Source organism: Arachis stenosperma, chromosome 3, assembly GCF_014773155.1.
Source record: "Arachis stenosperma cultivar V10309 chromosome 3, arast.V10309.gnm1.PFL2, whole genome shotgun sequence".
Taxonomy (NCBI): Eukaryota; Viridiplantae; Streptophyta; class Magnoliopsida; order Fabales; family Fabaceae; genus Arachis; species Arachis stenosperma.
This window is the reverse complement of record NC_080379.1, coordinates 96836915-96909003: the sequence shown is the minus strand read 5'-3', so window position 1 is coordinate 96909003 and position 72089 is coordinate 96836915. Positions and strand designations below refer to the sequence as shown.

Sequence of the window (72089 nt, the reverse complement as noted above, 5' to 3'; positions counted from 1 at the left end):
GAAACAAGATATAACATTAATTATAATTTTTTCACTAAGTTTTATCCAAAATGTTTAGAAAACTTTCGGCAGAACTTCCCCTAAAACTTGGATATTTTCACCGTCCACGGTTCCAACAAACACAACCAATTCACAACTAGCACCCTTTCAAACAACACAATGCAATTTAATTGAGCAACCAAATAGGACAACAACCAAATAGTGAATAACAAAACCCAAAGCTTCCAGCTTCCAACAACCAAAACAGTGAAGCACTTAGCCGGATAATCAATCAATTGAGCTTAGCAACAGTTGAAAACCAAAAGCAATTAAATACCAACTCAATCAATTAATTGAATCAAAGATGACTATTGAAAATAGCTTAAAATAAATTTCGGCAGCATTTCAGCAGTAAATTTGCCTATTTCACAATTTTAATCAATCAATTCAAATTCCATATGAATTTTTTGACAGTTAAAAACACAAAAAATCATAATGAATTCATAGGAAGGAAGTAAATAAGCCAATTCCAGCAAGAAAACATGAGGAAACAATTAAAACCAATCCAACCAGCAAGAAGCAAAGCAGCATCAGCAGAACAGCAATCAATGGCCCATCATACAGCACCCAAAACAGTAAAATGAACAAAGGTAATGGATTTAGGCAGCATTCTATTCATTAAAGTCAATAACCATTACACTTGCAAGCAGCAGGAGCATAGCAATTTATCCATTAATTCAATAGAAAATCAATCAAGTCAAACTAAATGATTTCAGCAACAGATTTATCAATAAAACCAATCTCAGTTCAGAAACCATCATCTATTCGAACACAAACAACAATAACTCAGCAGCATTTCCTTTCTCATTGAATTTAACAATCATTCAATAAGCAAGCAATGAGGGGGAGAAATCAGCAGCAACCAACAACAAGTATAGAGCAGCAATAACAACTTAATGTGAGAAATTATTCAACAACAAATGCACACACAAATACAAGGATTACTTAAATGACTCATCATGCTTATTCACATAAGTCTGCAGTGAAACCACTTACCGTTTCACTTAAGAGGCTTGTAACAGCAGCTTTTTTATCAACTTCTTTCTCATTCTCCCTTTCAGGCTCACTGTTAGTACTGGTAGGAGGTGGAAGTGCTGAAGCACTAAACATGGCTTCGTCATGAGCAACTTGGATTTGTTCTTCCCTTCTTGCCTTGATAAGAAAATGGATTCGATCTGTGTTTAGTCTTCCATACATAGATGATGCATGTATGTTAACAAGGAACAAAACTGACTATTCATGAATATAAGAAGAGGAATATACCTCTATTTTAGAATACTGAAAACTCTGGCCAATTTGCTTGATCAAGGAAGCATCATCTTCAGCCACTGCAGATAGGTGGGCAAATAAAATCAGTTCAATTAAGTTTCAGGCTTCAAGCCAAACCCCAAACCAGTACTCATTATCATTTATAAGAAAAAATATCATTGGCATTCAATAATTAAAAGAATCACCATGACTAAGCAATGAACAATTAAAATCAGTAAGTATTGGTGGTATTAACAAGCACACAACAACAGTACTCAATATTGGATCAATTAAAAATGAAGTTTACATTATCAAGATTCAGGACCCTGTGTTGCATTATCAGGAAAACATAGAAAGATTAAAAAAATTGTCCATTTTAAAACAGATTGTATTTGCAATGAAGAAATCTGGGCAAATTTATTTAGAATAATGAAATTGGCAAATAAGTCCAACCTTTAATTTCTTCATCTTCAAGAGGCGCATCCTTGTCAATGAAAGCAGCTCCGACACCTAGAAGAACAAAACCCGGCATAAACGAACCATGGTCGGAACCCAAACTGGAGTGGGATAGGGTTTGGCAGCTGCAAGGGAGTCCTCCAGCGGCTGCAGCAGCGGTTTTCCAACGCCATTCGATGAGGCAGAACAGCGGCGGCAACTTCCTCCACCATCACCTCTTCTCTTCTGGCGACAAGCTCCAGCTGGAAGGATGGTCGAGCTCCCTTCTAACAATGGCAACGATGTTACTTTCTCCCTTTCTGCCTAGTTCGATGGCGACGGCTCGGCTGGGGTTTGGTGGCAGTGATTTCTTCGTCGGCGACCACAAGATGCGGCTTCTCGATCGTGTCTCTCCTCGGGCTCGCACAAGCGACGGCGACAGACTCAGAGGCGGCGGCGATGGCACGCGCAGCAGCAGTCTGTGATGGTGACGATGGCGGCGCTGGCTTCTTGGCGAGGACCATGGCAGCGCTGGCTTCGTGGCGAAGATGATGGCCTCTACAGGAACACTTAGAGACGACGACGAACGCAAGGACAGGGACTTCTCCTTCCTCGTGCACGCTATCTGGTCCCTGACGACGGTGGTTCAGCCATGGTTCAGTGGACAGAGGAGAAGAGAAAGGAGCAGAGCAGGAAGAAGAAGAGAAGGATGGTTTGGGTAGTTGAGGCAGTGAGCTCGCTGAGGAACAAGGGGGTGAACAGTGGTGATGATCAAACTTGATGATAATGGCTGAATAGGGGATGAAGTTGCTCTGAAGAGGAGGAAAAGTGAAAGGGAGAGGCTGCACTAGGGTTCCTGGGTAAAAGGGGAAAATTATGGGTTAATTAGGGTTAGGGTTTATAGGATTTAATTTGGGAATTAGGGTTTAATTTGGGACAAAAGCGAAATTAAGAATTTTGGGTAAATTGGGGTTGGTAAATTTTTAATAAAATTAAAGTATATTGTATAAATTTAAAATCTAATTTAATCTCTTAAAATTACTTTAAAAATATAACTCAATTATCAATTTATTAATCAGCTTTTAATCAAGTATTCTAATTTAAAATTAGAAATAATATAATTTATTTTCTGTTTATAAAATTTAAAGTATTAAATTCTAAAATCTCAATTATTTAAATTAGATCATATAAAATTCTTATTATTTTATATTTGCTAAACTTTATTATTTAAATATAGAAAATAATTCAATAATTATAAAATCAGATAAAATCTTAAATTACTTTAAATTCAATTAATCAAAATTTATTTTAATTATCTTTAATAAAATAATTTCTGAGATTAAAGTACTTAATAAATAAATAAATCAAAATTAGCTCTTAATAAAATTTTTTCTGAAATTTATGCATCTTACAACGCACACGATGGGACGAAGACCACCGAAGACCACCAGGCCGCCGCTCACAACACAACGGCGGAGGAGACGGTAATAACAGACGAGATGACGACGAGGAGAACGTTTTCCGAAAACTACGCCGGTCCTTCTTCTTCCAACAAGATCTCCATTGCGCTTCTTGGAGTGGTAGACGGCGCAGAGTGTTCGTGAGTGAGGGGTGGGGAGACTTAGGATTTTTTACTACAGTGTATCCCTTTTTACAGCTTTTAGTATTTTGTTTTTTTTCTTTTATATTTAGTTACTTTTATTTATATTTATAATTTAATAAAATTTCTTTAAGTGACATAAATTAATTTTTAGTTAATTTTAAAAACTGATTATTAATAAAAATTATATATTAATTATTTAAAAGAATATAAAAGAATATTTATAATTTTTAAAAATTAATGAATACATACATTATGTAAAAAAATTTAATTTTTGAAACAAAATAAAATTATTTTTAAAAAATATATACACACTTTTTTTTATTTTTAAGGTGTTTAACATTTTGAAAAAAGAATTTGTTATAAAATATACTTATATTTTATGACAAATAATTAACTTGTTACAAAAAATATTGAATTTGTAACAAATTAATTTTTTGTTACAAAACAATTAGAGTTTTTGAAACAAAAAGTTGTTTTGTTACAAAACAATTGGAGTTTTTTAAACAAAAATAAAAATTGTTACAAAATGTTTTGAATTTTTGCAACTTATTTTTTTTTTGTTACAAATTATTACAATATTTTGTAACAAAACATTATATCGTTACAAAAGCTAACATAATTTGTAACAAAATAAAACAGATTGTTACAAAATATTATCATGTTTTGTAACAACTTGTAATGTTGTTACAAAATATTATTCTTTTGTAACAATAAAAAATTGTTTTTACAAAATACTATTTTTTTGTAACAATTTTAAATTTGATACAAATTTTTTGTTACAAATGTTCCATTTTCTTGTAGTGATTGCAAGTTTCATGGACTTCCATCAGAAGATCCTTTTCAGCTCTTAACTGAATTCTCGCAGATCTGTGATGCTATTAAGACCAATGGAGTTGATCCCGAGGTCTACAAGCTTATGATTTTCCCTTTTGCTGTAAGAGACAGAGCTAGAATATGGTTGGACTCTCAACCTAGAGATAGCCTGAACTCTTGGGATAAGTTGGTCACGGCTTTCTTAGCCAAATTCTTTCCTCCTCAAAAGCTGAGCAAGCTTAGAGTGGATGTTCAAACCTTCATGCAGAAAGAAGGTGAATCCCTCTATGAATCTAGGGAAAGATACAAGCAACTAACTAAAAAGTGTCATTCTGACATGCTCTAAGAATGGACCATCTTGGATATATTCTATGATGGTCTGTCTGAATTGTCTAAGATGTCATTGGACCATTCTGCAAGTGGATCTATTCACCTGAAGAAAACGCCTGCAGAAGCTCAGGAACTCATTGAAATGGTTGCAAATAACTAGTTCATGTGCATCTCTGAAAGGAATCCTGTGAATAATGGGACGCCTCAGAAGAAGGGAGTTATTGAAATTGATGCTCTGAATGCCATATTGGCTCAGAACAAAATGTTGACTCAGCAAGTCAACATGATTTCTCAGAGTCTGAATGGATTGCAAAATGCATCCAACAATACTAAAGAAGTATCTTCTGAAGAAGAAGCTTATGATCCTGAGAACCCTACAATGGCAGAGGTGAATTACATGGGTGAAGCCTATGGAAACACCTATAATCCCTCATGGAGAAATCATCCAAATTTCTCATGGAAGGATCAACAAAAGCCTCAAAAAGGCTTTAACAATAATAATGGTGGAAGAAACAGGTTTAGCAATGGCAAGCCTTTTCGATCATCCTCTCATCAACAGACAGAGAATTCTGAGCAGAACCCATCTAGCTTAGCAAATATAGTCTCTGATCTATCTAAGGCCACTCTCAGAAGAGAATCCAAAAAGAGAGTGCAAGGCCATAACCTTACTTGGTGTGGCCGAACCTAGAGAGGAGGAGGAGGACGTGAATCCCAGTGAGGAAGACCTCATGGGACGTCCTCTGGACAAAAAGGTGTTCCCAATTGAGGAACCTAAGGAATCTGAGGCTCATCTAGAGGCCATAGAGATTCCATTGAACCTACTTCTGCCATTCATGAGATCTGATAACTATTCCTCCTCTGAAGAGGATGAAGATATTACTGAAGAGCAAGTTGCTAAGTACCTTGGAGCAATTATGAAGCTGAATGCCAAGTTATTTGGTAATGAGACTTGGGTGGATGAACCCCCCTTGCTCACCAATGAACTGAATAACTTGATTAGGCAAACATTACCTCAAAAGAAAGATGATCCTGAAAGGTTCTTAATACCTTGTACCATAGGCACCATGACCTTTGAGAAGGCTCTGTGTGACCTGGGGTCAAGCATAAACCACATGCCACTCTCTGTAATGGAAAAACTGTGAATCTTTGAGGTTCAAGCTGCAAGAATCTCACTAGAGATGGCAAACAAATCAATGAAACAGGCTTATGGACTAGTAGAGGACGTGCTAGTGAAGGTTGAAGGCCTTTACATTCCTACTGATTTCATAATCCTAGACACTGGGAAAGATGAGGATGAATCCATCATCCTTGGCAGACCTTTCCTAGCCACAGCAAAAGCTGTGATTGATGTTGACAGAGGAGAGTTGGTCCTTTAATTGAATGAGGACTACCTTATATTCAAGACTCAAGGTTCTCCTTCTATACACATGGAGAAAAAGCATGAAAAGCATCTCACAATACAGAATCAAACAAAGCCCCCACATTCAAACTCTAAGTTTGATATTGGGAGGCCACAACCAAACTCTAAGTTTGGTGTTGAGAGGCTACAACCAAACTCTAAGTTTGGTGTTGGGAGGCCCCAACCATGCTCTGAATATCTGTGAGGCTCCATGAAAGCCCACTGTCAAGCTATTGACATTAAAGAAGCACTTATTGGGAGGCAACCCAATTTTTATTTATCTATGTAATTTTATGTTTTCTTTAGGTTGATGATCATGTGGAGTCACAAAAACAACTGCAAAAATCAAAGCAAATTCAAAAATAGCATTAAAAATAGCACACCCTGGAGGATAAGCTTACTGGCGTTTAAACGCCAGTAAGAGTAGCAGAATGGGCGTTAAACGCCCAGTCTGGCACCATTCTGGGCGTTTAACACCAGAAATGGGCACCAGACTGGCGTTTAACGCCAGAACAGAGTACCAAGTTGGCGTTAAATGCCAGGAAAGGTATAAAAGCTAGTGATTAACGCCAGAAATAGGCAGCAGTCTGGCGTTAAACGCCAGAATTGCACTCTAAGGGCATTTTTGCACGCCTAAATGGAGCAGGGATGAGAAGTCCTTGACCCCTTAGGATCTATGGACCCCACAGGATCCCCGCCTACCCCACCTCTCTCTCTCTCCCCCTCACATATCTCTATAACACTCTACCCAAAACACCACTCACCTATCAAATCCTATCTTCTTCCCTATATTCTCTTCACCAATCACCTCCATCCCTCTTCCCCAAAATCCCCATATACCTCACTTTTCAAATTCAAACACTTTTCCCTCCTAAACGCACCCAATTCCATTCGGCCACTCTCCCTCTCTTTTCCTATAAATACCCCTCTTCACTCCTTCATTTTCACACTTCACAATCACCTTATACCCCCTTGGCCGAACCTATCTCTCGTCGCCCTCTCCTCTAATTCTTCTTCTTCTACTTCTTTCTTTCTTCTTTTGCTCGAGGACGAGAAAACCTTTAAGTTTGGTGTGGTAAAAGCATTACTTTTTATTTTTCCATAACCATTTATGGCACCTAAGGCCGAAGAAACCTCTAGAAAGAGGAAAGGGAAGGCAAAAGCTTCCACCTCTGAGTCATGGGAGATGGAGAGATTCATCTCGAAGGTCCATCAAGACCACTTCTATGAAGTAGTGGCCAAAAAGAAAGTGACCCCTGAGGTCCCTTTCATGCTCAAGAAGAATGAGTATCTGGAGATCCGACATGAGATCCGAAGAAAAGGTTAGGAAGTTCTCACCAACCCCATTCAACAAGTCAAAATCTTAATGGTTCAAGAGTTCTATGCCAATGCATAGATCACTAGGAACCATGATCAAAGTATGAACCCGAATCCAAAGAATTGGCTTACAATGGTTCGGGGAAAATTCTTAGATTTCAGTCCAGAAAATGTATGGTTGGCGTTCAACTTGCTAATGATGCAAGAAAATGCACGCCCCTACACTAGAAAGGTCAACTTTGATAAAAGGTTGGACCAAGTCCTCATGGACATATGTGTGGAAGGAGCTCAATGGAAAAGAGACTCAAGAGGAAAGCCGGTTCAATTGAGAAGACTGGATCTTAAGCCTGTGGCTAGAAGATGGTTGGAGTTCATCCAACGCTCCATCATTCCTACTAGCAACCGATCCGAAGTAACTGTGGATCGGGCCATCATGATCCATAGTATCATGATTGGGGAGGAAGTGGAAGTTCATGAGATCATACCCATAGAACTCTACAAGGTGGCAGACAAGTCCTACACTTTGGCAAGGTTAGCCTTTCCTCATCTCATTTGTCACCTATGCAATTCGGCTGGGATTGACATAAAAGGAGATATCCTCATTGAAGAGGACAAGCCCATCACTAAGAAAAGGATGGAGCAAACAAGAGAGCCCACTCATGGACCTCAATAAGAGCATGAGAAAATTCCTCATCAAGAAATCCCTGAGATGCCTCAAGGGATGCATTTTCCTCCACACAACTATTGGGAGCAACTCAACACCTCTTTGGAAGGCTTGAGTTACAACATGGACTAACTAAGGGTGGAGCACCAAGAGCACTCCATCATTCTCCATGAGATTAGAGAAGATCAAAGAGCTATGAGGGAGGAGCAACAAAGGCAAGGAAGAGACATAGATGAGCTCAGGCGTTCCATTGAATCTTCAAGAGGAAAAACTAGCCGCCATCACTAAGGTGGTCCCGTTCTTTGATTTCCTTGTTCTTATTTTTCTATTTTTCGAATTTAATGCTTTATGTTTTTCTATGTTTGTATCTTTACTACATGATCATTAGTGTCTAGTGTCTATGCCTTAAAGCTATGAATAATTCCATGAATCCTTCACCTTTCTTAAATAAAAAATGTGCCTAATTACAAAAAAAAAACAAGAAGTACTTGAATTTCAAATTTTATCTTGAAATTAGTTTAATTATTTTGATGTGGTGGCAATACTTTTTGTTTTCTGAATGAATGCTTGAATAGTGCATATTTTTTATAGTGAAGTTTATGAATGTTAAAATTGTTGGCTCTTGAAAGAATGATGAACAAAGAGAAATATTATTGATAATCTAAAAAATCATGAAATTGATTCTTGAAGCAAGAAAAAGCAGTAAAAAAGAAAAAAGTAGCAAAAAAAATGACGGAAAAAAAGAAAACGAAAGAACAAGAAAAAGCAAGCAGAAAAAGTCAATAGTCCTTTAAACCAAAAGGCAAGGGTAAAAGGGATCCAAGGCTTTGAGCATGAATGGATAGGAGGGCCTAAAGGAATAAAATCCTAGCCTAAGTGGCTAAATCAAGCTGTCCCTAACCATGTGCTTGTGTCATGAAGGTCCAAGTGGAAAGCTTGAGACTGAGTGGTTAAAGTCGTGATCCAAAACAAAAAGAGTGTGCTTAAGAACTCTGGACACCTCTAACTGGGGACTCTAGCAAAGCTGAGTCACAATCTAAAAAGATTCACCCAGTTATGTGTCTGTGACATTTATGTATTCGGTGGTAATACTGGAAAACAAAATGCTTAGGGCCACGGCCAAGACTCATAAAGTAGCTATGTTCAAGAATCAATGTACTCAACTAGGAGAATCAATAACACTATCTAAAATTCTGAGTTCCCATAGATGCCAATCATTCTGAATTTCAAAGGATAAAGTAAGATGCCAAAATTATTCAGAGGCAAAAAGCTACTAGCCCCGCTCATCTAATTGGGACTAAGTTTCATTGATATTGTGAGATTCATTGTATGTTCTCTTCTTTTTATCCTAATTTGTTTTTAGTTGCTTGGGGACAAGCAACAATTTAAGTTTGGTGTTGTGATGAGCGGATAATTTATACGCTTTTTGGCATTATTTTTAGGTAGTTTTTAATAGGATCTAGCTACTTTTTGGTATATTTTTATTAGTTTTTAAGCAAAATTCACATTTCTGGACTTTACTATGAGTTTGTGTGTTTTTCTGTGATTTCAAGTATTTTCTGGCTGAAATTGAGGGACCTGAGCAAAAATCTGATTCAGAGGCTGAAAAAGGACTGCTGATGATGTTGGATTCTGACCTCTTTGCACTCGAAATGTATTTTTCGGAGCTACATAACCCCAGATGGCGCGCTCTCAATTGCGTTGGAAAGTAGCCATCCAGGGTTTTCCAGCAATATATAATAGTCCATACTTTGCTCGAGTTTTGAGGACGCAAACTGGCGTTCAAACGGCAACTTCCTGCCCTATTCTGGCGTTAAACGCCAGAACCAGGATACAAGCTGGAGTTAAACGTCCAAACTAGCATAAAAGCTGGCGTTTAACTCCAAGAAAAGTCTCTACACATGAAAGATTCAATTCTCAGCCCAAGCACACACCAAGTGGGCCCGGAAGTGGATTTCTGCGTCATTTACTTATTTCTGTAAACCCTAGTAACTAGTATAGTATAAATAGAACCTTTTACTATTGTATTTATATCTTTAGGACTTTTGGAACATCTTTGGATCATTTTTAGTCCTTAGACATTGGGGGCTGGCCTCACGGCCATGCTTGGACCTTCATCACTTATGTATCTTCAACGATGGAGTTTCTACACCTTATAGATTAAGGTGTGGAGCTCTACTGTTCCTCGAGTATTAATACAAAGTACTATTGTTCTTTTATTCAATTTACGCTTATTCTTATTCTAAGATATTCAGTCGTACCCAAGAACATGATGATTGTGATGATTTTGTGACGCTCATCACCATTCTCAACCTATGAACGGGTGCCTGACAACCACTTCGTTCTACATGAAAATAAGCTTGAATGTATATCTCTTGGATTCCTGGTCCATGACGTATGGTTGCCTCTCCTGACAACAGAGCCTTCCATTCCGTGAGATCAGAGTCTTCGTGGTATAAGCTAGAATCAATTGACAGCATTCTTGAGATCCGGAAAGTTTAAACCTTGGTTGTGGTATTCCGAGTAGGATCTGGGAAGGGATGACTGTGACGAGCTTCAAACTCATGACTGTTGGGTGTAGTGACAGACGCAAAAGAATCATTGGATTTTATTTCGACACAAGTGAGAACCGACAGATGATTAGCCCTACGTAACCCGTAGCTGGACCATTTTCACTGAGAGGATGGATGGTAGCCATTGACAACGGTGATCCCCCTACATACAGCTTGCCATGGAAAGGAGTATGAATGATTGAATGAAGACAGTAGGAAAGCGGAGATCTAGAAGTAATAACGCATCTCCATACGCTTATATGAAATTCCCACCAATGAATTACATAAGTATCTCTATCTTTATTTCATGTTTATTTATCTTTTAATTATCAAAACTCCATAACCATTTGAATCCGCCTGACTGAGATTTACAAGATGACCATAGCTTACTTCAAGCCGACAATCTCCGTGGGTTCGACACTTACTCACGTAAGGTTTATTACTTGGACGACCCAGTGCACTTGCTGGTTAGTTGTGCGAAGTTGTGAAAGAGAGTTGAGATTACAATTGTGCGTGCCAAGTTGTTGGTGTCATCGAGATCACAATTTTGTGCACCACATACCTGGACTAGCCAGTCTTCCATGCTGTTATTTATTGCAAAAGCATAGGAGTGTGCTTGATCTAGAGGAACAACCTCGACCCCTGCATTGCATTTATTTCCGTTAGTATTCTTGCATAAGGATGTATGTTATACATTTACCAAAGTAATATAACTAGTATGGTTTTTCAAACTTTTCATAGCATGGTTTTCCTAGCGTTGATTTATTGTGTTGATTTGAAAAAATGTAAAGGTGCTTCACATGAATCTAGTTGCACGACCCCGGTGGGGCGGAAGTGAATTTTGTGATGGTTAGACCCCAAACCCTAATGGCATCTGGCATGAAAACACTCAATTCTTTGCAAGAAGCGAGGGGAAAGCAAGTTACCATAAGTGAGGTACGGAGCGGGGAATTTGTCAAACAAAGGCAGTTGCATAAAGAGTAATGCTGACTTACAACAGACGAAAGGTGATACGGAATTTACAAAACAATTCAATATCCATAGAACTACCGACAAGTGCATCGTGTCGTATCAAGTAATAAACTCACGGTGAGTGAGGTCGATCCCATTAGGATTAACGGATTAAACAAGCAATGGTTGATTAATTATTCTAGTTAGATGGTCAGAATTGGGTGATGAGTAATTAAATGACAAAAAATAAATGAAAGCAATAAAATGACAACAAAATAAATGACATGAATGTAAAGTGCTAAAAAGTTAAAATGCAAGAAAAGTAAAGTACAGAAAAGTAAAGTACAAGAAAGTAAAGTGCAAGCAAATAAAGTACAAGAAAGTAAATAACTAGAATTAAAAATGAATGGAACATTGGGATTAAGAGATATTACATTCTAAGGATCAATAAATTTCATCTCCTTTTCAATCATGCATTCATTAATTTCTTGGCAAATCATAAGTAATTGAATTCCAATGTCTTGGCAATTCAATTTCTCTTAACTTGATTAATTGCCAATGATCTAATTGCTCATGAAGAACAAAGAATCTTTCTAAAGAAATAATAAAAGAATAATTAAAGATGAAGAACAAAGAATCTTTCTAAAGAAATAATAAAAGAATAATTAAAGATGAATAATGAAAATAAATTAATCCATTAAATTACAATAGAGCTCTCTTTCCCAATGAAGAGAGTTAAAAATTCATAACTAAATATTTACAAAAATGGGTGAAAGAAAATGGAAGAGAAGAAGAGAATGAGAGTGAAGAGAGAGTCCGAAGACTCCCCTCCAAGTTGTGTTTAAAGTGTGGAGTGTATCCTAAATTATAAATTCAAATAAAATTCAAATTACAATTAAATGCAATTTAACTAAGTACTTCTAGATGATTCTTGTGACTTTGATTGGTTGGCAATTGTGGCTTGAATGAATGTTGGAATTGTATTGGGCTTGTGAAGATTTTATTCTCTTCTTGGAGGTATGAAGAATTGAAGAATAAATGAAGGAATTGGGGTACTGGAAGTGGCTCAATGGGGAGTGTCTTTAAAGTGGCACTTTGGTAACACTTTGGGCTTTTGAGGGCTTGGAACTCTTGCTGGTGGAAGTGTGGCCCAGTGTGCTACTTCCCTTGTATACCCTCCACACGCCCAAATTGCAATAATTTGTCCTCTGGAAAGTTGGCCCAGCGCGCCATTTCCCAGGCACGCCCTCCACACGCCCAGATTGCCCTTTTGGGGGGCTCAAAGGCGTGTAGTTTTAGACACACCACTCCACACGCCAAGCACACACACACACCACACACACGCCACCCACACTTGAGTTCACACGCCATAGTGCACGCTTCAGGGGCCACGCTTTCATGGGCCACGCTTTCAAAAAGTGGCTGAAGGCTCAAAGTGTGGCCTAACCTTCAAAGTGTGTCGAAAATTCTTTTTTGCTTCTTTTGAGCTTGTTTTGTGCTTTTTGCTTCTTTTTTTATTATTTACTATAAAATTCATTAAATCAAAAGATCAAAGAAATATATAACTTAAGCATTAAAACACTCCATAATTAAGCATTATGCATGAATTTTTATATGAAAAAGTATAGAAAAACACATGATGCGCATGCATCACAACACCTAACTTAAACTTTGCTTGTCCTCAAGCAAATAAAGAATCATGCAATACAATTTGACAATCCAAGGTGAGAAAAGCAGCAATTTAATGTTTATGGTTGGCTAGTTTACTATGTATGCAACAATCACAAAAGATTTTCAAATGATTGACATTTCTATCTAAGTCACTTTATGAAATCTTTTCTTTATATTCCTCCCTTGAAACAATTTTTTCATCTTTTTCTTAGCTTAGCTTCTTGGGTGCTTTGCAGCATTTTGTTTTTAGCTTTGACTCTTAATGCTTTGTTTTCAAGTATTACCACTTGATATATAAGCACCACAAACATTTAATTAGAAGACTCTTTAAACTCATTTGTTTCTTTTTTTTACTCTCTAGTCATTGATGCTCAGAGTCTTGAGCTTTGAGGGAGTGCTTTGCACTTGAACCTAGCCTTTACTTTAAGTGTTTTGTTTTCAAGATTTTTGCTTGATACATAAACACCACAAGTTCTTGACTAATGAATTGTCATTGGTACTCAGAGCCTTCAACTTTCTCATTCTTTCCCTTTTACTTTACTTGATCTTTAATTGATTTGCTTCTTCATGGTTTTTACAATTTTAAAATCTTATAAGATGTTCTAGATGTAAACTTCAATCAAATAAACTCAAACATGATGAGCTAGAATAGTCATGCTAGCCTTCCAATACTCATATGCACATGCTAGCTTCTTGTTTAACTACCTTGTTTGTTTATGATCATGATGCTTAATTACTTTGACTAACAAATTTCAAGATGGTAGTTATGATGTAAAGGTAACTTGTTACAATCAAAAAATCAGACTATGCTTATTCAAGAGGAATAACAAACATGCATATAGAAGAGATAGAAGACAATCATGCTTGGAATTGAATATACAGAGAACAAATAAGAGGAAAAAGAACTTAACCACCTTGTAGTTCTTCATCATTGTTGTTGTCATTTTTCTCATATTCTCTCCCTCCAACAGTAAACTTAGAATGATTACTTGACCTCGAGCAACAAATAAAATAGTGGTGATGGAATTTATGATTAATCATGAATATCTTCAAGAAGAAATGTGAGTAATGCATGTGTTTAAGCAAGCAAAATTAAAAATAACAATAAAGGCCACACAGAAACAAAGACAATTGATTGCCTCCTAACAAGCTCTCTTTTGTTATTATCTTGATTCAACTTGCTTGTTGGGGTAGAGGTTGGATTGTTCTTTGTTGGCCTTCTCTTTTTTATGGATATTATCTTTTGTTCCTTGGCCACAATCCTTCTTTTAGTGCTTTCTTTGATTGCCTTCACTTCTTTGATTTCAATACTTGAGTTTTGTGTGATGGTTGGAGTATTTCCTTCATCGAGAACTTCTTGGAGTGATGGTTCAATGAAATTAACTACCATGCAATCCTCTTAGTTATTCTCTTGATTGATTTCCTCCCTTTCTTTTGTAAGGTCATGCATTTCTTCTTTCGGTAGTGAGTTTGTATGTTTCTTTGTCATCCTAGTAGCATCTGTGGATATAGAATCCTAGACTTATATGCCTCGACAACCTCCTTCTTCATTGAAATTTTACTTGGTACATGGGCCTCTTTTTCTTGCTCTTCCAATTCCTCCTTTACACCCATAATTTGGTCTTTATCCTCTTTGCTAAGCATTACTCCATTCATGGTCTTATATTCTTTCCTTGGGATGTTCTTAATGTCACTTGGAAAGATATTGATGGGTTTTGCTAAGTGTTTAGCAATTTGGCCTAAATGCACTTCAATGTTCCTGATGGTGATTTCTGGTTCTTCCCTAAATTCTCTGGACCATTGAGTGAAACTTTTGACTTCTTGAGAAGATTATTCTAATACTAGCTTAAGACATAAAGGTTGAGAATGATTTTGTGGATATGTGGGTATTATGGTGAAGTTGTTTTGAGGGGTACGGAATGAATTTTGTGGGTAATGATACGAGTTTTGTGGATTGTGAAAGAAATTTTGTGTATAGTGAAATAAATTTTGTGGATGGTGAAACAAATTGTATGGATTTTTGAAGAAATTTTGTGTTGAGGCATACTCAAGTGATGAAGAATTTTGATATAAAAAATTAGAAAGTGAGGTTGGATAATTAAGAGATGATGGCTCTTGATGAATAGTGTATGGGTCATTGAAATCCTTTAGGTAATGATTTTCCCAGCCACCATTTGGGTAGTTAAATTCTTGAAAAATTGAACCGTTTTGTGGCCCTAAGAAATATCTCATTTGGTTTGATTGCTTAAACTCCATCATTCTTTATTCTTGATATTCCCAACCATCATTAGCATAGTAACTTAAATCACTTTGTGGTGGTGAGAAATATCCCATGTAATTTGGTTGACCAAAGGGTGATGTAATCTCTATTCTTACTTGAAAATGCTCACAATCAACAAAAGAAATTGGAATCCCCCTTGTCACAATTGAGGGATTCTTAGTGAGGCGATAACATAAACAATTAGTGACAAAAAGAAAAGAAAAAATTAAAAGCAAATAAAACACTAGAATAAAGAAAGAAAAAAATATCTAATCTAGGTAATCAATCAACTGGTAGTTTGCTAATCACAATTAATCCTCGACAACGACGCCAAAAATTTGATACGGAATTTATAAAACAATTTACTATCTATAAAACTACCGGCAAGTGCACCACGATGTATCAGGTAATAAACTCACAGTGAGTGAGGCCATTCCCACAAGGATTAACGAATTAAGAAAGAAATGGTTGATTAGACGGTCATTATTAAGTAATGAGTAATTAAATGATAAAAACTAAATAAAAGTAATAAAATGACAAGAAAGTAAATGCCATGAATGTAAAAAGTGCTGAAAAGTTAAATTGCAAGAAAAGTAAAGTACAGGAAAGTAAGGTGCAATAAAGTAAAATACAAGAAAATAAAGCACAAGAAAGTAAATAACTAGAATTAAGAATGAAAAGAACATTGGAATCAAAAGATATTATATTCTCAGGATCAATAAATTTCATCTCCTCTTTAATCATGCATTCATTAATCTCTTGACAAATCATAAGTAATTGAATTCCAATGTTTTGGAAATTCAATTTCTCTTAACTTGATCAATTGACAATGTCTTGATCTAATGGCTCATGAGAAGAAATAAAGATTGGTATCTGATTCAGAGCCACACAATTTTATGAATCAAGTTATGGGTTGATTACATATCACATATCAATCCCAAACCCAAATTCATAAGAATTGGGAGAAAGATCTTCAAGCCCCAATTCCATGACCCTCTTTCAATTCTCATAGAATTCATGTGAGATTCAAATTCTCTTTCAAGGCATTTGAATCCGTGTAATGAACAACGAAGAATCTTTCTAAAGAAATAATAAAAGAAGAATTGAAGATGAAGAATGAAAACAAATTAATCCATTAAATTCCAATAAAGCTCTCTTTGCCAATGAAGAAAATTAAAAACTCATAACTAAATATTTACAAAAATAGGTGGTACAAAATGGAAGAGCAGAAGAGAATGAAAGTGAGGAGAGAGTCCGAAGATTCCCCTCCAAGTTGTGTTTGAAGTGTGGAGTGTATCCTATTTATAGACTATTTTAAATTACAAATTCAAATGAAATTCATATTACAATTAGATGCAATTTAACTAACTACTTCTAGACGATTCTTGTGGTCTTGATTGGTTGGCAATTGTGGCTTGAATGAAGGTTGGAATTGTGTTGGGCTTGTTAAGTTTTTATTCTCTTTTTGAAGACTTGACATCAGTTTCATGTCCCTTTAGAAAGGCAAAGTAGGTAAACCTCCTGAGTGTTTCCTCCATGGCAGGTTTGATTGGGTTTGGGGATGGGAAGTTGTTTGTGGTATGGATGATGGGATTACCGTGAGAGTTCTTTGGGTGATGGGAAATAAAGCTAAGGCCTGGAGTTGTCATCTTTGTGATGAGGAGAGTGTTTCGAGGGTTTCGGCTTCCAATCACATTTTGTGTTGGGAAGCGAGAAAATGATCTGGTGCACATGGTAACTTTATAGAGCCACGTTGCGGGCATAAGGTATAAGTGGAGGTGGGTTTAGTTTGCTCGTTAATAACGTGTGTGTTGGGATAAAAGAAATTGCGCTACACGTGTGTTATAGCAGAAGGAGCCACGTCAAGTATTTGGATTTGGGACAGGCATGTTTAGGCTGCATACTATGTAATTACAAAACTATTGAATTACTTATCATGAACTCTGTAATAAATTAATTTGTTCTAAACATGAGCCAACTGTCTCTAGATAGAAATCAAATTTTATTATTGATTTATGCATTTGTTACCTTTATTTCAAATTGATTCTCAATTAATACTAGATCACTCATTCAACTAAGCCAACAATACTGCGCATGAAAAATAAACCAAGCCAATAATACTCTTCTTATAAGTATACTATACTTAGAAGCTATGTTTGAAAAATTTTATTTGTGAATTGATTATATAATGTAGTTAAACTACACAATTTGTTGGTAAATAACTCATTATGTTTTGGTTTTAAGTAAATATATTTTGTTAAGAAAAAATATATATGTAACAAAAGTCTGGATACACATACTTTTATCAACTCTTTTGGTTTCACTCTAATCGGTATAGTATGTGTAAACATCGGAACAATTTTTATTTTCGAAAACAAAAATAATTTTTGTAATTCTAATGTACGATAACAGAAATAAAATCAATTATTTGTTATGTATTTTTGGAATCAGAAGTTGTTAATGATAAAGATGTCTTGACATGTTAAAAAATTTTTAGTTTGTTCTTGTAATTATTAAATGTAATTAATTATAATAAGTAAATTACACAGTTAATTGAGATGATGTATCAGACGAATTGATTTAATAATTCATATATACGAAATTAAATTTCAGTCAATTAGTTACGAAGCTTACATAGTTTGATCACTACAACATTTTTGACCTATTGCACATGTACTGTAAGCAACACTTAAAAAGTGTTGTTTAAAATGATAAAAAACAATGCTTAATATTTGTTGCAATGAAATATTGCTATCGCAACACTTTTTTAACTAACACTACATAAGTGTTCCCTTTGATTAGATAGAGAACATGTGAAAGGCATTGCTTCAGCAAAATACACATGCAACGCTTACCATGTACATAAACTACACTTTTCTAGAATTGCTATAAAAATTTTAATAAGCTTCTCATTATAAGTGTTATCTAAACTATATAAATGCATTTTTTTGTTAAAAATTTAAATTTCCCTCTAAATATATCAATAGAAAACCAAATGATTCAAACACAGAAACTTTCATTCATTCGTCATCTTCATGTTCCTAACAAAATGTTGAAACAAAATGCTACTGGTAACCCTAACCCCTAAATCGATGCAATTTGCGGTTCCTTCTCTACTCGCGGAGAAGCATTCCCTCTCTCTTTGTGTTCCTCCCTAGTCGCAGTTTGTCGTGTTTGTCACTACTTGCCTTGTTGTGCTCTCTTCGTGTTCCTCTCTCCTCACGGTTCATCGTGCTAGTCAGGTTCTTCTCTTCGTATTCATTTGCTCGTGTTCCTCCTCTCGCCTTGTTATCTTACATCAATTCAGGTATTATATTTTGTAGTTGAGTTTTTCTTTATCTTCTGAGCTATTTTTTCATTTATTTCTGTTTTCAACACAGTTTACCTCGTGTTCCTCTTTTTCTCTGTTCTTTGTGTTGGTTGCTTCTCTCTGCATTTTGCCAAAAATTTGCATAGTATAAGATCTGGTTTTGTTCTACGTTGGATCTGCAGCTAAACTTGTTTCGTTTCATTAGGTGCACACTTCAATCTTCCCTTTCCTACTCTAATTGCTCTATTTTGTGTGTGTGTGATATTTTCAAGAAAAAAGAAATTGTGTGTTTCCATTTGCTGTTTTTCTGAGCTATTACAATTACATATACTAGGGCATTGTTTTTTCATTGGTGAAAGAATGGAAAAACTAAATTAAGTTAATGCTAAGTGTGCAATTCTAATAGAATAATAGCAACGGCAAAGATTTACATCTTAGATTTCTTTTTTTTATTTATAAGTTAAGCATAGGAGAGAGATTCACCACTACAAAAAGAACTCTATTGTGATAAATAAACTCAATAAAAAATAATATAATTATTGTTAATTCATGAGAAATTGGATTTGAATTTGATCATATATGTTATCAACTCTTTCTATAGTGTTTCTTTTAATTTCTTACTATAAAAACTTAAATCACTGTGTTGCCATAATATTGGATTTGGTTTAATTGTATGAAATTGAAACTAACTTGTTTTAGTTATTTTGTCTTCATCAGCTCAGAGATTCTTCTGGTGGTGGAGTTAACATGCTACACTACAAGAAAATACGTTTTTTGCTACGCTTTTAAAGCGTGGCAAAAAGTCAAAAAAGCGTAGCGATAGCTTTTCACCATGCTTTTTGAGCTACCAGCACACTTTTGAAAGGGTCACAACTGCAAGGGTGCCTGTTGCTTTATCGCCACGCTTTTGGTGACCTATCGCCATGCTTTATTTTTTGCCACGCTTTTAAATATGGCCACGCTTTAAAAGTGTAGCCATATGTGCCAGATATGGCTACGCTTTTAAAGCGTGGCAATAGAGAGATACGGCGATGCTTTAAAAGCGTGGCAATAGAGAGATACGGCCACGCTTCAGCCTTATCATTTTTTTTTTAAAAAATCTTGTTTCTAACCAATGAAGATTAGCATAGAAAACATGGAGCTCAATTAACAAAACCAATGTAACTAACAAATTTTTCCAATAAAATTAGCACTTAAACTTGAATATAATTTAGTCAAAGAAGAAGGAAATAACTATAAACATTAAAGCAATGATATCAAGAACTAATAACACAACTGTACAATAGAAGTACAATAGCACCATGATTATGCCAGAAATCAACATAAGGACCATTGGGGCATTGACTAAGAAATTAAAAGCACGTTTATAAAGTACATATTAACATTAAATTTCAATGGCTGAGGCACATCAGCAGAAGCTCATTAGTAATCAATAATAAGAACATTTACATATAAGAATAGTGCAAGAAATCATCCTTCCTTAGTTTTACTTTGCCATCATGCTGCCACAGTTGGCCCAGTCTTTCCTGCAGAAGAAAAGAAACCAATTTGAATGCTGATAAATAATTTTGGTGAGTTATATGGCTCCAAAACCAAACTATATCTCACATTAGGTGATGATGAATATGAGGTAGATTACATACCTCAATGATTTTTGATGGATCTTTGCCTGTAACTATTTGTAATAGAAAACTAAACTCATGGAACATGGGAGTTGATTTCTAAAAGATGCAACCATCTCTTATTACCATAAATCCATTGTTCCTGACATTGACTACATGAAAGGCATATAGATAAATTTCTATGGATTACTTGGATAGTTGAACAATATACCGCAGGAGCTTTATGTTGATTAGTGATTCGGTTAATCATTTATTTACCTGACCATCAAAATGAGCAACCAGAATAGCAGATGATTCTGACTTTTGGGTTTCAGAAGCACCACTGGTGATAACTTCTGTAGGTTTCATTGTTGAAAGATCTTCATGATTCGACACGATATTTTTGCACTTTTCCATGAGTTCTCTGATATAATGTCTAGCATTACTACCTGCATAGTGTTCTCAGGTCCATAAGTATAGATTAAAACCAACAAGTGAGTAACATTAGACAGCTAAATGCACTAAAAGATAAGTGAAGCATAGCTTTCCAATCTCTCAATATTTTGAATTTCTGATATTGTAAGAACTCTAAAAAGATCATAAGCATTGCACCAAACGAGGCCAAACATCTAAATTGTGGTTCAACCAAATACACCATATAGTGGCATATACTAGATATTGCCAAAAAGATTCTGCCATCACTGTTCCCAAAGCAGAAAAAGTAATAAACAAAACCATATCTAAGATTTACAACTAAACATACCAAATATATCAAGTTAACACAACCTTTGTTCAGGGTTAGATGACAAAGCAGCAACTTCAAGGAGACCCAATAGAGTTACTCTCAAAGGATTCTCTAACATTTAGGTTACCAGTAAAGGTAAAAATTCCAAGAAAAGGAAGAACCATATACAGTATAAAAATTCTAGATAGGAGAGTTATGCAAGGATAATAGACGATATAGATGAGGAAGTTTATATAAAAGACAACATCTACACGATGATCCTCCTCCAAGTGAAAATGAGAATAATCACCCACCTTCAAGAAAAGAAAAGGTTTGGAGGTAGGAAAAATAAAAAATGAGAAATGAATTTCCAGGGGATAGAATCAGAATGAGTAGTATATGGATAGCAACATTAGCATCCCACCATTTTATTCAAGCCATACTTACTGCTAATAACTTGATGCCATAAAGAATGGGGCTCCAAAGAAACTACTTTAGCTGGTTGTGCTAATAAAATTTCTAAATTTCCTCAGCATCTAAACAGAAAATTTCGAGGTATAAACATATTCGTCCCTAGAAAACCCTGTGATTTAGTCACATTATCACAAAATCAGTTTGGCCCTCTAACAAAACTGGTCCAGGATGTAAAGTTTAGGAAACTAATCACTTGCTGTCTATTTCTAGGATGAATATGTTATCTCAAACTTTTCAAGGATGAAGTTGTAGTTTTTTTTCTTATGATTATTTTTTTTTGTTAACATAAAATAAAAAGGAATGGCATTCATTTTCAATAAGAAATGATCTATGAAACATATCCAGTAAAAAGGACTAGAAAAAAACTGGTGAACCGTGAACCAAATATGTTAGAAACTAGTTAATGGCATGAAAATTAAAGCTTTTACCTTTTTGGTTCAGCAATCATTACTTCAATCTCTGCCATGTGAGGATTATCTAAGTTATTCATGAAGAGTGCACCTGAGAAAACTAACTTTAGAACCAGTAGCACATTAACTCATCAAAAATAGTAGTATGAGGGAATGTTCTCAACCATTAAGATCACTAACATTAGACAGCTAAATGCACTAAAAGAAATCAAATCCAAAGCAAATGTTAATTTAGGTTTGGGAAGAAGATAAATCAAACTAATCGTGACTAATTTTTCCATTTTACTTTCATCAAATGGCGATGGATAATCTGCCTTATAACTCAAAATGTGTCTTTCCTGCAGCATCTGTAATTGATGCATTTGAACATTTGAATGGAGATGAATAATCCGTCTGAACCTACAAAGAATCATAATAATGATATGATAAACATGATGGGTGAAAGAAAGAAAAATTCAAAATACCAAAGCAGATGCCAGAAATAAACAAAAATAAGGGAGGTAAAGTTCTTCACTTGTTAGAACTATGCTTAATAGGTATGAATCCACTGAATTTCAGCAACAAATTAAAGATGAAAGAAACAGAGAATGAATAATCCATAGCTTCTAACCTCATCAAATAATTAAGTGAGCCAAGAAAGAAACTCCATACTTTTCTCCCTTGAGCAAGAAAACAGCAAAGCAATGTAATTACCACAATAAAAAAAAATAAAAAATAAGTGAAAAATAGACATTGTTATCTTTATGTAATTACCACAATTTTATTTTAATCCTATACACATAAATTCTATTTCAATATAATACACTGCATCCATTATATTTTAATCACCATAATTTTCAGCATCTAATGATAAAGAAAATGGAAAAATAAATTAATGTACTTTAAGTCATTACTAAAATGCTAAGATTCATTTCATAATTTATTTGTGCTAAAGAAAGGTGAAAACCCAAGTTTAGATAGTCTCCAGTGTCTTGTTCTCAACGCTAAGCACATATAATGTGAAAATCAAAATCAATTCATATGCAAGATTTATGGTGGGACTTTTATTCTACTATTATATCAGTTAAGATCATACAAATCTAATAAACTCAAGTCAACCTTACTTGCTTTTAATTTGTTTAAAATTATTCTCTCTGAAGAACTAACTTAAATTAGTATTTGAATACATGTGACAACTGAAATTTTGTAGAAATACATTTTTATCATGTCATTTTGTGTTTGTAATTTCTTTTAAATCATTAATACAAACTCGACTAAAAAGAAACAGAACATTGATTCACGATTAATCCTTTCAAAATAAAAATAAAATTAAGCTTCAACCCTCCAAAAGAATTGTACCTACCCTGTGATGCGTTCTTAATTAGCGTTCTTCATACAGCAGTAAGTCCATGCATGTACTCTCTAACTATCCTGCAATTCTTGAAATAAATAATAATAACATAGGAAATTGCAAGTTTCAAAACTCCTACTATGACCTTCTTGAAGAAGAAACTCCTCGCCCATTTCAATGTCCCATAATCTCCACATCTTGTCAAAGCTAGTAGTACCAAGGTACTTCCCTGATGGATGGAAGGCAATGCATGCAAGACGATCAATATGACCTTTAAATGTCCTCAAAAGAGTTCCCTGATCATTCCAATATCTTGCAGTCATCAGCAGATGTAGTTGCTACATGATTATGCACAGGAAAATAAGCAACATCAGTAGCACGCTCTGTGTGGCCTTTCAAAGTAACCACTTTTCTTATGTCAAAAATGGTCCACAGCTTAGCTGATCCAGTGAGAGAACTGCAACATCAACACAATACACCTCTTAGATGAGGCTAGAATACATTAAAAAGAAAAGGAAAAGAAGAGGGGCACCAGGTATGGGTGAGATTTAGTTAAGCTGCACAATTCGAACCAGGTAGCAAGCCGTTTTCCATCTGGAGAGACGGAGCAACCAGAAAGTGGTCCATCATCTCCGACTTCACTAAACTCAAGACTCAAATTTCCAGCTTGGTTCAATGCCCAGTTAATCTCTGCATCCATATCTTCATCTGGATCATCCCTTTTCCTCTTGGAATTGAAGACGTAATGCTGCTCTAGCTAACGAATACCTTGCAGTGTCAATTCTGGCATTCTGAAGAGACACTACAAAAAAGATGCTAATTTACGGGAGTTTTTTTTTTGTTTTGCGGGGGGTTTTTAACCCACGCAAGTTGCGTAATGAAGGTTTAGTAAAATGACGCAGTTAAGTGTCCTGCAATAAGTTACGGGAGTTTTTCAGAACCGACGCTATTTCGAACTCAGAATTGCGGCGATTTTTGCCCTCCGCTATTTGCGGCAGTTTCAACTAAATTGCATGGGTTTCTAAAGACCTCAAACAGTTCTATATTGCAGGAGTTTTAATTCTGGTTGTGGGGGTTTTAAACCCCCTCAAATATCTTATACATAAAACAACTTTTTATTTTGTTGGAGTTGTAAACTCCCACAATTTAAAATGTAACGCCAAAATATTTATACTTTGCTATATATAATCTTTTCTTATTTTATAAAATATTAATTAGAATGAAAAATTTAATAAAAGTGAACTTCTTTGAAGTATAAATCTCAAATATAAGCCATTAATATAAATAATAACTTTTATATATTATAGTAAAATGCATAATATCTGAATCCTCATTGTTTTTATATGTCTAATCCTAAAAATTAAACAAGCTAAAATAATATAAATTCACAACCATCACTAATGGCTTCACTACTTGAATAAGTTTGTTTAGTAAAAAAATGCAACATAATACCCTAACAAATGTAGAATAATAAACAACTAATCAATCTTAAAGATATACTAAAGAATGTCTTCACGATTTTTATTGCTTCCGTCTGTTGATGTTCTTCCTGTTATCGGTGTAATAGTTTCGTTCTCAACATTATTAGCCTAAAATAAATTAAAAACAGAAATGTCAACATAAAAATTGCCACATTTATGACACTATAACAACAATTCAAAGAAAAAAATTAAGACAACATTAACCTTTTCTTGTGTCAAAAACATGAAATGCAAATTAGTAAGAGTGGGATGTAAGGTTAGAATACACAAGACTAATACATGCTAGAACATTAGCATAATATAACAATTATCATTTATCATAATTTTCAAAATTAATAATGCAACATAAATTCAACAAGAGAAGGCAATTTACCTGAGCTCCATGGTCAAATATACTGATAAGTTCAATAGGAATCCTTCCTTCTTTAGCTAGAAAATAAGCTTTGAATGCAGTCAATGTCCCATCAAATTAAGACTCCAAATGTTTAAAATCTGCTTGGGAGTAATTGGTAGTAGATGACATTGAAGTTGAAGAATTAGCTAACTGGCTAGGATGATTGGCATTTCTGAAAGTATTAGTAGGTGTTGCTCCCATTCCCATGCATCGCACCCTACCAGAATGCTCATCCCTAAACACTTTGCCAATAGCATCATTCGTGGATGGTCCTGAGTCATCTTTCTCATTTTGAGTCATAAGTACTTCAATTTGTTCCTACAGTTGAGATTTAAAAAACAAAAATTTCACAAAATAACATTAAGATTTGGCAGATTTTGAAGTTACACTTTCTACTAAAATAGACCAAAAAGTACAACTTACTGCTACGTCCCTTGCTTCATCAGTCACAAACGACCCATCTTTCTTCTTATGAGTTTCTATGTACATTTCTCCACGGCTAATTTTTTGTCCAGTTTCTAAAAACTAAGCAAAAGAATATAAAAAAAAGTTAAAGACCATATAAAAATTTTGTAAAAACAAAAAATGAGTGATGGTTTATACTATTTCATGTCTTTCCCTTGAAATAGGTTTCGAGCCACCAGTACGGGGAATTGTTTGCTTCTTGCGAACATACTTGTTTCTCTTACACGTCTCCTATGAAAAAAGAAAAATAAAGATTAGAAAAGTGATTACGTATTAATATTATATTTTTAAAAATTTAGCATGTTACCGTTGTAGAAGGTAGAAACCGATACTGAACAAAGGATGCCCATTGATCTCTGTCGATGCCAACTGAGACATTATCAATGATTGCTTGTCTACTCATGCATGGATCATAGAACTCATTCCATAACTTAATTCTATGTTGTGACCACTTTTTTGCAAGCTCAATTTGCAATATCGCTTTGCAATGCCCTCAGAAATTTTGAAATGAAATTTTGGCTATAAAAATGAATCATACATAAATAATAAGATATCATTAACAATAGATAATATTAATAGGAATTTGATAAAAGTCAATATTTCAAATACATACCTTTAGCAAGTTACTAAAACACTCTTCAAATCTAGATCAAGGTATACCCAAAGGTCCTGACCACCTTGAGAAATTGATTGGAAATAACTTATAATCAACTGCCAATGTTCTTAGATATCCAACAAGCAAACCTTGGGCTTCTCTACTAGCTTGTTAATCTTCAAAGTTTACAACAACTTGCTCATCTCTAGATAAGTTATCCATTTCTTTAACTTTTAGCCTTCTAGTTTTAATAGTTCCATCTGTACCTTTATTTAAAAAGTTTTAAACTAGATTAAAAATTTTAACACAAAGTATTTGCATATAAAATTAATTATATGTAAGTATATATTTATTTTTAAAAATTAAATTTTTCACATTTTCCAATTGAAAGCTTTTAAATTTCAAACATTACATATAATACAAAGGAGCACAAATCCCATAGTAAAATTCCACTCCTAGACACTAGGTTCAAGAAAGAACCAGATCACTTGGGTAAAGAATAAAATTGCAACATAACATTAGTAAAGTACCTCTAAAAAAAATAACAACGAAACTGAAATAAACAAACTGAAAACCATATATCACTGAATATAAATACATAACTAAACTATTTAAAAAAATCGTTGCCCAAAAGTAGTTTAGTCTTACTTACCAAGGGCCTAATTGGATTGAGATATCACTTAATTAAGAATGAAATTTGGCCACCTTAATTATTGAATATGATAATTATAATATTTAAATTATAAAGTAACTAATGCACAAGTTAATTAATTGGACATCTAATAGAGAGAGAGAGAGAGCAAATTGTAAAATTGACCACACCATCACTTATTATTTTTCTACTGAGTTTTCATTATTACTTCAGAAAGATGGTAAATAAATAATACTTTTGACAAACAAAAGAAAACGAAAAGGGTACAGATCATGATGATTTGATGATTAATTATGTGATTTCACAAAACCTAAAACCATGCATATGCATATCACTTTGTCATCTCATAATATTATAGGAGTAGTACTATTTTGTATTTACATTTTATGCCTCAAGAGTTGGGTGAAAATTTTAAGAATTTTATTAAAAATATTTTAGGCTAGATTTCCATACAATTGAAATTTTTACCATATACCTCAAAATAAATAAACTTTAAGATTATTCAACCATAGCAATATAAAAAGCTAAATGATCAGAGTATGACCTATACAAATTGACATAGTGCATGTTCAGTTATCAATGCATCACTTCTCTACTTTCATATAAAAGATTGCAAAAATAAAAAATATTACATATAATGCTTGAATTATAAAAATATGCATTTATATAGAAAGCACTTATTTAGCAACTCAGCATGAGAAAACAAATTTATTGTGCACCATACCTACTGTCTCCACGGTCCAATATTCAGAAGATTGACGTCCACCAAAGTGCCTAGTATGTTCTTGGGATCCTTGGTTAGGCAGTGAATGATCCATAGCACTATTCGGATTGCTTTGCATTGCTGAATCATGATTAGGTGGTGAGACATGCATAGGTTAATTGTGAACTACATCGTCATTAAACTGATCAACACCATTTTCAGGTTGAGGAGCTGATCTCAGGGGATTAGTAAAGTGTTTTCACTTCGGCATTGCTGTAGGTGAATTTAACAACAAGTTAGAGAAAATAACTCAAAAAAGCATGTTATATTTCACACAAAATTAGGCCAAAGATAAACTGTATGAACAAGTCAACGGATTGACCATAACCTTAAAATTAACAAATATATAAATAAGCTCAAACGTTAGATTTCTCATTATAGACAACTATGTCATCGATCAAGTGGTTTGTTGCTGATTGAATGTATTCATCACTGTTACCAAAAAAATTGATTAAGAGCTTGCTCTTGATGTGGCTCGTCCTCATCTGTGGCCTCTTCAATTTCATCACCCATTTTATACAAATCTCTTGGTTTTAAATGAACAACAATACTCCATCCTTTGTTAATGACATCATCTACATAATATACCATTAATGCTTGTGATGCTAGAATATAAGGCTCATCTTCTTCATGTTCATCGGTATGAATTGGTTTATCAAAGTTAACACAATGAAAATTCCATTGATCTCTTCTATATCCTCTATGTCAAGTGGAATCAGCCCATTTACATTTGAAGAGAACAACAATGAATTGCCTATAATAGCTAACCTCAATTATATCCTCCAACTTGCCACAATAAGGTACATCACCTTGTCTTAAATTTCTGTCAACTCGACTTGTAACACATGGTGTGCTAGAGGTTAAATATACTCCACTATTCTGTGTCCTCAAACCTTCTTCACAAGCAACAGTTTGAAAGGTGCAGCCATTATTTTTATAAGCACTATATCTCGTTGCATTTGATAAGGGGCATCGTGCTAAAAATTTTATGTCAGTAGACAGCTGTTCTATGGTATCCGGGTTCATTATCTGAAATAGGGATAAGTTATGAGGTTTAAAACGTTTATATCTTAACACCATTCCCATTTCATAAACTTTAATAATTAAGTAACATACTCATTTTTCAAACCACGAAACAAAATCCTTAAATACTCTCTTTTCTATGTTTGTGGGGTTTGGTCTCCTTCCCTTTGAACTTTTTGTTATGTATTCTCTAAATTCACTACATGAGAAATTAAATTGGATTCAGAGTATGTCACCCACAAATATAGATTTTGAATATATTACTGCAAATAACCTCACTTCACATAATCCTTGACGGCTTGACAATTTAGCAACATATATCTATGGACTTGTAACTTTTGCTTTTCACTCAACATAAAAGTTGTACCAGAACTCCCTGCTTTACCCACCGGCGAAAAAAGACAATATTCTGAGCATTCCCTGTCAAGTGGGTAATCACATACACGTCTAGATCTGTTGAACCTCATCTTTATATCCTCAAAATAGCGAGAACAAAAGATGAGACATTCCTCAGCTAAGTATCCTTCGACTATAGACGCTTCTGCTTGTGCTCTATTTTGCACCTGGGATTTTAGATGGCCGAACTCCTTAAAATAATATAACAAAATCAAGTAAAAATGACATGGTAAGAGATAAAATTCTAATGATCTTTAGTTAAATATATAAAATATTTTACCTTTCAATTGGATATATGTATCGATAATGGACTAGACCTCCGAGCTTTGCTTCCTCTACTAGATGGACTGTCAAGTGAACCATGACGGTAAAGAATGATGGAGGAAATAACATTTCCAACTGGCAAAGGACAACCACTATGCGTTGTTGTAGCTTGTCAAGTTCAAAAGTACTTAAGCTTTTCACACAAAGAATCTTAAAGAATGAGCCAAACTTAACCAATACCGCAGTAACATGATCTGGCAGCACATGACAAACTGCTATTGGTAACAATTCCTCCAAAAGAATTTGGAAGTCATGACTTTTTAATCCAAAAATTTTTTTCTGTCCTTCATCCACACATCTCAAAATATTACTTGAGTATCCATCTGGTAGCACAACATTCTTCAATGCCGAAAGAAATAGCTTCTTGGTGTCACATGTTAGTGAAAATAAAGATAAATGATACGATCCATTGTCACTTGGCCAGAGATCACATCTGATGCCCATTTCTTTCAAATCTTTCTGTGCCTTGAGATTGTCCTTTGATTTTGCTTTGTCATTAAGCAAAGTGTACAAAATGTATCTCACACATTCTTCTCAATGTGCATAAAGTCCAGATTACGACGTAACAAATTGGTTTTCCGATATGGAAGATCAAAGAAAATGCTTCGCTTGTTCCACTGCTTAACTTCTCGTCGAGGTCTTTTCCCACCACTATGAGATTCTTCTCGTTGCTGGTCTCGTGCTTCAACATCCTCTTGCTGTTCAAGAATGTCAAAACTTGATAACTTCTTAGGTGGACCACGCTCCTCTGTGCTTCCGTCAAAACAAACACGATTCAGTCTAAATCTATGATTTCTTCCCAAAAAACGTCTATGACCCATGAAGCACCATTTAGAACTATGACGGAGATAACATGGAAAAGAATAAAAGTTACAAGTGGGACAAGCTAAACTGGTGTGTGTGTTCCAAACAGATAGCATACCTAACCCAGGAAAATCACTTATTGTCCACATAAGAGTTACATGCATTCTAAATGTGTTTTCGGATGATGAGTCAAACGTCTCCACACCATCAATCCACAAATCTTTCAATTCATCTATAAGGGGTTGTAAATACACATCTATCTTATTTTCCGGGGACTTATTTCCTGAAATAACCATTGATAAGTTGAATGAAGTGTGATTCATACACATCCAAGGTGGAAGATTGTATGGAATCAAGAACATAGGCCAAACACTATTAGTAGAACTCAAGGATCTGAAGGGATTAAAACCATCAGTTGCAAGACCTAGGCGAACATTTCACGGCTCTTCAGCAAATAGAGTGTGATTCGCATTAAAATTCTTCCATGCTTCACCATCCCTTGGATGTCTTAGTAATCCATCTTTTGCAGGTGTAGAATTATGCCATTGCATGTGTTCAGCTATCTTGCAACACATATATAATCTTTTCAACCTTGGCTTTAGTAGAAAGTATCATATTACTTTTGCAGCTTGCTTTTTCTTTTTTTTTCTTAGGGATCCATCTAGATATATCACAATACTTGCATGTATGTTGTACGTTATCTGGAGTGTCATCCAGATATAACATACAGTCATTTAGGCAAGCATCTATCTTGGTATAATCCAGGCCAAGTTGGCAAATCACTTGATTGGCCTTATAAAATCTTGAAGGCAACTGTATTCCATCAAAAGTATCTCGCAACAAAGTCAACATCATAGTCGTAGCCTTATCGCTTATTCTGCACAAGACTTTTATGTGATACAATTTGAGTATAAACTCCAACTTTGTGCATTTACTGCCCTCGTGCAATTTATCATTTTCATTAAAAGAGTCCTGATGTAATCTTTCATCTGCGATGTGTTTGTCTCCATTGTGTGTAACTACATCATTCACTCCCGTTATACCTTCATTCCCATAGTGGCCGAATACATCATTCATTAATGTATTTAGTGGATTCTCTTGAGATGGTGTCGCTTGCACTTCTATGCTACTTGGCTTAGCAGGTTGTATCTCACCATGACGATTTCAAACAACATAATTTTTGAGAAATGACTTTAAGAGCAAGTGATCATGAACTGTGTCTCTTTTATGCCATTTTCCAAATGCACATCGTGGACATGGACAACATATTCTATCCCAAATGGCCTCTCTCGCAAAAGCAAAATCAAAGAATCCAATTATGCCATCTTTGTATTCCTTTGTTGTTTAAGGTTTTTCAATCCAAGTTCTATCCATTTGTAACTAATTTATTCAACCAAAAAGTAAACAAAGCTGTAACATATAGAAGGAATAAGTAATTTATTTTTGTAAAGTAATTAATACATTAAAACTCGTCATCATAATCATTATAATAAGTAATTTATTTTTGATCAAATTTTATGTCTCATTGATTTTCTTTAATTTTTTTCCACAAAATTATTAAAATATTCTCTAAGTATTGGTGTCGTTTTATTTGTGTAGACTAATAAAGAATTTTAACAAGTTACAAATTTTAAGTTTTAATCTTCTACACTAAATTCTAAGAAAATATATTTTTTCATATCACCTTTAAGGTTTGAATAATTATTTTATATGTAATTAATTTGGTTTGTTATACTTGGTGTTACGATGGGTAACCGGAGATTAATGGATTGGATGGCGTTGGTTGGCCCAATCGTTTGAAAGAGGAGGCCTTCGAGTGGGTCTGCACTTTGGGGGCATCCGTCCGACTTGTGTGCGTGAAAGAATGGGGGGTGGTACCTGAAAAGACACTCCAATGCCTAAGTCAGCAAGAGTGTAAGCAGGTCTAGAGAGTATTGAAACTTAGTGATACCTAAGGGGTGTCAGCGTATTTATAGTGGTGAACCAATAACCACCGTTGAAGTAGTGCCACCTTTTTAGGTGGATAACCGTCCCTTTATCTTAGAGAGGTTGAGATATGGCTCCTGGAAGTGGGTAGAGAGATTTTAGGGGCAGTTACTCATTTGAATGAGTGCTTATCTGTCAGCTAACCTTCGTCCCGACTTCTTTGGAGCAAGTCGTGGTGGTGACCGACTTCGTAAGACGAAGATCAGTGCCGGGTGAGGCTCAATTCTTTGGATTAGGCCTTTTGTTTGGACCTGGGCCTTTACTATTGGGCTAGGGTATGAACACTTGGTTAGTTTTTTAATTAAATTTTTAGTCATGAATATATTCGATATTCAATAAATATTATAGTATTTTATGTCAAGCATTGTTACTATAAAAAGTTAAGTTCTAATTAACTTATTTGATATTTTAAATCATCCAAGACTGAAAGAATACTCTTCTAAAGTATGTTAAAATGTATGTTAAAATATTTATCTATACATGTAATCATTTATTTTCATTTTGATAAGAAATTCTAAAAAGAGTTTTATTTTATAAATTTTGTTTTCATGTAAATATTATTATGTGTTTTTTATGTTCAAGTTTTCGTTGTTCAAAAATATTTTTGAAGCTCTATCATTGCCAATCAAATAAATAAACTGAAAATTAGAAAAAAAATCATTATAACATAGAAAATTCAACAATAACAATTACTAAGCTCTATCATTTCACCTTTCAACAAGCCAAATATTAAATTGGAAAAATTTAATAAAAAAACAAATTACTAAGCTCCATTATATGTTATCAAATTGTTACCTTTGTATAGAAGCACAGCTGCAATTATGAACGCCAATTATAGCAACAATGGAACACGAACAGTTTCAACAACATGAACCCGAACCCGAACGCGAATGCGAACAGCAGCATCAACAGGAACACGGGTAACAGAGACACAACCGCGATAAGCAGCAGCAATCAACCAATATGTGTGATCAATTTCAGGAGTTGTCTACACACAGAGCAAGAGCCAATAATTAATATTCGAAACTACTCATTATCTAACATAATTGTTATGACTTTTGGTAAGCTATATTTGAAAATTAGTTTAAAATTTTATCATATCAAACCTATATGGCTATATTAATTAGTATAATCCATAAAAGCATATAATATTATCATGTGTTATTTTCACTACAATAAGAAATAATTTTCTTTTAATCAAGTTGCAGTTACACGTAGCTTGAATTTCTTTCATTGTATTAATATAGTCTCACTATACATACACTACCGTTAAATGCTATATGCAGAACAATAACATAAAAATGCAACAGCATCTGATGATGATTCAGAAAAGCACCAACAAGAACAAAAGCCAATCTCTGAGATACTTGATTCTTTTACTCTCAACTTCATGCAAACAATAAACTAAACAAAAACCAAATTTGATAAACTACGAAAGACCCTAAAATAATACATACAATTGAGCTTTATCTTTTTACCTTTTAAGGAAAAAAAGCTACTAATACAAATAATTCTTGTTTAAGACAAGAAAAATGGAAGCTAAAGAATAACTCAACATAAGCTATTTAAGACAAGAAAAATGGAAGCTAAATGAAAATTAGAATGGTTCTGTTTTTGCCAAGATGACCCAAATAAGAAAAAATTAAACTTTAAGCTTACTGAGATGGATCTGCATTCAAAATTAACAGAAAAATGAAAGCTTGGTAAGAAACTGAATAACAAGACCGACCCTGCAGAACACAAATAAGCTTCTTGACCACTAGAGAAAATAGAACAGAAAATATAAAAAAGAGACAACAAGTAAAAAGTGAAAACAAAAGTAAGGTCGCATGAAATAAGGGAAGTGAGTTGTTGTATTAGTAGTTTTTTGTTTCCTTAAAAGGTAAAAAGATAAAGCTCAATTGTATGTATTATTTTTGTATATCAAAAAGGATTTATGAGCATATTGCATGAATTATTTCCTGATTCCATATATACAATTCCTATCATACTGTTCAAATAATTTAAAATAAAAATCTAGGCATGATTTGGACTTAGCTATGTATTGAGTCATACACAAAGAAGCTCATACTTGGATTCCATTTTTGACTAATAATTACTTTTGTTACTTAGCATTACTAATAATTAAGTCAAGAGCTTATTACTTTTGCTTTATAGAAAGCATAACTAGACTGTTTAAACTCAAGGGAAACATGTGGAGTATAATTGCATAAAAAAGCTACTCAGTTTGAACAAAAAGCTTAAACTTTTGTGTATGTTGGAAAATTTATTTAAATTTCAACTTGAATGACTCACAGTCTAGAACATTATGATAGGTCTAGAAGAGGAAAATAGAAAAAAAATTATTTATAAAATTGAAAGCTTTAAATTTCCCAGGATTAGATTTGCTTCAAATTTCCTCAACAGATTTTAATTGGAAATTGAAGAAGGTCCAAGTTAATGAAGCATGAAGCATTCTCTATTTCAAATGAGCTTGGAATCTTAAAATATCATTTCACCTTTCAACAAGTCAAATATCAAATTGGGAAAAATCAATAACAGTAACCAACTTACTAAGAGATTATCTTCAATCTCCACTCACAGAGTTATAAAAAAATACTAATAATTAATATTAGCAACATACTATCCCAGATTAGGCACAACAATAGCAACCAATCTTCCCCCTAATTCAAATATCTAGAAATTAACTAGTGATGAATGATTATCTTTAATGAAATCAAATAACAATAAAGTGAGTATGGACATCAAATAAATAATATTTCTATTCAAGTTTCTCAAGTTAATATTAATCTTATTCAGATCAGAAACAAAAAGAAAAGAAGAAAGAAAACAATTAAGTCAGTCTTGCTTTCAGAAAACCTGGGACGTAAATAAAATGCAGAACATTTAAAATTTAAACCAAAACTTCAAACCTGGGACGTAAATGAAATGTTGAACATTTAAAATTGAAATTAAAATTTTACACAGATTTACAGAAAAAACTAAAGATGGTGACCATGATGTTACTTGTGATTTCTTATTTTTAGAGTTTGTTCATCAACTATATATATATCGCATATGGGAACATAGCCAAGGAAACTCTAATTACATGAATGATGAAAAAGTTACTTGGATGGTGAATCACTTCATCCATTTAAATCTATGTAAAATTGAAATGAAGGATGGATCAGTAGTTTCTAATAACTTAAATTTGCCTTTAAAACCAAAATGAGTCCACTATGTCTATAAATGGAACTAAAAAGAGTATATATTACTGCTGAAACTGATTGTATTAAATGCTAATCCAAGCTTGTGAGTGTGCTTAGTTTTTAATTAGTTGTTTAACATAGTTAAGCATAGCAATGTCCGCATTGTTTCACAATGTAATCAGGGTTTGGTTCTTTACTGTATCAATGGCGACACAAAGGATTATTTCCTATTGGTTAATTCAATTACCTTACCTAAGAAGCATGTTCAAATCAACAATAACTACATCTTCTCTAAACAGTCTTTAACTATTACTATGTCATAGCAATTGATTAACGATGAGAATTCTCCAAATTAAATTAACTAATTTTTTTCATGCTTTTAATTAATTAATATATCTAGTTGTCTTCAGAAAGAGATTGAAAATTGCAGAAACAGAGAAAGGGGTCATTGTGGAAAGTGAAGAACAGGGGAAAAGTATTTAAAGGTTGTGTTCTATATAAGATTAAACTTAAATTTAGAGCTACAAATTCATAATATTGTTATACAAAACTATAATTAGAAGGGGGATAATTAGTTTATGAACCCTAATAGTTTCTATCTCTATGCTGTCATAAACATACCTTTGCGTAGAAGAAAACCTGCAACTATGAATGTGAACAACATCAACAATGGAACCCGCAGAACAACAGGAGCAACCCAAACACGAACAGCTGCATTAACCAGAACACGAACAGTAGCAGGAACACGAACGTGAGTTCCAGTGGTGCGGCACGACCCTGAAAACAGCAGCAACCAATGAAGAAATGCAAATAATGAAGAATGAAGAAGCAGTTAGAATATGATGAGAGCGGAAGCAGAAAATGGTGGGAGTAGAAAAGGGTGGGAGCTGGGGATTTGGGTCTCGTGGGAAGAAAGATTTTTGGCTATGTCCCTTGCCAAATTGTTTAGGGAAAATGCTTTTATTTTGAGGGGGTTTTTAAAATCCTAATATTTAAAACAAAAAATGCTGTTAATAAAATTTTTAAAAAGATAAAAGATAATTTTTTATTTTTAATAAAATTCTCAAGCTGACCTTCAGCATCCAGCTTCACCAAAATCATCCGCAACCTGTCTCTCCTCTCCATCTCCCTCTCACCGAATAGGGTTATAGACTCACCAAGGTAGCGAAGACGAGCTTGCAAAGGCGCATAGCCCTGTCGTTTGTGGGAACTGCAAGGGCAGCAGCACGCCTCTTAAGCATGAGTTCTTGCCTTGCCTTTTCTTGGCGCTCTTTTACTAGTCTACTCTCTACCGATATCTCATACTCCCCTGCAGCCTTGTTAATTCTAGCTCCCAAGTAATTGTGATCTGAATCAGAGTCACCAGACCCAACCTCACTATTTTGGTGGAATTGGAGCTAAAGGGGGGTACAATAGAAGGGGGAATAACTGATTGAGGCGGGGTGGCATGGATAGAAGAAACAGGATTTTGACCATCAGAGGCCAATTTAGAAGTTTCTGCAGCCAAGGTTGATGTTACTATTTTCCTTTTCATCTTCCATGATATCTAAAAAGCCAAAAATTTAAAACAAATAAAAATTGAAATACTAGGATATATAAAGTTAAATTGCAGTACCTTCAAATAAACATCATTATCACCATAATGTACCAAAACTCTTTCTGCATCCAATTCAAGTATTACAAGTTATAACTAGCTACTGGGATAAAGTAAAAGTGATTGAATACAATATCTTGAATGAAAACATACAAACCAGACTGAATTAAACATTAAAATAAAATATAATAAAAAGAAGACACCCAACATAGATATATTGTATTTTAAAAAAAATAACAAATAACAAATAACAAACAAAATGAAATCAACGGAACTATCATAAATATATCGCTATCAAAACTAGAGTACAGAGTACTTAGCTCAGTTTACTAGGTGCCTTAAGATTCAAGATATCCATCAAACGGTTAAGTTTCCAAACTACTGAAACTTGTATCGTACGGAGTTGATTAAAACTGAACGTTACTCAATTACTCTTTTAAAACTACAGTACTGAAGAAAATAAATAAAATAAAATTCTTGAGAAATAAAGGAAGTTTTAGCGAGAGAAAAGGGTGCTATACTTGTACCTGAGATGGATCTGGCAGTGACAACACCGGTGAGTCGGTGACGATGATCGATGACTGAGGGTTGATAATAGTAATGCCTTTGGTTTGGGTTAGCGACGAAAAGTGAGGGGAAGGGTTTGCAATGGCAAGTGAGTGGAAGGAGCCACCGCCAGAGAGAGTCAACGCAGAAGGAGGGTTAGGGGTGCCGGAAGAGGGATTGTCGGCGGAGGCATTGTGAGCGCAGCGACGTTCTTCATGGTGGTGTCGTCGGAGTGGTACCTCGTCGGAGTGTCGTCGTCATGGTGAAGGTCAGGAACAATGAAGAGATGGTTAGAGTTATCACTGCTGCTAAATGAGTTGGGGATTTTGAAGGAGAAGTTAGGGCTTACGGGTCTTTGGAGCAAGAAAGATCAAATTACGAGGCGTAAGGGTACGCGAGCTTTTTTAAAATTTTTTTTAGGGGAACCTTTTGGCCACGGTTTTGAAGCATGCCAAAAGGCTTGTAGGAAACGGCTACGCCTTTCAAACGTTACAATAATAAAACCCTGTTGCCATGCGTTAAAAGCGTACCGGTTTCTCTTTATAGCTACGCTATTTAAGTGTGGCAAAAAAAATGTGGTCAAATTTCGCATCAATTGCCACCTTCATAACAGCATGGCTATTGATTATTTTCACCACGCTTTTGAAACGTAGCCAAAAAAACGTGGCCAAATCTCTGTTCAATCGCCACCCTCTTAAAAGCGTGGCCAAAGACCACTTTTGGCCACGCTTTTAAAGCGTAGCAAAAAAAGGCGTGGCCATAAGCCTTTTTTCTTGTAGTGCTACAAGAAAAAGAGAAATTCATAACAAGTGATAGATAATAATAGTGAGGCAAGGTTTTTGAGATTTAAATTTGGTAGTTTTGGAATATTAGGGAAAATTTGCAAATGTTATGACTTGTATATCATAGTCAAATGGAGTTGTTTGAATCATATTTACAGAGAGTTCAATTATGTTAATTTTACCACTTTTGGTATTTAATTTCTTGGCATACTGGTCATTATATTTAATTCGTTTATGGATTTTGATTCGGTAATGATATCTGAGATTGTGTTAACCATCTGTATTTAATGATTTGCTTAACACCTTTTGCTGTTGCTTGTCTACTTCAAGAAGTTAGAGATGATTGATGATCAAGTCTTGGGATTCATTGCTAACTTTCTTGGCATTTTCAGTTTTGCTTTGGTTATAGCATATCACTTGGTTATGAGCAACCTTAAATATAAAGCTAGCTAGAATACTTTGAATTTTCTGATGTATTTGAGACAAAGTTTTGATTGGCAGCGTAAAGTACTTATTAGCTATGGAGTTGTTATTAACTAAGAGTGTGAATTGTCAATGACCTGAATTGTTGGCCTATTGTTGGTTCTTATTTTGTTCTCATTATGATAATGAAACTGAAACTAAAACTAACTTGTTTTAATTATTGTCTTTATTAGCTCAAAAGGATTCTTCTAGTGGTGGAGTTAACAAGCTACAAGAAGAGAAAGTCATATATAACAGGTTTATTAGATGGAAGTGAAGAGTATACTCTTACTTATGAGGATAACGAAGGAGATAGAATGTTTGTTAGAAATGTGCCATGGTACTAAGCATGTTTTTGTTTTCTATTTTTATCATTATGAATTCTAATCACTTTATTATATATGAAAACATGCATATATGAAAAACGTTTTGATATATATGAATACATGCATGCATAATAAAGTGTAATTGATGTATGATAATAGAGTTTTGACTAGTAGTTTAAATTTTTCTTGCTGAATTTAACAAGTGATTAAATTCATTAAACAATTAGTTATTGTTGTTTGAGTATTGACAGCTTTCTTTTGTTTTGAAGCCAAAACTCACTGTTTGTTATATGTATCACATGCATCAACCAAATCAAAGAAAAAATAAGTGTTTAATCTTAGTTTGGAGCTTTTCTTACTTCATAAAGTACAACAACAAATGAGATAAAAAAGGATAGTTCGGAGCATATATATATTTCAAAAGTAATCACCTATCAATATATCTATTTTTCAAGAGTTTTATGCACCAATTATTCTAGTTAGGAAAATTAAATTAATAATTTCATCTAGCTAGGAATTAAGGCAAGTAATCCAGACATAGGCTATAGGAAAGCTTTCAACGCATTAGCTAAATATGTGAGTTTGAGAGCTTTTATTCTTATTTTTCCATTTTCTGCATATTCATTCTGTCATATGAATCCATTTACGGCTTATCACTATTTTCCCATCACTTTATTGCTCCCTGCTCATGACCTTGGTGGACATGACAACTACATAGTTCTTTTTATTAAACTCATCAATTAAAATATTTATCTATCAATTCTGTTTCTAATGAAAATAATTATTAATTAATTTGTTGTGTATTATTTTGCAGCTTTAGGTATTATTGAATTTACATGGAATAAGCCAACACATGGAGAATAAATATACAAGATTTTTTTTGATAAACAAAAATTATTATTTTATCACCAACATAATAATTTAATTTTTAGTATGTAATTTTGCTTGAATTGTATATAAAATTGTAACTGATTAAATAAGTTATGCCCATTCTTCCTTAATTATATTTTAATTTCATGTATCTAGAAATCTCCTAGGAGAAGAATTGATAACTTAGATTTTAACGAGATTGAACGGCTTGAGCATCGGCGGTTCTCTTCATTGAAGCAAATTAAGCCTAACAAGTAACGGGAGTGGATCCTCTCCAGTTAATAAAAAACTGGATGGTGTGCAGTGTTTAATCTAACCATTCATCACTCTCTCTTTCTTATTTATTTCTGGTCCCACTATTAAAATTAAAGGTGAGAGATTGCACTGTATTTTGTCAAGTGTTGAAAAAACTGGAGAGGATCTATTTCCACAAGTAACAAGGTATGCAAATTTAATAGCCAACTCTCATCAACTTTATATTGAGTTCATTGGGTTGATATTATTATTATGGTAATTATAGATTATGTTGGTTGATTACCTTTAATTTTTTCATAGTTGCTTATATGTAATAGTAGTTTATCGGGATTTGGTGGCATATATACAGCTAGCTTTGAAGATTTTCACTTAGTAATTTTTGGTATATTGAATGCTTTACTAATAAAGGAATTTTGCACTATAATTTTTTCCATTTATTTATTAAATTACTGGGTCAGATATGGACTTCAAGATCAAGCTTTTTACAATTGATGATAAAAGAATGAAGCTTACTATTTGGGACACGGGTAACTAGTTTTCTAGTTATTTGATGAAATTTTTTTGTGCAAATGTAAAGAAAGGTAATTAATTAAGAATATTCATTGTTCTAACTCTATGCTCTGTGTGAAAGTTATTATAATATTAAATGCTTTCTTGTATTGTTATTTTAGCCACTAATGTATCCTAATGCTCCACTCTATATTGTGTATAAAAGTTATTGTTTCTCATTATCATATGAGTTACAGTGAGTTTGAACTTAGAGAAAAAAATGGAAGGAACCACTTCTAATTTTCTTACTGATCTTGTACTTCCAATGAAAATTGTTTTCTACTCACTGGTGGTGCCTATTCTATATTGGTTCGAATAACAGTGATCACAATGCATGAGCACATGTACTAGGTTGATTTCTTGGTTAGCATCTTATTAAACTATCTTCTTCTTTAGGTTTCCTTACAAAAACAAGAATCATAGGAGACAATGTAGAAATATATGATGCGTTGAAAGAGAAGAAGAGCTAGAAAGTGAAGTTGATGATGATCCTGAAGCCTTTAAGTGTTAACAAAACATCAGAACTGTGCTATGATCTCTCATCAATTGAAAAGAAAGTTTGGGTTATAAGGTAGAACTTATTCAGGATCAGTTTGATAAAGATCCTTGGGAGAATGGTTTTAAAGATGAGAATGGTTCTAAATTTTCTCATCATATTTAGCTTTCTTTTCCCTTTTAAGTACATGTATTTTGTTAAGGATCTTGTATTTAATTAATTTGCCATATTTTGTTATATAAATTAAAGAGTTATTGATGTGTGGAAAACGATCCAACACAAAACTCACCGGGAAGTGTATCAGGTCGCATCAAGTAATAAAACTCACAGGAGTGAGGTTGATCCTACAGGGATTGAAGGATTGAGCAATTTTAGTTTAGTGGTTGATTTAGTCAAGTGAATCAAGTATTGGTTGAGTGATTTGTAGCAGACAGAAGGTAAATTGCAGGAAATGTAAAAGGAAGGGGGATGATTTGCAGAAATTAAAGAGAACTGAAAGTAAAGGTACTGAATCTTAAAGAACAAGAAATTAAATGACTGAAACTTAAAGTACAGGAAATGTAAATTGCGGTAACTTAAAGTGCAAGAAATATAGATTACTTGAATGAAAAAAGGGGTTAAGGGACTAGGAATTCAGAATCTAAGCAAGAGAAGTAAATTGCAGCAATTAACAAAGCAAGAGGTGAACTAAAATTAACTAGAACTCAAACAGAAAATGAAAATTTGATTGCAGCAGTGGTTCAGCAAAAGAACCAAAAAGAAAATCAGATCTCAGGACTCCAGAGACTAGATAGTAGAGTCTAGATCTCAATTGCCTTCCTAGATCCAAGTTCCCAAAGCAATTAAAGAGAAATTAAAGATTGCAGCAGTAAAGGAAATGGAATTTAACTCAATTATGCAGTAGGAAAATCAAAGAGATCTTAAATGGAGATTGAGACAGAAGTTCCTCAATTCTTCACACTCAAGACTCAAACAAAACCCAGTAAAGAAAACAAAAAGATTAGAGGAAGAAGAAGTGAATTCTCTCCTCCAATTCTCAAGCTAATTATAGTCCAAAAAAATTCAAGATCAGAAGTTCTAAAGCAGAAAAATGGAAAGTGAGCTCTCAAGTTGACTAGGATGAAAATTCAAAAATGAAAGTAAGCTTTCTTTTTTTTTTTTTAATTCTAACTAACACCTATTTATACACTTTCTATTTTGGATCTAAGAATTTTGAGTGGGCTTTTGATTTGGTGAAGAAATGATTTAAGTTGGATTTTTAATTGAATTTCAGCCCATGTTGCTCCCAGGAGGCTGCTCTGCTCTTGTGGAGAGCGGAGCAGTGAAGCTTTGTATGGGGATCCTTTTTGCGCGCCAAGGCTTGGAGAGGCACCAGCGGACTGCCCTGCTCTTGTGGAGAGCGGAGCAGTGTGTGTCTTGCGCCCTTGAAATATTTCGCGTGCCAAGTCTTGGACATCATTAGGTTAGTGCTCAAGTGGTGCTAAGAGCGCAGCTTCCTTACTTTGTTAGTGAAGCCTCCGTGTTCGAGACTTGTTGGGAGCGTTTTGGCCAATTTTTGGCTTATTTTTCTTTGTGAGTAGCGCTTCCCCACTCCCCCTTGCTCATGAGTTCGAACCTTGTGGCAAGCATTGGTAAGCTTTTTCCTTGAATTTATTTCTTTGATGAGCCCGATAATGCTCTCAAGGAGAGCAGAGCAGTGTTCTTCCCTCCCTTGTTTTCTTGGTTCCAAATTGTGCTCCGCTCTCAAGGGGGGCAAAGCATTGAAGCTTTGCATGCTTGGTTCATTGTTGTGCTCTCTTGGAGAGCATTGTGCTCTTGGAGAGAGCATTGTGGCTTCCTCCTTCCATGCGCCACGCTTCCTCATTTTCTTTGCCACACTTTCTTCTTTATTGAGTCACGCTTCTTAAGCCACACTTTCTTCTTTTCTTCTTTTCTTTACCTACAAATAATCAAAACAACCAATCAAAGTATCACCAAATTCACAAGGTTTATAAATCAATTAAAAGTCAATTAAATTTAGCTTAAACCTCATGATTTAGTATCAATTAAAACGTGGTTGTTTGATTCAAATAAAACATGCAATTCCACTCTAAATTGCTTACTTATAGTGCAAGAAAGTGTATAAAAACTAGGGAAACAAGTGAAATTAGCTTGAAAAATGGGTATATGATGACTTGTCATCACAACACCAAACTTAAATCTTGCTTGTCCCCAAGCAAGCATCAAAATTAAGAGGAAATGAAATGAAAAAGAAAAGCATACATATCCTTATTAGGCATATAGTAGAACTTGGTTCATGGAGTTTTTATGCAGACAATGATAACTCAGTTATTGTTTGCTGTTACATAATATACACTTTTCCTCAAAGGCTTACTAAGCTTGCTGTTGTAAGGTTTACTTTTTACTTGCTCCCTTGCTAACTTTTCTTTTCTTATTTTGATTAACAAGCTTATTATTCTTTGAAGGCTTGGTGTCAAATGTTGCAGCAGCCTTTGGCTTTATTTTTACTCAACATTTCTTCACCACAGACACATGACTCACTATTTCCTCCTAGGATCATTGATGCCCAGCACCTCTTTGGATAACTAAATGTTCTGTAGCTAGGTTGCTCTTTATTGTGGACTTTCAATTGGCCATCCCAAATAAGTTGATCTAAATGGCCAGGTTTTGAAATACCCCTTAGAATTTACTTATCCAAACATATCCTAGTACAAGAATACCACAGGCACGTGTCCTAGGGTCCAAGCTATTGGTGCTTAGTGATGACAAATCATCATATACCCATTTCTCAAGCTAATTTCACTTGTTTCATTAGTTTTTATGCACTTTCTTGCACTATAAGTAAGTAATTTAGAGTGGAATTGCATGTTTTATTTGAATCAAATAACCACCATTTAATTGATACTAAATCATGAGGTTTAAGCTAAATTTAATTGATATTTGAATGATTTATAAACCTTGTGAATTTAGTGATACTTTGATTGATTGTTTTGATTATTTGTAGGTGAAGAAAAAAAGAAAAGAAGGAAGCGTGGCTTAAGAAGTGTGGCCAAAAGAAGAAGAAGTGTGCCGCAACAATGAAGGAAGGAAGCCACACTGCTCTCCACAAGAGCACACTGCCCTCCAAGGGAGCACAACAATGAACTAAGCATTCAAGGCTTCACTGCCCTGCCCTCCTTGAGGGCGGAGCACAATTCTAGGCCAAGAAACAAGGGAAGGAAAAATTCTGCCCTGCCCTCCTCAAGAGCAATTTCGGGCTCCTCATGGAAAAATTCAAGGAAATTGTTCTCCAAGTGCCACCCATGGGTTTCGAACCCAAGCACATGAAGGGAAGGGAGTGGCGCAACACAAAGGAAAATGAGCCACACTTGGCAAAAAGGCTACCACCAAGTTTCGAACTTGGAACCTCACCCAAGAACAAGGAAAGCACTGCCCACAAGGAGGGCAGAGCAGCATTCCTTGGCATGCAATTGAGGCACAATTTCGCACGGCTAGGGCGCAGCTTGGATGCACGGGCAGCGAGGCAAGGCACGCACCATGACACCACTGCCCCGCTCTCCACAAGGGCAGGGCAGCATCCTGATGCCTCTCCCATACTTGGCGCGCTAATTGGATCCCCATGTAAGGCTTCCCTGCTCTGCCCTCCACAAGAGCATAGCAACCTCCTGGGAGCAACAGGGGCTGAATTTCACTCAAAAATCCAACTTAATTCACTTCTTCACCAAATCAAAAAGCCCACTCAAAATTCTGAAATCCAAAATAGAAAGTGTATAAATAGGTGTTAGTTAGGATTAGAAGGGAGATTATTTTCATTTTTAATTTTCATCCTTAGTCAACTTGAGAGCTCACTTTCCAATTTTCTGTTTTCTGCAATTTGGCTTAAGAATTGGAGGAGAGGATTCACTTCTTCTTCCTCTAATCTTTTTGTTTCCTTTACTGGGTTTTCTTTAAATCTTAAGTGTGAAGAATTAAGGAACTTTTGTCTCAATCTCCATTTAAGATCTCTTTGATTTTCCTACTACATAATTGAGTTAAATTCCATTACCTTTACTGCTTCAATCTTCAATTTCTCTTTACTTGTTTTGTGAACTTGGATCTAGGAAGGCAATTGAGATCTAGACTCTGCTATCTAGTCTCTGGAGTCCTGAGATCTGATTTTCTCTTTTTGGTTCTTCTGCTGAACCACTGCTGTAATCAAATTTCCATTTCTGTTTGAGATCTAGTTAATTTCAAATCATCTCTTGCTTTGATAATTGTTGCAATTTAATTTCCTTTGCTTAAATTCTGAATTCCCAGTCCTTAAATGCCATCTTCATTCAAGCAATTTATATTTCTTGTACTTTAAGTTTCAGTCATTTAGTTTCTTGTTCTTTAAGATTCAGTACCTTTACTTTCAAGTCTCTTTAATTTCTGCAAATTATCCCTCTCCCTTTATATTTCCTGCTATTTACTTACTGTTGGATACAAAATCACTCAACCAATACTTGATTTGCTTGACTAAATCAACCACTAAACTAAAATTGCTCAATCCTTCAATCCCTGTGGGATCGACCTCACTCCCGTGAGTTTTATTACTTGATGCGACCCGGTACACTTGCCGGTGAGTTTTGTGTTGGATCGTTTTCCACACATCAAGTTTTTGGCGCCGTTGCCGGGGAATGAAATAGATTGACAATGATTAAGCGAAGTGGAGATCTAGATTAAGCATTTTTTTGTTCTGAACTAACATATTAACTATTTGACTAGTTGCCTAAGCTAACCAAAACTTCATTCTTGCAATAGATTGAAGTTTCATTGGTTTTCTGGTTCTGTGTGTTTCTTGTGGTGTGTTTGTATGTCAGGTACAGGGAGAGCTTCTCCTATTTTCTCTGAAACTGACCAAAGAACTCTTCGAAGGTTGAGAAGAGATGCTAGAGGGAAGGCTGTTATTGGAGAAGAGGAGTCAGAAGAAGAAGAAGAATTCCAAGAGATGGAAGGAGATCCATCTAATCCCAATCATCCAGAAGGAGGGGCCAACAATAACCCACAACAGAGGAGAGTACTGGCCTCCTATACATTTGCAAATGCTAGATATTGTGGGAGTAGCATTCTTACCCCTAATGTCAATGCAAACAACTTTGAACTGAAGCCACAACTCATCATATTGGTCTAAAATAATTGCTCTTTTGGAGAAGGGCCATTGGAAGACCCGAACCAACATCTATTCACTTTCTTGAGGATTTGTGACACAGTTAAAAGCAATGGAGTGCACTCTGACATATACAAGTTATTGTTATTCCCATTCTCTCTCAGGGACAAAGCCACTCAATGGCTAGAAACATTTCCAAAGGAGAGCATCAACACTTGGGATGATTTGGTGAGCAAGTTTCTTGCCAAATTTTATCCCCCTCAAAGGATCATAAGATTGAAGAGTGAGGTGTAGACATTCACTCAAATGGATGCTGAAAATCTATATGAGGCATGGGAAAGATATAAGGCTCTGCTGAGGAAATGTCCACCAGAGATGTTCACTGAGTGGGATAAGCTGCAGAACTTCTATGAAGGACTCACTCTAAAGGCTCAAGAGGCACTTGATCATTCAGCTAGAGGATCATTGTAATTGATGAAAACTGCAGAGGAAGCTCAACACCTCATTGATATGGTGGCAAACAACCAATACTTCTTTGCTCACCAAAGGCAATGCCAACCATCACAGAGGAAGGGAGTGCTAGAATTGGAAGGAGTGGATACCATTTTAGCTCAACACAAAGTGATGCAGCAGCAAATTTAGCAACAATTTGAGCAAATGGCCAAGGGAATTGATAGCCTACAGGTTGCATCAGTGAGTGCCACAAGCCAACCATCAACTCCTTGGGGGCAGAATGAAGAGAACCAAGAAGAACAGCAACAAGAGCAAGTGCACTATATGCACAACCAAAATTCTGGATCAAATGAGGTGTATGGTGACACCTATAATCCATCTTGGAAGAACCACCCGAACCTTAGGTGGGGAGACAATCACAACCAAAATCAACAACCATGGCAGAGGAACTCAGCTCAAAACACTCCAAGAAACAACCAAAATCACAACCAGCAGCCAACTAACCAAAATCCTTACAGAAAACCCCAAAACAATTACCCCAACTCCAACCATTACCAATCCAATAACCAACCAACTAACCAAAATACTTACCATCATCCATCAACACCCCAAAACCAACCAATCTCACAAGACTCTCAGAGGATTACTAATCTGGAGATGCTCATGGAGAAGATGATGAAGAACCAAGAAATGACAACAAAGAACCAAGAAGCTTCCATGAAGAGCCTAGAAAGGCATGTTGGACAAATCTCCAAGCAAATTTCTATTGAGAGACCTTCAAGCTCACTACCAAGTGACACAATTCCTAATCCAAAAGAAGAGTGCAAAGCTGTGCAACTAAGGAGTGGAAAGACATTGGTGGATAGCAACAAAAGGGCAACCAAGAAGCTTATGGAGGGTGACAAAGAACCAATAGAGAAAGATGGAGCTAACAACAAGGACATAACAAATAAGAATGTCCCAAAAGAGCTCATCGAAGAGAACAACCAACCACAAAATTTGAAGAAGGAAAAGCAGATCATGGAAGAACCAAATCCAAGACAGCAGCAAATGGAAAAGAGCCTTACACCTCCACTACCGTATCCACAAAGATTTCACAAAGAAGCAAAAGATCAACATTTCCATAAATTCCTTGAGACTTTCAAGAAGCTAGAGATCAACATATCCTTGGCTGAGGCATTGGAGCAAATGCCTCTGTATGCCAAGTTCTTAACGGAGCTTATCAACAAGAAGAGAAGTTGGCTGGAGAAGGAGACTGTGCTGCTCACTGAAGAATGTAGCGCTGTGCTTCAAAAGGGAATCCCACCAAAGCTTAAAGATCCAGGGAGTTTTGTAGTTGCTTGCACCATAGGCAAAATGACATTAGACAAGGCTCTTTGTGATCTTGGAGCTAGTATCAACCTAATGCCCCTGTCCATGATGAGGAAGCTTGCGATAGAAGAACTCAAACCCACTAGAATGTCACTAGTCATGGCTGATAGATCAATCAAGACACCTAATGGAATTGTGGAGAATCTGTTAGTAAAGGTTGGGGAGTTTATCTTCCCTGTGGATTTTGCGATCTTGGACACTGAAGAGGAAGGAAATAATTCAATCATCTTGGGAAGACCATTTCTAGCAACTGCAAGAGCTATTATCGATGTGGAAAAGGGAGAGATGATCTTCAGAGTGCACAATGAGCAAATGGTCATAAATGTTTTCAAGTCAATGCAACACCCTCCTGAGCAAGAGGATTACCTGAGAGTGGACATGATAGAAAGCCTGGTGGAAAAAATGTTAGACACTAATCATCATGAGCAAGAAGAGGAAAATAACCAAGAGACAATAGAGGAATAAGCAGCTGAGATCTCTATTGACAAAGAGGTGAAACCAAGCAAGAAGGAAGAAGTACAAAAATAAGAACTGAAGCCATTACCCACCCATCTCAAATATGCATTCCTTGGCACATCAAAGAGTTTTTCAGTGATCATCAATTCATCCCTGACAAAAAAAGAAGAAGGAGAACTTCTTGATGTACTCAGAGCTCACAAGGATGCTTTAGGATGTACTATTGATGACTTGAAAGGCATCAGCCCTGCAGTGTGTATGCATAAAATCTTCTTGGAGGACAATTCCAAACCAGTGGTTCAACCTCAGAGAAGGCTAAATCCCACAATAAAGGAAGTTGTCCAGAAGGAAGTAATGAAGTTGTGGAATGCAGGGATAATCTATCCTATCTCTGATAGCTCATAGATAAGCCCAGTTCAAGTGGTACCAAAGAAGGGTGGGATGACAGTCATTGTTAATGAGAAAAATGAACTCATTCCCACAAGAACTGTGACAGGATGGAGGATGTGTATTGACTATAGGAGACTGAATGATGCCACACGCAAAGATCATTTCCCACTTCCCTTCATTGACCAAATGCTTGAAAGATTGGCCGGCCATGCTTACTATTGCTTCGTGTACGATTATCCAAAGGACCAAGAAAAGACTTCATTCACATGTCCATTTGGAGTTTTCGCCTATAGAAGAATACCGTTTGGGCTATGCAATGCCCCAACCACCTTTCAAAGGTGTATGCTCTCCATTTTTTCAGATATGGTCGAAAAGTTTTTAGAGGTTTTCATGGACGACTTTTCTGTTTTTGGTGACAATTTCAATGCTTGCCTGAAACATCTAACTCTCGTCTTGAAACGGTGCCAAAAAACTAATTTGGTTTTGAACTGGGAGAAGTGCCATTTCATGGTGCCCGAGGGGATTGTTCTTGGTCACAAAGTTTTAAGAAAAGGGATAGAGGTTGACAAGGCAAAGGTGGAGATCATAGAAAAGCTCCCTCCACCAACTAATGTGAAATCTGTTAGAAGTTTCTTGGGGCATGCAGGATTTTATAGAAGGTTTATCAAGAATTTTTCTAAAATAGCCAAACCTTTGAGTAATCTGTTAATGATTGATAATCCTTTTGTTTTTGATGAAAACTGCCAGCATGCCTTTGAAACTTTAAAAAATAGACTTACAACAGCACCAATTATCACACCCCCGGATTGGGAACTCCCTTTTGAACTCATGTGTGATGCAAGTGATATTGCAATTGGTGCTGTGCTTGGACAAAAGAAGGGAAACTTGCATCATGTCATATATTATGCAAGTAAGGTGTTAAATGAGGCTAAAAAAAATTACACCACAACAGAGAAGGAATTATTAGCTGTAGTTTATACATTTGATAAGTTTAGATCATACTTGATAGGATCCAAAATTGTGGTTTATACTGACCATGCTGCCCTTAAGTATTTGATGTCAAAGCAGGATGCTAAACCAAGACTTATCAGGTGGATATTGCTCCTACAAGAGTTTGACAATGAAGTAAAGGACAGGAAGGGCACTGAAAACCGAGTTGCTGATCATTTGTCAAGGCTACCACAAGAAACAATTCAAAAAGCCTCCCAGCCTGTGAATGAAAGCTTTTCAGATGAACACCTTTTGCAGATCCAGTAAGCACCTTGGTTTGCTGACATAGCAAACTACAAAGTGGGGAGAAAGATACCCCAAGAATTCTCTAAGCAACAAGTAAAGAAGTTAATCAATGAAGTAAGGAAGTTCTTGTGGGATGAACCCTTCCTGTTCAAAAGATGCTCTGATGGAGTGATTAGGAGGTGTGTCCCTGAGAGTGAAATAAGAGATATCTTGTGGCATTGCCATGGCTCAACTTATGGTGGACACTTTGATCCAGAAAGAACAGCTGCAAAGATACTGCAGAGTGGCTTCTATTGGCCAACTATCTTCAAAGATGCCAGAGAGTTTGTTCACCAATGTAATGAATGCCAGAGAGCAAGAGGATTGACAAGAAGGAATGAGATGCCGCAGAATTTCATTTTGGAATTAGAATTATTTGATCTATGGGGCATTGATTTCATGGGACCCTTTTCCCCTTCCTACTCTTTCAGATATATCTTGGTAGCAGTAGAGTATGTCTCAAAGTGGGTGGAAGCCATAGCCACAACCACCTGTGATGCGCAAATTGTCCTCCAATTTCTCAAGAAGCACATTTTCACTAGATATGGAGTGCCCAAGGGTTTTATTAGTGATGGTGGTGGTCATTTTTGTAACAAACAAATGGAGAAACTTCTTCATAAATATGGAGTTATTCATAAAGTAGCCACACCATACCACCCTCAGACTAATGGGCAGGCAGAATTAGCAAACAGAGAATTGAAGAAGATCCTAGAGAAGAGAGTAGGAAGCACAAGAAAGGATTGGGCTAGGAAGTTGGAAGATACAGTCTGGGCATATAAGACAGCTTTCAAAACTCCCATTGGAAAGTCTCCCTTTCAACTATTATATGGCAAATCTTGTCACCTCCCTGTAGAGCTTGAACACAAAGCTTTTTGGGCTACTAAATTCCTAAACCTTGACTCTGAAGCAGTAGGGGAGAAAAGGTTGTTGCAGCTAAATGAGCTGGATGAATTTAGGCTAGAAGCCTATGAAAATGCCAAGATATACAAGGAAAAAGCCAATAGGTGGCATGACAGGAAGATCTTGAAGAAAGAATTCAAACCTGGGCAACAAGTACTCTTGTACAACTCACAACTCAAGATGTTCCCTAGCAAGCTTAAATCTAAGTGGACTGGTCCATATTTGGTAACTAAGGTTTTTCCTTATGGGAGTATTAAATTGCTAGACGAAGCAACAAAGAGTCAATTCACAGCAAATAGTCACAGAGCAAAGCTGTACCTAGGAGGACAATGGGACAAGAAAAAAGAGGTTCAGAGCCTACAACCTTCTTGAAGCAAAAATGAAGGATGTCAAGCTAGTGACATTAAAAGAAGCGCTTGTTGGGAGGCAACCCAACCCGAGGTAGTTTTCTTTTCATAGCTTTTTCAATAAAAATGTTGAATAATTGGTATGCATTGCAAGGAGCTAAGTTCGGTGTTGCACACCAAAACAATTTAAGGGAGAATGAAGGATTCTAAGTTTGGTGTTCCACCAAAATCTCATTTAAAAGCACATTCTCACTTCTTGCACAATACTAGCTCCAAGCAATCAGACAGATTATTCAACTACTTAACTGCTTTCTAGTTTTAATTCCATAACCTTTAGCAAGGACACAAGGTTTCACATATGGTTAAGTTGATGCATGAAAAATAGTGGCAAGGAACTAAGTTTGGTGTTCACACACCAAAGTAAGTTCAAAAAGCCATAATCATTTTTAGACTAACCAATTGCACAAAGGCTTGAGAAGCAAGCAACCTTTGAGAATTATGCAGGACATTAGTCAACCATTGAAGATATTGTGCATCTCAACTCAAAGAGAACACAACAGAAGGAAGAATCAAAGGGCTGCAACTTCAAAGGTTGTATCTAAACTTAATCCTTGCTGCTATGAATTGTTTTGAATCTGGGAACCCTTATATATCTTGCTAAAGTGTTTATCTGGTTGCAAGTGGAATTGTTTGTTAAGAATGCTTATCTGCATAATGCTTGTCATTCATTACATAGCTTTGAATTTTGTTTTGTTTCCCATATGCTTGAATAAAAGAGAAATGTTTGAATTAGAAAGTAAATATCCAATGTTGCATAAGTTAGAATGGAAGTTAATGGTGGTATATGTGTTTGATTAAATGCATAACTCATGAAATAATTGCTGCATAATGTCATTTTCATTGAAGTGTGAGCTAGCTTGCTGTCATAAAGGTTCCTATCAGTAAAGAAAAAAATCCCTTGAGAACAAAATAAAACAGAAAGAAAAGGAAGAAGAAAAAGCCAATGTGGCAAGAAAAACAAAGAATAAAGCTGGGCACCAATAGCTTGGACCCTAGGACACATGCCTGTGGTGTTTTGTACTAGGATATGCTTGGACAAGTAAATTCTAAGGGGTATTTCAAAACCTGGCCACTTAGATCAACTGATTTGGGATGGCCAATTGAAAGTCCATAATAAAGAGCAACCTAGTTACAAAGCATTTAGTTATCCAAAGAGATGCTGGGCATCAATGATCCTAGGAGGAAATAGTGAGCCATGTGTCTGTGGTGAAGAAATATTGAGTAAAAACAAAGCCAAAGGCTACTGCAACATTTGACACCAAGCCTTCAAAGAATAATAAGCTTGTTAAGCAAAATAAGAAAAGAAAAGTTAGCAAGGGAGCAAGTAAAAAGTAAACCTTACAACAGCAAGCTTAGTAAGCCTTTGAGGAAGAGTGTATATTATGTAACAGCAAACAATAACTGAGTTATCATTGTCTGCATAAAAACTCTATGAACCAAGTTCTACTATATGCCTAATAAGGATATATATGCTTTTCTTTTTCATTTCATTTCCTCTTAATTTTGATGCTTGCTTGGGGACAAGCAAGATTTAAGTTTGGTGTTGTGATGACAAGTCATCATATACCCATTTCTCAAGCTAATTTCACTTGTTTCATTAGTTTTTATGCACTTTCTTGCACTATAAGTAAGTAATTTAGAGTGGAATTGCATGTTTTATTTGAATCAAATAACCACCATTTAATTGATACTAAATCATGAGGTTTAAGCTAAATTTAATTGATATTTGAATGATTTATAAACCTTGTGAATTTAGTGATACTTTGATTGGTTGTTTTGATTATTTGTAGGTGAAGAAAAGAAGAAAAGAAGGAAGCGTGGCTTAAGAAGTGTGGCCAAAAGAAGAAGAAGTGTGGCGCAACAATGAAGGAAGGAAGCCACACTACTCTCCACAAGAGCACACTGCCCTCCAAGGGAGCACAACAATGAACCAAGCATTCAAGGCTTCATTGCCCTACCCTCTTTGAGGGCGGAGCACAATTCTAGGCCAAGAAACAAGGGAAGGAAAAATTCTGCCCTGCCCTCCTCAAGAGCAATTTCAGGCTCCTCATGGAAAAATTCAAGGAAATTGTTCTCCAAGTGCCACCCATGGGTTTCGAACCCAAGCACATGAAGGGAAGGGAGTGGCGCAACACAAAGGAAAATGAGCCACACTTGGCTAAAAGGCTACGACCAAGTTTCGAACTTGGGACCTCACCCAAGAACAAGGAAAGCACTGCCCACAAGGAGGGCAGAGCAGCATTCCTTGGCACGCAATTGAGGCATAATTTGGCACGGCCAGGGCACAGCTTGGACGCACGGGCAGGGAGGCAAGGCACGCACCATGACACCACTGCCCCGCTCTCCACAAGGGCAGGGCAGCATCTTGATGCCTCTCCCACACTTGGCGCGCTAATTGGATCCCCATGTAAGGCTTCCATGCTCTGCCCTCCACAAGAGCATAGCAACCTCCTGAGAGCAACATGGGCTGAATTTCACTCAAAAATCCAACTTAATTCACTTCTTCACCAAATCAAAAAGCCCACTCAAAATTCTGAAATCTAAAATAGAAAGTGTATAAATAGGTGTTAGTTAGGACTAGAAGGGAGCTTACTTTCATTTTTAATTTTCATCCTTAGTCAACTTGAGAGCTCACTTTCCAATTTTCTGTTTTCTGCAATTTGGCTTAAGAATTGGAGGAGAGGATTCACTTCTTCTTCCTCTGATCTTTTTGTTTCCTTTACTGGGTTTTGTTTAAATCTTGAGTGTGAAGAATTGAGGAACTTCTGTCTCAATCTCCATTTAAGATCTCTTTGATTTTCCTACTGCATAATTGAGTTAAATTCCATTACCTTTACTGCTTCAATCTTCAATTTCTCTTTACTTGCTTTGTGAACTTGGATCTAGGAAGCCAATTGAGATCTAGACTCTGCTATCTAGTCTCTGGAGTCTTGAGATCTGATTTTCTCTTTTTGGTTCTTCTGCTGAACCACTGCTGCAATCAAATTTCCATTTCTGTTTGAGATCTAGTTAATTTCAAATCATCTCTTGCTTTGATAATTGTTGCAATTTAATTTTCCTTGCTTAAATTCTAAATTCCCAGTCCTTAAATCCCTTCTTCATTCAAGCAATTTATATTTCTTGCACTTTAAGTTTCAGTCATTTAGTTTGTTGTTCTTTAAGATTCAGTACCTTTACTTTCAAGTCTCTTTAATTTCTGCAAATTATCCCTCTCCCTTTATATTTCCTGCTATTTACTTACTGTTGGATACAAAATCTCTCAACCAATACATGATTCGCTTGACTAAATCAACCACTAAACTAAAATTGCTCAATCCTTCAATCCCTGTGGGATCGACCTCACTCCCGTGAGTTTTATTACTTGATGCGACCCGGTACACTTGCCGGTGAGTTTTATGTTGGATCGTTTTCCACACATCACCTAGCCTTATTCTTTGTTTTTCTTGCCACATTGGCTTTTTCTTCTTCCTTGTCTTTCTATTTTATTTTGTTCTCAAGGGATTTTTTTCTTTACTGATAGGAACCTTTATGACAGCAAGCTAGCTCACACTTCAATGAAAATGACATTATGCAGCAATTATTTCATGAGTTATGCATTTAATCACACCATATACCACCATTGCAGCTTTTCATTCTTCCTCTTGTTGTATCCCTTTTGAGTCACAATGCAAATTGTCTTCAATTGTTGGCTAATTTCCTGCATAATTCTCAAAAGTGCTTGCTTCTCAAGCCCTTAAATGAATGGTTAGTATGCATAAATTGAGTGTGTCTTTTGGATTTATTTTGGTTTGAGAACACTGATGAGCGGATAATTTGTACGCTTTTTGGCATTGTTTTTAGTATGTTTTTAGTAGTTTGAGTTGAGTTTTTAGTATATTTTTATTAGTTTTTAGTTAAAATTCACTTTTCTGGACTTTACTATGAGTTTTGTGTGTTTTCTGTGATTTCAGGTATTTTTGGCTGAAATTGAGGGACCTGAGCAAAAATCTGATTCAGAGACTGAAAAGGACTGCAGATGCTGTTGGATTCTGACCTCCCTGCACTCGAAGTGGATTTTCTGGAGCTACAGAAGCCGAATTGGCGCGCTCTTAACGGCGTTGGAAATTAGACATCCTGGGCTTTCCAGCAATATATGATAGTCCATACTTTGTGCAAGATTTGATGGCCCAAACTGGCGTTCAAAGTCACCTTCAGAATTCCCAGCGTTAAACGCCGGAACTGGCACCTAAATGGGAGTTAAACGCCCAAACTGGCATAAAAGCTGGCGTTTAACTCCAAGAAGAGTCTCTACTACACGAAAATGCTTCATTGCTCAGCCCAAGCACACACCAAGTGGGCCCGGAAGTGGATATTTATGTCATTTACCATCTTTGTAATCCTTAGCTACTAGTTCCCTATAAGTAGGACCTTTTACTATGTATTTTTCATCTGGAGATCTTTGAATCTTTTGATCACTGGGAGCTGGCCTCACGGCCATGCCTAGACCTTGTTCTTATGTATTTTCAACGTGGAGTTTCTACACCCAAAGATTAAGGTGTGGAGCTCTGCTTTACCTCGTATTAATGCAATTACTATTGTTCTTCTATTCAATTCCGCTTGTTCTTTGTCCAAGATATCACTTGCTCTTCAACTTGATGAATGTGATGATCCGTGACACTCATCATCATTCTCACCTATGAACAAAGTGACTGACAACCCCTTTTGTTCTACAAGCATACAAGGCTCTAGTGTTTATCTCTTAGGTTCCTGATGCACGATGCATGGTTGATCGCCTGACAACCGAGTGCTCGCCTGACAACCGAGCCAGCCATTCCATGAGATAAGAGTCTTCGTGGTATAGGCAAGAACTGATGGCGGCATTCAAGAGAATCCGGAAGGTCTAACCTTGTCTGTGGTATTCTGAGTAGGATTCAATGATTGAATGACTGTGACGTGCTTCAAACTCCTAGCAGGCGGGGCGTTAGTGACAGACGCAAAAGAATCACTGGATTCTATTCCGGCCTGACCGAGAACCGACAGCTGGATAACCGTGCCGTGACAGGGTGCGTTGAACATTCCACTGAGGATGGAGGTAGCCACTGACAACGGTGAAACCCTTGCATAAGCTTGCCATGGAAAGGAGTAAGAAGGATTGGATGAAGACAGGAAAGCAGAGAGACGAAAGGGAAAGCATCTTCATACGCTTATCTGAAGCTCTCACCAATGATATACATAAGTATCTCTATCTTTATCTTTATGTTTTATTCATATATCATCTATACCATTTGAGTCTGCCTGACTAAGATTTACAAGGTGACCATAGCTTGCTTCATACCAACACTCCGTGGGATTGACCCTTACTCGCGTAAGGTTTATTACTTGGACACCCGTGCACTTGCTGGTTAGTTGTGCGGAGTTGTGATAGAGAGTTGAGATTGCAATGAGCCCACCAAGTCTGTGGCGCCATTGATTATCACAATTCCGTGCACCAAGTTTTTGGCGCCGTTGCCGGGGATTGTTCTGTGTATGGACAACTGACGGTTCATCTTGTTGCTTAGATTAGGTATTTTTTTCAGAGTTCTTAAGAATGAATTCTAGTGTTTCATGATGATCTATTGAAATCTGGCTGGCTGAGAAGCCATGTCTAATCTTATTGGACCGAGGTTTCAACTGATCATCACAATAGCTTGTTGATTTCTATCAATCTTGCTATTGGAGCAATGATCTGCTAAGGCTTGGCTGGCCATTGGCCATGTCTAGTGTTTTGGACCGAAGCTTTCTTTGAAAGCTTGGCTGGCTGTGAAGCCATGTCTAATTCCTGGACCGGAGTCTTAGACTAGCATTGCAATGATTCCTGGAAATCAAATTGAGAATTCTGAAACCTTTATTTTCTATTTTCATATAACTTTCGAAAAAAAAGCACAAAGAAAAAAATTATAAAAATCATAAAAACCAAAAATATTTTATGTTTCTTGTTTGAGTCTAGTGTCTAATTTTAAGTTTGGTGTCTTGCATGCATTGTTTATTTGATCTTGGTTCTATTTTCAAGTCAATAGTACAGGGAACTGAAGATTCAGAACATGCAGCAGAGAAATTACACAGAAAAAGCTGGGCGTTCAAAACGCCAGTGAAGAAGGACAGACTGGCGTTTAACGCCAGCCAGGGTACCTGGTTGGGCGTTTAACGCCCAAAAAGGTAGTGCATTGGGCGTTAAACGCCAGAATGTGCACCATTCTGGGCGTTTAACGCCAGGATGGCACAAAGGGAGGATTTGTTTTCGAATCAATTTTTTTTCAAGTTTTCAAAGTTTTTCAAAATCAAATCTTTTTCAAATCAATCTTTTCAATCAAATGTTTTCAAAATCAATTTCTTTCCTTTTTCAAAGATACTTGCTAACAATTAATGATTTGATTGAACATTTCAAGTATGTTGGCTTTTCTGTTGAAAGGTTTAATGTTTGAATCATATCTTTTCTTGTTAGGCAAGTCATTAATTTCTAAAATCAAATCTTTTTAAAATTATTTTCAAATCATATCTTCTCAATCACATATTTTTTTTTAAAACCAATCATATCTTCTTAACCTCATCTTTCTCAAAATAGTTTTCAATCAAATCTTTTTGACTTCTAATTTCAAAATCTTTTTCAAAAATTACTTGATTTCTTCCCACTCTTATTTTCGAAAATTAATTAATGTTTTTCAAAATGTTTTTAAATTCTTTTACTTAATTTTCGAAAATCATCTTCCCTCCTCTCACATCCTTCTATTTATGGACTAACACTATTCCTCAATGCACAATTCGAACTCCATCTTTCTTGATAAGTTTGAATTTTCTACCTCTGTCTTCTATTTTTCTTTTCCTCTGACACCTCAAGGAATCTCTATACTGTGACATAGAGGATTCCACACTTTCTTGTTCCCTTCTCTTTCATATGAGCAGGAACAAAGACAAAGGCATTCTTGTTGAAGCTGACCCTGAACCTGAAAGGACCTTGAAGCGAAAGCTAAGAGAAGCTAAGGCACAACTCTCTGTAGAGGACCTAACCGAATTCTTCAAAGAAGAAGAACCTATGGCAGCCGAAAACAACAACAATGCCAACAATGCAAGGAAGGTGCTGGGTGACTTTACTGCACCTACTCCCGATTTCTATGGGAGAAGCATCTCTATCCCTGCCATTGGAGCAAACAACTTTGAGCTTAAGTCTCAATTAGTTTCTCTAATGCAACAGAATTGCAAGTTTCATGGACTTCCATTGGAAGATCCTCATCAGTTTTAGGCTGAGTTCTTGCAAATCTGTGACACTGTCAAGACTAATGGGGTTGACCCTGAGGTCTACAGACTTATGCTATTCCCTTTTGCTGTAAGAGACAGAGATAGGACATGGTTGGACTCACAACCTAAAGAAAGCCTAGACTCATGGGAAAAGCTAGTCAATGCCTTTTTGGCAAAATTCTTTCCACCTCAAAAATTGAGTAAGCTTAGAGTGGAAGTCCAAACCTTCAGACAGAAGGATGGAGAATCCCTCTATGAAGCTTGGGAAAGATACAAACAATTAATCAGAAAGTGTCCCTCAGACATGCTTTCTGAATGGAGCATCATAGGTATTTTCTATGATGGTCTCTCTGAACTATCTAAGATGTCTTTGGATAGCTCTGCTGGAGGATCTCTTCATCTGAAGAAGACGCCTACAGAAGCTCAAGAGCTAATTGAAATGGTTGCAAATAACCAATTCATGTACACTTCTGAAAGGAATCCTGTGAACAATGGGACAAGTCAGAAGAAAGGAGTTCTTGAGATTGATACTCTGAATGCCATTCTGGCTCAGAACAAGATATTGACTCAACAAGTCAATTTAATTTCTCAAAGTCTGTCTGGAATGCAAAATGCACCAAGCAGTACTAAGGATGCTTCATCTGAAGAAGAAGCTTATGATCCTGAGAACCCTTCAATGGAAGAGGTGAATTACCTAGGAGAACCCTATGGAAACACCTATAATTCTTCATGGAGAAATCACCCAAATTTCTCATGGAAGAATCAAGAGACCTCAACAAGGTTTCAACAACAATAATGGTGGAAGAAACAGGTTTAGCAATGGCAAACCTTTTCCATCATCTTCTCAGCAACAGACAGAGAGCTCTAAGCAGAACACCTCTGACTTAGCAACCATGGTCTCTGATCTAATCAAAACCACTCAAAGTTTCATGACTGAAACAAGGTCCTCCATTAGAAACTTGGAGGCACAAGTGGGACAGCTGAGCAAGAAAATTACTGAACTCCCTCCTAGTACTCTTCCAAGCAATACAGAAGAAAATCCAAAAGGAGAGTGCAAGGCCCTCAACATGGCCGAATTTGGAGAGGAAGGAGAGGAAGTGAACGCCACTGAGGGAGACCTCAATGGGCGTGCACTGACCTCCAATGAGTTCCCTAATGAGGAACCATGGGAATCTGAGGCTCAAAATGAGACCATAGAGATTCCATTGGACCTACTTCTGCCATTCATGAGCTCTGATGAGTATTCTTCCTCTGAAGATCATGTGTATGTCATTGAAGAGCAAGTTGCTAAATACCTTGGAGCAATCATGAAGCTAAATGACAAGTTATTTGAAAATGAGACTTGGGAGGATGAACCTCCTTTGCTCACCAAAGAACTGGATGACTTGTCTAGGCAGAAATTACCTCAAAAGAGACAAGATCCTGGGAAGTTTTCCATACCTTGTACCATAGGCACCATGACCTTCAAGAAGGCTCTGTGTGACTTAGGGTCAAGTGTAAACCTCATGCCTCTCTCTATAATGGAGAAGCTATGGATCTTTGAGGTGCAAGCTGCAAGAATCTCATTAGAGATGGCAGACAACTCAAGAAAGCAAGCTCATGGACTTGTAGAGGATGTTTTGGTGAAAATTGAAGACCACTACATCCCTGCTGATTTCATAGTCCTAGAGACTGGGAAGTGCATGGATGAATCTATCATCCTTGGAAGACCCTTCCTAGCCACAGCAAAGGCTGTGATTGATGTTGATGGAGGTGAACTGATCATTCAAGTGGATGAAGAATCCTTTGTGTTTAAGGCTCAAGGACATCCCTCTGTCACCATGGAGAGGAAGCATGAAGAACTTCTCTCAAATCAATGTCAAACAGAGCCCCCACAGTCAAACTCTAAGTTTGGTGTTGGGAGGCCACAACCAAACTCTAAGTTTGGTGTTGAACCCCCATATTCAAACTCTAAGTTTGGTGTTGGGAGGTTCCAACATTGCTCTGAGAAAATATGAGGCTCCATGAGAGCCATCTGTCAAGCTACTGACATTAAAGAAGCGCTTGTTGGGAGGCAACCCAATATTATATTTTATCTATTTCCTTTTGTTATTTTATGTTTTTTGTAGGTTGATGATCATGAGAAGTCACAAAAACAATTGAAAAAGCAAAGCAAAAACAGAATGAAAAACAGGAAGAAAAACAGCACACCCTGGAGGAAGAACCTATTGGCGTTTAAACGCCAGTAAGGCTAGCAGGTGGGCGTTTAACGCCCAGTCTGGCACCATTCTGGGCGTTTAACGCCAGAAAGGGGCACCAGACTGGCGTTAAACGCCAGGAAAGGGCAAGAACCTGGCGTTAAACACCAGAAATGGGCACCAGCTCGGCGTTTAACGCCAGAATTGGCTCAAAACGTGATTTTTCATGCCATTTGGTGCAGGGATGACTTTTCCTTGACACCTCAAGATCTGTGGACCCCACAGGATCCCCACCTACCCCATCACTCTCTCTCTTCGTCACACATTCACCAATCACCTCAACACCTCTTCCCCAAAAACCCTTCACCTATCAAATCCCATCTTTCTCTTCACCACTCACATTCATCCTTCATAAAACCCCACCTACCTCACCCTTCAAATTCAAACCACTTTCCCTCCCAAACCCACCCATACATGACCGAACCATGAGCCCCCTCCCTCCTATATAAACCCTTCTTCACTCCTTCACTTTCACACAACCTAAACACCACTTCTCCCCCTCTTTAGCTGAACACAAAGCCATTCCCTTCTTCCTCATATCTTCTTCTTCTACTCTCTTCTTTCTTCTTTTGCTCGAGGACGAGCAAACCTTTTAAGTTTGGTGTGGTAAAAGCGTTGCTTTTCGTTTTTCCATAACCATTTATGGCATCCAAGGCCGAAGAAACCTCTAGAAAGAGGAAAGGGAAGGCAAAAGCTTCCACCTCTGAGTCATGGGAGATGGAGAGATTCATCTCAAGGGTGCATCAAGACCACTTCTATGAAGTTGTGGCCTTGAAGAAGGTGATCCCCGAGGTCCCTTTCAAACTCAAAAAGGGTCAACTTTAATCAAAGGTTGGACCAAGTCCTCATAGACATCTGTGAAGAGGGCGCCCAATGGAAGAGAGATTCAAGAGGGAAGCCGGTTCAACTGAGAAGGCATGACCACAAGCCCAAGAACTCTATAAGGTGGCGGACAAGTCCTCCACCTTGGCAAGGTTAGCCTTTCCTCACCTCATTCGTCACCTCTGTTATTCAGTTGGAGTTGACATAGAGGGAGACATCCCCATTGATGAGGACAAGCCCATCACTAAGAAAATGATGGAGCAAACAAGAGACCCTTCTCATCATGAGATCCCTGAGATGACTCAAGGGATGCACTTTCCAAAACAAGACTATTAGGAGCAAATTAACACCTCCCTAGGAGAATTAAGTTCCAATATGGGACAACTAAGGGTGGAGCACCAAGAACATTCCATCCTCCTCCATGAAATTAGAGAAGATCAAAGAATCATGAGAGAGGAGCAACAAAGACAAGGAAGAGATATTGAGGAGCTCAAGCACTCCATAAGACCTTCAAGAGGAAGAACAAGCTGCCATCACTAAGGTGGACCCGTTCTTTAATCTTTTTGTTCTTTATTTTTCTGTTTTTCGAATTTTAGTGCTTATATTTATCCATGTTTGTGTCTTATGATCATTAGTGTCTATGCCTTAAAGTTATGAATGTCCTATGAATCCATCACCTTTCTTAAATAAAGAATGTTCTTAATTGAAAAAGAAAAGAATTGCATGAATTTTGAATTTTATAACAGTTTAATTATTTTGATGTGGTGGCAACACTTTTGTTTTCTGAATGTATGCTTAAACAGTGCATATGTCTTTTGAGTTTGTGGTTCATGAATGTTGGCTCTTGAAAGAATGATGAAAAAGGAGACATGTTACTGAGGATCTGAAAAATCATAAAAATGATTCTTGAAGCAAGAAAAAGCAGTGAAAAAAAAAAAGAGGCGAAAAAAAAAAACGAAAAAAAAAGAAGAGAAAAAGAAAGAAAAAGAAAGAAATAAAGTTGTGATCCAAGGCAAAAAGAGTGTGCTTAAGAACCCTGGACACCTCTAATTGGGGACTTTAGCAAAGCTGAGTCACAATCTGAAAAGGTTCACCCAATTATGTGTCTGTGGCATGTATGTATCCGGTGGTAATACTGGAAGACAGAGTGCTTTGGGCCACGGCCAAGACTCATAAAGTAGCTGTGTTCAAGAATCATCATACTTAACTAGGAGAATCAATAACACTATCTGGATTCTGAGTTCCTAAAGAAGCCAATCATTCTGAATTTCAAAGGATAGAGTGAGATGCCAAAACTGTTCAGAGGCAACAAGCTAAAAGTCCCGCTCATCTAATTGATACTGATCTTCATAGATGTTTTTGGAATTCATTGCATATTCTCTTCTTTTTATCTTATTTGATTTTCAGTTGCTTGGGGACAAGCAACAATTTAAGTTTGGTGTTGTGATGAGCGGATAATTTGTACGCTTTTTGGCATTGTTTTTAGTATGTTTTTAGTAGTTTGAGTTGAGTTTTTAGTATATTTTTATTAGTTTTTAGTTAAAATTCACTTTTCTGGACTTTACTATGAGTTTGTGTGTTTTTCTGTGATTTCAGGTATTTTCTGGCTGAAATTGAGGGACCTGAGCAAAAATCTGATTCAGAGACTGAAAAGAACTGTAGATGCTGTTGGATTCTGACCTCCCTGCACTCGAAGTGGATTTTCTGGAGCTACAGAAGCCCAATTGGCGCGCTATCAACGGCTTTGGAAAGTAGACATCCTGGGCTTTCCAGCAATATATGATAGTTTATACTTTGCCCAAGATTTGATGGCCTAAACCGGCGTTCAAAGTCACCTTCAGAATTCCCAGCGTTAAACGCCGGAACTGGCACCTAAATGGGAGTTAAACGCCCAAACTGGCATAAAAGCTGGCGTTTAACTCCAAGAAGAGTCTCTACACGAAAAATGCTTCATTGCTCAGCCCAAGCACACACCAAGTGGGCCCGGAAGTGGATTTTTATTTCATTTACTCATCTTTGTAATCCTTAGGCTACTAGTTCCCTATAAGTAGGACCTTTTACTATTGTATTTTTCATCTGGAGATCTTTGAATCTTTTGATCACTGGGAGGCTGGCCTCACGGCCATGCCTAGACCTTGTTCTTATGTATTTTCAATGGTGGAGTTTCTACACACCATAGATTAAGGTGTGGAGCTCTGCTGTACCTCAAGTATTAATGCAATTACTATTGTTCTTCTATTCAATTCCGCTTGTTCTTTGTCCAAGATATCACTTGCTCTTCAACTTGATGAATGTGATGATCCGTGACACTCATCATCATTCTCACCTATGAACAAAGTGACTGACAACCCCTTTTGTTCTACAAGCATACAAGGCTCTAGTGTTTATCTCTTAGGTTCCTGATGCACGATGCATGGTTGATCGCCTGACAACTGAGTGCTCGCCTGACAACCGAGCCAGCCATTCCGTGAGATCAGAGTCTTCGTGGTATAGGCAAGAACTGATGGTGGCATTCAAGAGAATCCGGAAGGTCTAACCTTGTCTGTGGTATTCTGAGTAGGATTCAATGATTGAATGACTGTGACGTGCTTCAAACTCCTAGCAGGCGGGGCGTTAGTGACAGACGCAAAAGAATCACTGGATTCTATTCCGGCCTGACCGAGAACCGACAGCTGGATAGCCGTGCCATGACAGGGTGCGTTGAACATTTCCACTGAGAGGATGGGAGGTAGCCACTGACAACGGTGAAACCCTTGCATAAGCTTGCCATGGAAAGGAGTAAGAAGGATTGGATGAAGACAGTAGGAAAGCAGAGAGACGGAAGGGAAAGCATCTTCATACGCTTATCTGAAGCTCTCACCAATGATATACATAAGTATCTCTATCTTTATCTTTATGTTTTATTCATATATCATCTATACCCATTTGAGTCTGCCTGACTAAGATTTACAAGGTGACCATAGCTTGCTTCATACCAACAATCTCCGTGGGATCGACCCTTACTCGCGTAAGGTTTATTACTTGGACGACCCAGTGCACTTGCTGGTTAGTTGTGCGGAGTTGTGATAGAGAGTTGAGATTGCAATGAGCCCACCACGTCTGTGGCGCCATTGATGATCACAATTCTGTGCACCAAACACCAAACTTAATTGCTTGCCACTGCCTCTGATGCAACATGTTAACCGTATGTGAAACCTTGTATCCTTGCTAAAGGTTATGGAATTAAAGCTAAAAAGCAGTTAAATAGTTGAATAATTTGTCTGATTGCTTGGAGCTAGCATTGTGCAGGAAGTGAGAATGTTCTTTTAAATGAGATTTGGTGGAACACCAAACTTAGAATCCTTCATTCTCCCTAAATTTTTTTGGTGTGCAACACCAAACTTAGCTTCTTGCAATGCATACTAATTATTCAACTTTTTATTGAAAAGCTATGAAAATAAACTACCTCAGGTTGGGTTGCCTCCCAACAAGCACTTCTTTATTGTCACTAGCTTGACATTGATCCCCTTAGGGTGGTTGATGGCTGAAATGTCGGAGCTTGTCCCCTCTCACTGTAAGCTTCCTTTGTGTGCCTTGATGCTCAATTTCAATGTGCTCAAGAGAAAGTACTTGGTTGACAGTGTAGTGATCTTCTGTTCCCAGCTGTTGATATACTAATTGCACCTTGTCACCTTTGGAAAATCCTTCAGTTGGGATTTTTTTATTCTTCCACCCTCTGTAAGCCTTCTTCTTGTTTTTTTTTTCTTGTTGATCTTTCTACCTTGACAGTGGCTTGAGTTGTGATACCTCCCTTTTTGTTTATCATCCCGGCTTCTTTTTGAATTCCTTCTCCTCCTTGTACTTGCTCATTCTTCTGCTCTACTGTGTTGTTGGTTGCTTGCTTTGGAAGACAGTCACTACTTGTTTTGCTTGTTTCTTCATTAATTTATGATTCTAGAAACACTTTCAAGGTAATGCTTTCCTCATGCATCCTGAGGGTTAGCTCTCCTTGCTCTATATTTACGATGGCTCTAGCAGTGGCCAAAAATGGTCGGCCAAGTATTATGGAGTCATTCTCATTCTCTGCTGAATCCAGGATCACAAAGTCTGTAAGAAAGATGAACTTGTCAACCTTAACTAAAAGGTTTTTAATCACCCCTTTGGGGTATACTACTGATTGGTCCACCAATTACAAGGACATCTGTATTGGCTTCACCTCTCATATGCCAAGCTTTTTCACTAAAGAGGATGGGATTAGATTTATGCTTGCTCCTAAGTCACACATCCCCTTGTTGATGAATAGACTTCCAATGGTGCAAGGTAGGAAGAAACCTCCAGGATCTTCAAGCTTGGGAGGAAGTCCTTTTCTGATTAGTGCACTGCATTCTTCAGTGAGCATTACAGTCTCCTTCTCACTCTAACTCCTTTTCTTGTTGATAAGCTCCTTTAGGAACTTGGCATACAGAGGCATTTGCTCCAATGCCTCAGCCAAGGGAATGTTGATCTCTAGCTTCTTGAAAGTCTCAAGGAATTTATGGAAATGTTGATCCTTTGCTTCTTTGTGGAATCTTTGGGGATAAGGTAGTGGAGGTGTAAGGCTTTTCTGCACTTGCTGCTGTCTTGGATTTGGTTCTTCCATGATCTGCTTTCCCTTCTTCAAATTTTGTGGTTGGTTGTTCTCTTCAGTGAGCTTTTCTGGGACATTCTTGCTTGTCATGTCCTTGTTGCTAGCTCCCTCTTTCTCTGTTGGTTCTTTGTCACTCTCCAGAAGCTTCTTGATTTCCCCTTTGTTGTTATCCACCAATGTCTTTCCACTCCTTAGTTGCACAGCTTTGCACTCTTCTTTTGGATTAGGAATGGTGTCACTTGGTAGTGAGCTTGAAGGTCTCTCAATAGAAATTTGCTTGGAGATTTGTCCAATTTGCCTTTCTAGGCTCTTCATGGAAGCTTCCTGGTTCTTTGTTGTCATTTCTTGGCTCTTCATCATCTTCTCCATGAGCATCTCTAGATTAGTAATCCTCTGAGAGTCTTGTGAGATTGGTTGGTTTTGGGGTGTTAATGGATGATGGTAAGTGTTTTGGTTAGTGGGTTGATTATTGGATGGGTAATGGTTGGAGTTGGGGTAATTATTTTGAGATTTTCTGTAAGGATTTTGGTTAGTTGGCTGCTGGTTGTGATTTTGGTTGTTTCTTGGAGTATTTTGAGCTGAGTTCCTTTGCCATGGTTGTTGGTTTTGGTTGTGGTTATCTCCCCACCTAAGGTTTGGGTGGTTCTTCCAAGATGGATTGTAGGTGTCACCATACACCTCATTTGATCCAGAATTGTGGTTGTGCATATAGTGCACTTGCTCTTGTTGCTGTTCTTCTTGGTTCTCTTCATTCTGCCCCCAAGGAGAGTTGATGGTTGGCTTGTGGCACTCACTGATGCAACTTGTAGGCTATCAATTCTCTTGGCCATTTGCTCAAATTGTTGCTGAATCTGCTGCTGCATCACTTTGTGTTGAGCCAAAATTGTATCGACTCCTTCCAATTCTAGCACTCCCTTCCTCTGTGATGGTTGGCATTGCCTTTGGTGAGCAAAGAAGTATTGGTTGTTGGCCATCATGTCAATGAGGTTTTGAGCTTCCTCTGCAGTTTTCATCAATTGCAATGATCCTCCAGCTGAATGATCAAGTGCCTTTTGAGCCTTTAGAGTGAGTCCTTCATAGAAGTTCTGCAGCTTATCCCACTCAGTGAACATCTCTGGTGGACATTTCCTTAGCAGAGCCTTATATCTTTCCCATGCCTCATATAGATTTTTAGCATCCATTTGAGTGAATGTCTGTACCTCAGTCTTCAATCTTATGATCCTTTAAGGGGGATAAAATTTGGCAAGAAACTTGCTCACCAAATCATCCCCAAGTGTTGATGCTCTCCTTTGGAAATGTTTCTAGCCATTGAGTGGCTTTGTCCCTGAGAGAGAATGGGAATAACATTAGCTTGTATATGTCAGGGTGCACTCCAATGCTTTTAACTGTGTCACAGATCCTCAAGAAAGTGGATAGATGTTAGTTCAGGTCCTCCAATGGTCCTCCTCTAAAAGAGCAATTATTTTGGACCAATGTGATGAGTTGTGGCTTCACTTCAAAGTTATTTGCATTGACATTAGGGGTAAGAATGCTACTCCCACAATGTCTAGCATTTGCAAATGTATAGGAGGCCAATACTCTCCTCGGTTGTGGGTTATTGTTGACCCCTCCTTCTGGATGATCTCCTTCCATCTCTTAGAATTCTTCTTCTTTTTCTGACTCTTCTTCTCCAATAACAGCCTTCCCTCTAGCTTCTCTTCTCAACCTTCGAAGAGTTCTTTGGTCAGTTTCAGAGAAAATAGGAGTAGCTCTCTCTGTACCTGACATACAAACACACCACAAGAAACACACAGAACCAGAAGACCAGTGAAACTTCAATCTATTGCTAGAATGAAGTTTTGGTTAGCTTAGGCGAATAGTCAAACAGTTAATATGTTAGTTGAGAACAAAAGAAAAAAAATGCTTAATCTAGATCTCCACTTCACTTAATCATTGTCAATCTATTTCAATCCCCGGCAACGGCGCCAAAACCTTGATGTGTGGAAAACGATCCAACACAAAACTCACCGGTAAGTGTACCAGGTCGCATCATGTAATAAAACTCACGAGAGTGAGGTCGATCCCACAGGGATTGAAGGATTGAGCAATTTTAGTTTAGTGGTTGATTTAGTCAAGCGAATCAAGTATTGGTTGAGTGATTTGAAGTAGACAAAAGGTAAATTGCAGGAAATGTAAAGGGAAGGGGGATGATTTGCAGAAATTAAAGAGAACTGAAAGTAAAGGTACTGAATCTTAAAGAACAAGAAATTAAATGACTGAAACTTAAAGTACAAGAAATGTAAATTGCGGCAACTTAAAGTGCAAGAAATATAGATTGCTTGAATGAAAAAGGGGTTGAGGGACTGGGAATTTAGAATTTAAGCAAGAGAAGTAAATTACAGCAATTAACAAAGCAAGAGGTGAACTGAAATTAACTAGAACTCAAACAGAAAATTAAAATTTGATTGCAGCAGTGGTTCAGCAGAAGAACCAAAAAGAAAATCAGATCTCAGGACTCCAGAGACTAGATAGCAGAGTCTAGATCTCAATTGCCTTCCTAGATCCAAGTTCCCAAAGCAATTAAAGAGAAATTAAAGATTGCAGCAGTAAAGGAAATGGAATTTAACTCAATTATGCAGTAGGAAAATCAAAGAGATCTTAAATGGAGATTGAGACAGAAGTTCCTCAATTCTTCACACTCAAGACTAAAACAAAACCCAGTAAAGAAAATAAAAAGATCATAGGAAGAAGAAGTGAATTCTCTCCTCCAATTCTCAAGCTAATTGCAGTCCGAAAAAAATTTAAGATCAGAAGTTCTAAAGCAGAAAAATGGAAAGTGAGCTCTCAAGTTGACTAAGGATGAAAATTCAAAAATGAAAGTAAGCTTTCTTTTTTTTTTAATTCTAATTAACACCTATTTATACACTTTCTATTTTGGATCTAATAATTTTGAGTGGGCTTTTGATTTGGTGAAGAAATGAATTAAGTTAGATTTTTAATTGAATTTCAGCCCCTGTTGTTCCTAGGAGGCTGCTCTGCTCTTGTGGAGAGCGGAGCAGTGAAGCTTTGTGTGGGGATCCTTTTTGCGTGCCAAGGCTTGGAGAGGCACCAGGGGACTGCCCTGCTATTGTGGAGAGCGGAGCAGTGTGTGTCTTGTGCCCTTGAAATATTTCGCGTGCCAAGTCTTGGACATCATCAGGGTACCTGATGAGCGGATAATTTGTACGCTTTTTGGCATTGTTTTTAGTATGTTTTTAGTATATTTAGTTGAGTTTTTAGTATATTTTTATTAGTTTTTAGTTAAAATTCACTTTTCTGGACTTTACTATGAGTTGTGTGTTTTCTATGATTTCAGGTATTTTCTGGCTGAAATTGAGGGACCTGAGCAAAAATCTGATTCAGAGACCGAAAAGGACTGCAGATGCTGTTGGATTCTGACCTCCCTGCACTCGAAGTGGATTTTCTGGAGCTACAGAAACCCAATTGGCGCGCTCTCAACGGCGTTGGAAAGTAGACATCTTGGGCTTTCCAGCAATATATGATAGTCCATACTTTGCTGAAGATTTGATGGCCCAAACCGGTGTTCAAAGTCACCTTCAGAATTTCCAGCGTTAAACGCCGGAACTGGCACCAAAATGGGAGTTAAACGCCCAAACTGGCACAAAAGCTGGCGTTTAACTCCAAGAAGAGTCTCTACACGAAAATGCTTCAATGCTCAGCCCAAGCACACACCAAGTGGGCCCGGAAGTAGATTTTTATGTCATTTACTTTGTAATTCTTAAGCTACTAGTTTCCTATAAATAGGACCTCTTACTATTGTATTTTCATCTTTTGATCACTTTAGATCTCTAGATCATTTTGGACATCTAGTCTTAGATCATTTGGGCCTGGCCTCACGGCCATGCCTAGACCTTGTTCTTATTTTTCAACGGTGGAGTTTCTACACACCATAGATAAGGTGTGGAGCTCTGCTGTACCTCGAGTATTAATGCAATTACTATTGTTCTTCTATTCAATTCCGCTGTTCTTGTTCCAAGATATCACTTGTTCTTCAACTTTGATGAATGTGATGATCCGTGACACTCATCATCATTCTCACCTATGAACGTGTGACTGACAACCACCTCCGTTCTACCTTAGATTGGGTGAATATCTCTTGGATTCCTCATACACGACGCATGGTTGATCGCCTGACAACCGAGCACTCGCCTGACAACCGAGCCAGCCATTCCGTGAGATCAGAGTCTTCGTGGTATAGGCAAGAACTGATGGCGGCATTCAAGAGAATCCGGAAGGTCTACCTTGTCTGTGGTATTCTAGGATTCAATGATTGAATGACTGTGACGTGCCTCAAACTCCTGAGGGCGGGGCGTTAGTGACAGACGCAAAAGAATCACTGGATTCTATTCCGGCCTGATTGAGAACCGACAGATGGATAGCCGTGCCGTGACAGGGTGTGTTGAACATTTCCACTGAGAGGATGGGAGGTAGCCACTGACAACGGTGAAACCCTTGCATAAGCTTGCCATGGAAAGGAGTAAGAAGGATTGGATGAAGACAGTAGGAAAGCAGAGAGACGGAAGGGACAAAGCATCTTCATACGCTTATCTGAAGTTCTCACCAATGGAATACATAAGTATCTCTATCTTTATCTTTATGTTTTATTCATATATCATCCATAACCATTTGAGTCTGCCTGACTAAGATTTACAAGGTGACCATAGCTTGCTTCATACCAACAATCTCCGTGGGATCAACCCTTACTCGCGTAAGGTTTATTACTTGGACGATCCAGTGCACTTACTGGTTAGTTGTGCAGAGTTGTGATAAAGAGTTGAGATTGCAATGAGCGTACCATGTTGATGGCGTCATTGATGATCACAATTTCGTGCACCAAGTTTTTGGCGCCGTTGCCGGGGATTGTTTCGTGTATGGACAACTGACGGTTCATCTTGCTGCTTAGATTAGGTAATTTTTTTTCAGAATTTCTTTAAAAATGAATTCTAGAGTTTCATGATGATCTGTTGGAATCTGGCTGGCTGAGAAGCCATGTCTAATCTTATTGGACCGAGGTTTCAACTTATCATCACAAGAGCTTGTTGATTTCTATCAATCTTGCTATTGGAGCAATGATCTGCTAAGGCTTGGCTGGCCATTGGCCATGTCTAGTGTTTTGGACCGAAGCTTTCTTTGAAAGCTTGGCTGGCTGTGAAGCCATGTCTAATTCCTGGACCGGAGTCTTAGACTAGCATTGCAATGATTCCTGGAATCCAAATTAAGAATTCTGAAACCTTTATTTTCTATTTTCATATAATTTTCGAAAAAGCACAAAAAAATTACAAAATCATAAAAAACCAAAAAAAGATGTTATGTTTCTTGTTGAGTCTAGTGTCTTATTTTAAGTTTGGTGTCTTGCATGCATTGTTTATATGATCTTGGTTCTATTTTCAAGTCAATAGTACAGGGGACTGAAGATTCAGTACATGTAGCAGAGAAATTACACAGAAAAAGCTGGGCGTTCAAAACGCCCAGTGAAGAAGGGCAGACTGGCGTTTAAACACCAGCCAGGGTGCCTGGTTGGGCGTTTAACGCCCAAAAAGGTAGAGCATTGGGCGTTAAACGCCAGAATGTGCACCATTCTGGGCGTTTAACGCCAGGATGGCACAAGAGGGAAGATTTTGTTTTCAAATCAATTTTTTTTCAAGTTTTCAAAGTTTTTCAAAATCAAATCT

General features: G+C 36.7%; 1 protein-coding gene, 1 long non-coding RNA gene and 1 other non-coding gene across 4 annotated transcripts; 1 reads left to right on the top strand and 2 right to left on the bottom strand.

Annotated features, from left to right (window-relative positions):
• Positions 1-24466: 24466 nt before the first annotated feature.
• LOC130967990 (uncharacterized) lies at positions 24467-37653 on the bottom strand. Of its 2 annotated transcripts, none has more exons than XR_009081477.1 (11): positions 37324-37653; positions 36276-36748; positions 35824-35979; positions 32810-33002; positions 27443-27694; positions 26085-26332; positions 25779-25990; positions 25610-25702; positions 25430-25531; positions 24986-25324; positions 24467-24720 (listed from the first exon to the last, which is right to left on the bottom strand). It is a non-coding gene; the product is annotated as an uncharacterized LOC130967990 (long non-coding RNA). The 2 variants fall into 2 exon arrangements; XR_009081478.1 differs by having other exon boundaries at positions 36360-36748.
• Positions 37654-38463: 810 nt separating this feature from the next.
• On the top strand, positions 38464-38577 carry LOC130967841 (dolichyl-diphosphooligosaccharide--protein glycosyltransferase subunit 4A-like). The gene has a single exon (XM_057892872.1). The coding sequence runs from the start codon at positions 38464-38466 to the stop codon at positions 38575-38577; it is 114 nt and encodes a 37-aa protein (XP_057748855.1).
• A 20338-nt stretch (positions 38578-58915) lies between these two features.
• Positions 58916-59023, bottom strand: LOC130972213 (small nucleolar RNA R71). The gene has a single exon (XR_009083406.1). It is a non-coding gene; the product is annotated as a small nucleolar RNA R71 (small nucleolar RNA).
• Positions 59024-72089: the final 13066 nt, after the last annotated feature.

Excerpts from the sequence above, each read along its gene's own strand:
- LOC130967841 (XM_057892872.1), top strand. The coding sequence starts at position 38,464 with ATGATTGATGATCAAGTCTTGGGATTCATTGCTAACTTTCTTGGCATT.